At 42.3% G+C, this 72,089-nt stretch overlaps 1 protein-coding gene across 1 annotated transcript; it reads right to left on the reverse strand.

Annotated features, from left to right (window-relative positions):
* Window positions 1-14,628: 14,628 nt before the first annotated feature.
* Window positions 14,629-56,865, reverse strand: HTRA1 (HtrA serine peptidase 1). The gene is made up of 10 exons (XM_040361942.1): window positions 56,655-56,865; window positions 55,561-56,038; window positions 49,412-49,511; window positions 46,534-46,741; window positions 36,742-36,936; window positions 34,270-34,302; window positions 32,243-32,357; window positions 30,008-30,065; window positions 29,570-29,665; window positions 14,629-15,078 (listed from the first exon to the last, which is right to left on the reverse strand). The coding sequence occupies exons 2-10, from the start codon at window positions 56,006-56,008 to the stop codon at window positions 14,910-14,912; spliced, it is 1,422 nt and encodes a 473-aa protein (XP_040217876.1). The 5' UTR covers window positions 56,009-56,038; window positions 56,655-56,865; the 3' UTR covers window positions 14,629-14,909.
* Between the last annotated feature and the right edge of the window lie 15,224 nt (window positions 56,866-72,089).

The following is a 72,089-nucleotide window of genomic DNA, read 5'->3' on the forward strand; positions in this document are numbered from 1 at the left end:
TAACCACAGGGGGCGCTGTAACATTTAGGGTTCAGTGTGTGTGTGTTTACAACTGTAGGGGGGTGTGGCTGTAGGACTGACATCATCGATCGAGTCTCCCTAATAAAAGGGATCACTCGATCGATGCGCCGCCATAGTGAAGCACGGGGAAGCCGTGTTTACACACGGCTCTCCCCATTCTTCAGCTCCGGGGAGCGATCACGACGGGGCGGCTTTAAAAGAAAAGCCGCGCCGTCATCCCGGATCGCTCCCCGAGGCTTACCGACCGCCGCATGTACCGGGGGGGTCCCGATCGGACCCCCGACCCACGTCAATCAGAGCACGTACAGGTACGTACATGTGCCTGTCCGTGCCATTCTGCTGACGTATATGTACATGAGGAGGTCGGCAAGTGGGTATAGAAGAAGAGAATATGGGTAATCGGTGTGTGTGTGTCCATGTATCCAGAAACGCAGTGGAGATCGAAGGCAAAATGGACCAGGGAGGTACAAAAATAAGTGTAGGTCCAATAACATTGCCCTAAATGTCCTCCGTGTGTCATTATTCAGAGCATGTGCTGTAATAAAAAGGCCTAAACAAGGTTTTTAGGTCAAACAAAAATATATTAAATGTTGGATGTTGAAAACTTCAAAGTTGTCAATCATGAGGCCATCATATGGACTAGGCGTCATATAGAAGAACAGAGGCAACACGTGAGAAACTCTCTGAACAATAAACAAAAATATATATCAAATGTTAGATGTTGAGAACAATGTAGACGGGAGTGTTTCCCATTTCTATGACTATTAAGAGCTATCCCCAGCCTGTCTTCTCTGTTCATGTATACCTTTATTTTACACACATTCCTCTTGTTTGTGTTATTGCTGTCCAGATTCCAATCTTCATTTCATGGTTTAAGCACATATACATGCATGTTTTGCAGTCGCTATGTTATTTACACATCATACTCATTTGCTGAGGGTCCTACTATAGCAAAAACAGAAGTATTGGAATGTTCATTCAGTGATTTGTCTATTCCAGACATCACACCCATGTCTTTTGCTGGGCTATTAACACAAGAAATACCAGACAATGAAGTCAGATATCAATCAACACAATTTCCAGCACACATGAGAGAGACCATATTATAGATGCCACCGCAACCATATCTCAAAGGTCTCGTAACACTCCTCTACTTGTACACAATTTTTTACTTTTCTTTTCCCTTCTTTATATAATAATCCCACCTACAAACATATAGTTCAGCGCAAACTGTCTTCTTATATTACTTTGATTATATTCTCATACGCATTTGTGACACTATGCGCTGAGATAACTATATTTCCACATATTGTATCCAGAACAGTCATTATTTACCATCCCTACTCGTTGGTTTCATGAGGCCCTAGAGGGCTTTTTTACTAAGGACCACTCATGTATAGGATCGGCCGATTTATCGAGCCTTTCCTATACAGCATCTATTTTTGGGTGCACATGCTTACTCTATTTTGTTCTATTACACAATTTTGTTATAATCAAAATTATTGCTTATAACAATCCTCTGTTATATGTGGACATACTCTAGTCTTTATATTGCCAGATGTTTTTTTATTGTTCAGAGAGTTTTTTGCGTATTGCCCCTGTTCTTCTATATGATGCCTAGTCCACTTACACACTAACCCTCCACATATCTTCTTGATGGCCTCATGATTGATAACTTTGAAGTTCTCAACATCTAACATTTAATATATATTTGTGTTTATTGTTTAGAGAGTTTCTCGCGTGTTGCCTCTGTTCTTCTATATGATGTCTAGTCCACATGATGGCCTTATTATTGACAACTTTGAAGTTTTCAACATCCAACATTTAATATATATATTACTTTGACTAAAAAAACTTTGTCTTGCGTGTTGCCTCTGTTCTTCTATATGACGCCTAGTCCATATGATGGCCTCATGATTGACAACTTTGACGTTTTCAACATCCAACATTTAATATATATTTTTTTGACCTAAAAACCTTGTTTAGACCTTTTTATTACAGCACATGCTCTGAATAATGACACACGCAGGGCATTTAGAGCAATGTTATGGTAGCTACACTCATTTTTGTACCTCCCTGGTCCATTTTGCCTTCAATCTCCACTGCGTTTCTGGATACTCGGACACACACACACCGATTACCCATATTCTGTTCTTCTATACACTTGTCACTATCACTTTCTTTGATTATTGTGTATTTGACCTATTTAGTCAATAGGATCTTGAACTGCACACCATATACCTCACTTTATTATAGCTCTTCGTATGAGCGTCTATAGTTACCGATAAATATACACAATTCCACTTTTGCACATTATTTAGAGCTCTGTCTTTATATCACTTTCTTCTACTCATTGTCCTTTTTCCGATTATAACATTTGAGTTTCCTGCTACACAATGTGACTCAATTTTGATGCCCATTTAATTTGCACAGGACTCTCTATTTCCTGATTTTAATGTTGATTCATATGTCGAATAGAGACACGTGCACTTATATTTGCATTTAATGACATTGCTCTGTATTATGTATTGTACTTCAGTCATATTTGTATATTTATTGTCACCAGTTTTTATTTATGATTTTTTTGTTTAAACTGAAGTTTCGTGTCTGTTTCATATACATCTTGTACTTGGCTTGTTCACCGTCTTTTACTTTTTCTATCTTATTGCTTACTGTAGTTTTGGGTTCCTTTTTACATATATGTGTGTTATACTTCAACCATTGATGCGATCCAGCCTCCCAGGTGATCACCATTGATTGTTTTTTTACCACCCCTCCTCATTAGCGATGGTTGGCCACAGGTGAAGGTGGATCACATGACTGGTTCAGGTTTGGTTTAGGTGTGTATATATTTGAGTTGTGTAGCTATGTAGCTATTTTGTTTTAGCTATGACTAAGCGCTGATACCCCAGTGCGAAACGTGCCAGATATCCACCCCACTGTATGCTGTGACTTGTAGTGCTGTTTCCATTTTTTACTATTAAAAGCAACTTTTTAAGAATTTCGTGGAAGTGCGGCTGTCCAGTCCTTTTCTCCAGTCTTCGCTTTGTGCATTGCCTGCACCCACGCTTCTGAGAGTGCACTCACCTGGAGCAGCAGTTTCTCTTTTCTCAGACCTATCCTAGATCTAAAAAGTCTGAATCAGTTTCTGAACATTCGCTCCTTCCGCATGGAGTCTGTCCGTTCAGTTGTTTCCACCCTTTAGGGAGGAGAATTCCTGGCATCAATAGACATAAGAGATGCATATCAACATGTGCCAATATTTCCTGCTCACCAGAAGTTTCTAAGGTTTGCGATGGATCAGCGCCACTTTCAGTTTGTGGTCCTTCCTTTCAGGCTGGCTACAGCACCTCAAGTGTTCACGAGACGTAGCGATAACAGCCTACCTGGAGAATTTGTTGATCATATATCAGTCCGCCGCACGCTTGGGCCACAATGTGCACAGCACAGTGGAATATTTACAGTACCTAGGCTGGGTCCTCAATCTGAAGAAATCTTCCTTGCAGTCTCAAAAAAGGCTAGAGTACTTGGGCATGATTATAGACCTGTTCCTAAACAAGGTATTACTTCCCAAGCCAAAGGCAAAAGCCATAGGAGACTTGGTCCGAGTGGTAAAGGACGAAAAGAAGGCCTTCCATCCGTCTATGCATGAGATTGTTGGGAAAGATAGTAGCCCCCTTTGAGGCTGTCCCTTACGGCCAATTTCACTCAAGACCGTTACAGGGCAGAATTCTGTCAGCTTGGAACAAAGATGTTCAGGCCCTGGATCTTCCTATGATCGTATCTCCAGGGGTTCGCCAGAGCCTCAATTGGTGGTTGCTCCCCCAAAATCTGTCAGAAGGAAAATCCTTCACTCCAGTTACCTGGAAAGTGGTGACCACAGACGCCAGCCTACTGGGCTGGGGGGCAGTGCTGGAAGAAGCATCTGCCCTGGGGAAGTTGTCAGGGGCAGAAAAGCTCATACACATCAACATTCTGGAGATACGGGCAATTCATTTGACCCTCAAAGTTTGGTCTTTCAGACTGCAAGGCTGGCCTGTTCGGGTTCAGTCCAACAATGCTACGGCCATAGCCTATATAAATCACCAAGGAGGCACCAGAAGTCTGGATGCCCAAAAAGAGGTGAATCACATCTTGGCCTGGGCAGAATGGCATATTCCTCGCCTATCTGCGGTCTTCATTCCAGGGGTAGAAAATTGGCAGGCGGATTTTTTAAGCCGACAGCAACTGAGTCCAGGAGAATGGTCTCTACACCCCGACAATCATATGTCAGAAATGGGGAACCCCAGATGTGGACCTGTTGGCTTCCTACTATCGCAGGGTCCAATATTCCATCCTGCCTTACAAAGTCAAAATTTGACGGTTTGGCTGTTGAGACCCACATTCTGAGGAAACGTGGGCTCTCAGGGCCAGTCCTATCCACCCCAGTTAATGCTAGGAAGCCGTCCTCCAGGCCCATCTACTACAGAATCTGGAAGGCATATGTTTCCTGGTGTGAACCCAGAAAGTGGCATCCTAGGAAGTTTGCCATTAATAGGATTTTTGCCTTTCTTAAGTTTAACCACTTCCAGACCGCTGTACGACTATATACGGCCTAACTTTAAAGATACATATCTCGGTAACGGCAGCAGCTGCTGCCACAACCGAGGTATGTATCTTTACTGTCAGCGGTTCTGGTAACGATAACGGCGGTCTCCGCGGCGGATGCGCCGCGAGATCGCCGTTATCGGTGGTGGGAGAGGGCCCCCCCCCCTCCCGCCGCTCTCCCGCGCCCTCCGCCGCTTACCGGAGCCGTCGGTAGCGGCGGAGGAGATCGCGACCGTTCGGGAGCTGAGCGGGGACGAGGCTGAAGGAAAAATCTCCTTCGCCCGTCCCCATAGCTCGGCTGGGCGGAAGTGACGTCAAAACGTCAGTCCCGCCCAGCCTCTTAAAGAAACATTTTTTTTTTTTGTCATTTGAAAAAATGACATTTTCCAATTTTTTTTTTTTTTCTCATTTTAGTCTAAATATAAGATCTGAGGTCTTTTTGACCCCAGATCTCATATTTAAGAGGACCTGTCATGCTTTTTTCTATTACAAGGGATGTTTACATTCCTTGTAATAGGAATAAAAGTGATCATTTTTTTTTTTTTTTTTTTCCCAGTGTAAAAAATAATAAAATAAATAAAAATAAATAAGAAAAAAAAAAAAAATGTTTTTTAAAGCGCCCCGTCCCGACGAGCTCGTGCACAGAAGCGAACGTATACGTGAGTAGCGCCCGCATATGAAAACTGTGTTCAAACGACACAAGTGAGGTATCGCCGCGATCGTTAGAGCGAGAGCAATAATTATAGCCCTAGGCCTACTCTGTAACTCAAAAAATGCAACCTATAGAATTTTTTAAACGTCGCCTATCGAGATTTTTAAGGGTAAAAGTTTGACGCCATGCCACGAGCGGGCGCAATTTGTAAGCGTGGCATGTTGGGTACCATTTTACTCGGCGTAACATTATCTTTCACAATATATAAAAAAATTGGGCCAAATTTATTGCTGTCTTATTTTTTAATTCAAAAAAGTGATTTTTTTCCAAAAAAAGTGCGCTTGTAGGACCGCTGCGCAAATATGGTGTGACAAAAAGTATTGCAATGATCGCCATTTTATTCTCTAGGGTATTAGAAAAAAAATATATATAATGTTTGTGGGTTTTAAGTAATTTTCTAGCAAAAAAAAATGTTTTAGTCTTGTAAACGCCAAATCTGAAAAACACCCAAAGTAGAGAAGTGGTTAAATATGAAGTTGGCCTTGAGCACTATCAAGGGCCAAATCTCGGCTTTGTCTGTATTTTTTCAAAAACCGCTTGCCTCTCATTCCCTAGTCAGGGCTTTTGTTCAGGGTGCACTGCAGTTGAATCCCCCGATTAAGTCTCCCGCGTGCCCATGGGATTTGAATTTGGTGTTGTCTGTTTTACAGAAGCTACCTTTTGAACCTTTACACCAGGTTTCTCTAAATCTTTTGACACAGAAACAGTTTTTTCTTGTAGCCATATCCTCGGCTAGGAGGGTATTGGAATTGGCGGCTCTTTCGTGTAAAGAACTGTTTATGATTATTCATGAAGACAGGGTGGTGCTGCGGCCTCACCCGAATTTCTTACCTAAGGTGGTTTCAGGTTTCCATCTGAACCAAGATATAGTCCTACCGTCTTTCTTTCCAGATCCGCAGTTTGCGGAGGAAGAGAGTCTATACTTCTCTATATGTTGTAACAGCGGTAAAGGTTTATCTGCAAGCTACGGCTTAGATAAGGAAGACTGATTATCTATTCATTCTGCCACAAGGCCCAAAGAAGGGCCAGGCAGCGTCAAAATCCACTATTGCAAGGTGGATTTGACAAGTTTTTATTCAGTACTTGGTACTTGTGTTTGACCATTAGAACTGCATCCCCTGTGGAAAAAGTTGGAATATATTCATTGAATTATTTCTAGATATATGACTATTGTCAACTTGTTGACCTTTTGATTGGTTGATCCAGGCTAAAACCAATTTTTTTTTTGTGTAAGTCATTATACAGGCCTATGGTTTAGAAAAGAAGATCCATCCTTTTCAGGTGAAAGCGCACTCAACGAGAGCAGTTGGTGCTTCATGAGCAGTGCATCACCAGGCCACCATCAGATCTGTAAGGCTGCTACTTGGTCTTCGGTCCATACATTTACTAATTTCTACCAGGTAATGTGAGAGTTTACAAGGATGTCGCCTTCGGGCGTAGTGTGCTGCAGGCAGCAGTATAGATCCTCTGGCTCTATGGCGATCTCCCCTCAAATTTTAGCATTGCTATGGGACATCCCATTAAGTAATTAAGGCTCTGTGTCCCATGATGTATGATCAAGAAAATAGGATTTTTTAATACAGCTTACCTGTAAAATCCTTTTCTTGGGAATACATCACGGCACACAGAGCTTCCACCCCTCTTCGGAAGTTGAACGTAGAACACTTATTGCTTTGCTACAAAACTGAGGTACTCTCCATTTGGGAGGGGTTATATAGGGGAGGAACTCAATTTTAATTGGGTTTGCCAGTGTCCAATAACCTGTGGTGACTACATAACCCATTAAGTAATTAAGGCTCTGTGTCCCATGATGTATTCCCAAGAAAAGGATTTTACAGGTAAGCTGTATTAAAAAATCCTATTATTTACAAAAAAAATTACAGAAACAAAGATTTTTTATTTATTTTTTCTAAATTTGTTGCCCAAAAAATAAAAACCACCAAAAGAAAGCTCTAAAAAAATTTGGGTACAGTGTAGCATGACAGTGCAATTGTCAGTCAAAGTGCGACAGCGCTGACAGCTGAAAATTTGCTTGGGCAGGAAGGTGTATAAGTGCCTTGTATTGAAGTGGTTAAGGCTTCAGTTGGACATGCAGTTTGGGAGTGGTAAAAATGTGCGTTCAGCAGATTTTTTTGCCGTCCGCCAACTGCCCCACCTTAAAGCAGTAGTTAACCGCAGTTTTTTATTTATTTTTTAAACCTGCAAGGCAAAGTTATAATGTGCTAGTATGCATCGCTGTCAACGCTGATAGGGCTCCCATCTTCCCCCAGTCTTCCTGCCGGGTTGGCGGGCTCCGGTCCATTGATTGGATAAGCTGCAATGACATCACTTCCGCACACGTGTGCGGCAGCGCCTGTTAACGGCACAGGGCTCTGAAGGAATGCCGTTCCTTCAAAGCGCATGCGCTGGTGATGTCACTGGTACCTTCACAAGTAAATATCTCCTAAACAGTGCACTTTAACCACTTCAGCCCCAAACCATTTCACTGGCCAAAGACCAGAGCAATTTTTGCGATTCGACACTGCGTCGCTTTAGCTAACAATTGCGCGGTCGCGCGACGTGGCTCCCAAACAAAATTGATGTCCTTTTTCCCACAAATAGAGCTTTCTTTTGGTGGTATTTGATCACCTCTGCGGTTTTTATTTTTTGCGCTATAAACAAAAATAGAGCGACAATTTTGAACTTTACACTTACCGTATATACTCAAGTATAAGCAGAGTTTTTCATCCCTTTTTTTAGTGCTGAAAATACACCCCTCGGCTTATACTCGAGTCAGTGTACCTGAAGAGCTGCGGGCGTCCATTTTTCAAAAGTCGCGGCTTCCACCTGGTCCCGTTCTGTTCCATGATAGGCGTTTGACACTGTGTTTCGCTACCGCCTATCACGGAGGTCCTCTCATCCTCGGACTCAGTTTCCCAGCAGACACTGTGTTCAGTGTTCCGCCAATCACAGATGTCTTGTTGTCTGAAGATGAAAGAAGGCCGTGATTGGCGGAACACTGAACACAGTGTCTGCTCGGAAACTGAGTCAGAGGATGAGAGGACCTCCGTGATAGGCGGTAGCGGAACACAGTGCCAAACGCCTATCACAGAACGGGACCAGGAGGAAGCAGCGACTTTTGAAAAATGGATGCCCGCAGCCTGTCAAGAATTCAGGTACGCTGCAATGGGCACAGTAAGGTTGGGCTGCAGAACCATAAAAAGGAAGGGACAACACACCAACCTTTGAATTTTCTTGCATGCAAGTTTTTGGGCAGAGCTCATGTTTGCATAATGAATGCCATTGCACCCAGCTGCCAAGAATAACAAGCACAGGAAATGAGCAGTGAAAGTACGCTATTTGCTGTGTGCAAGCCTCTCTGAACTCTGTTCTGTCATATTATTATTTACCTGACATTGGGCCAGATTCACAAAAGGGATACGACGGCGTTTCTCCTGATACGCCGTCGTATCCCTGTTTCTATCTATGCGACTGATTCATAGAATCAGTTACGCATAGATATCCCTAAGATCCGACAGGTGTAATAGTTTTACACTGTCGGATCTTAGGATGCAGTACCGTGGCCGCCGCTGGGGGGAGTTTGCGTCGTAAACCAGCGTCGGGTATGCAAATTAGGAGTTACGGCGGATCCACAACGGTTTTTTCGCGTTCGATACGTCGCCGCTAGTCAAGTTTCCCGTCGCAAAGTTACACTTTTTTTTTGGTGCCTTAACTTTAGTCAGCAAGTGTATTGCTGTCTAAAGTATGGCCGTCGTTCCCGCGTCGAAATTTAAAAATCAACGTCGTTTGCGTAAGCCGTCCGGGAATACGGAAGTACGCTACGTGCGTCGCCATGCAAAAAAAATGACGTCACGGCGCGCAAAGCACGGCGGGAGTTCGGAGACGGAGCATGGGCGGTAGGTCCGGCGCGGGAGCGCGCCTAATTTAAATGGCACACGCCCATTTAAATTGGCCCGCCTTATCCCGGAGGCCGCGGGCGTAGTTTTCATCGCAAGTGCTTGGTGAATCAGGCACTTGCGATGAAAAATAGCAGCGGTGTAACTTATCTAGGATAAGTTACGCCGCCGCGGTTCTACGTGAATCTGGCCCATTGTTCTTAGCACCTTTGCCACTTGATATTGTTTGTACACTCTCATGTATTGAATGAAGGAAATGAGTGCCCAAATCTTTGACATAAGCACAGTGAGGCGTGCAAATGGGCATAGTGAAGCATGCAAATGGGCCTCTTTTCCGCTTACAGTAGCTGCTGCATTCTCACCCTAGGCTTATACTTGAGTCGAAAAGTTTTTCCATGTTTTTGTGGTAAAATTAGGGCCTTGGCTTATACTCTGGTCGGCTTATACTCGAGTATATACGGTAATTTCTTCTCAGTGTACCACAATCCCTGCATCTATTTTGTCTATGAACTTACACAATATTGCCCTTGCCCCTATGTCCACACTACATGCACTTCATTATTAATCTCAATCCCATAAAGGTTTCCATACTTTGATACATGCAAGCTGCTATGACACACTTCGTAACATCTAAGCTCTCTGTAACGTAAAAAAAATAATAATGGACTGTGGGTGGGGTCAGCTGTCCAGCTACATACAAACTACAGGAAAACCGTTATGATAAAAAAGAAAAAAAAAATTTTTTCCCTGGTTCTACTCTTCTATACAGATGTAGAATAAGCTGTATCTTTTAAACCATGCCTATTTATTTATGCCCCGCTCATAACGAGCCACGCTGCTACTTTACTGTGGTGCCCACTGCTTCATGGTTAGCGTTTCATATTACTTCAGGAGATGACCAACACTGAGATGCAAAAAGGAAGAAAAAAGGGTGAAAACAATTATTTTATTAAACAAACATGACAATTGTTTATGATATACAGTGTTTTAGCAAATTAGATGCCATTTCAGTTAGAACTTTCATGTACTTTAAATTCTTAGATGTTCTGCTCATTGCCACCAAGGAACTACATTGTCACATGTTGGGTTGGATGACCCCTACTTCCAGTTCTGGGGTCGGCAGCATATATTCATGAACATATGCTGGTGCATTTCTGGTATTTTAAGTGGAAAGTTGTTAAGTTGGGTTTTCTAAAGCTTTTTACATTTAATCAAAATTATGTTTTGTTCTTCTTCAACCAGTTCAATATATGAACATTTAGGCCTGGGTTCACACTATGTGCGGTGCAGGGCACAGTAGGGGCTCCGGTGTGGTGTGATCCCGTTTACCGTGTCAGGTGCGAATTCGGTCCAAATTATTGCCGGACTTCAGACCTGAAACAAAGTCAAAGACGCACAGGACCTTTCTTCTGTGTACTCCGCGCCTGCCCCGTATATATGTGAACCGGCTCCATTGAGAGCCGGTCACAGTCTCCTGCCATGCAAATTGGATGAGGGGAAACCCACATCGTATTCGCATCAGTGTGAACCCAAGCTGAAGGATACAAATATGAGACTACCAATGATCACTATCTGGCAAGTCTCTATACAAACATCCAGGATGGACCTACAGACTTTATAGGCTGCATTATGATCCCAGTTTAGAGACTTATAGCTAGATTCAGAGAAATGTGCCTATCTATAGGCGGGCGTAGTGTATCTCAGATACACTACGCTGGTGCGGCAGGTGCGGCAAGTCCTGTATTCACAAAGAAGTTGCGCTCTAACTTACGGCGGCATAAGCCTGCCCAATTCAAAATAGGCTGGTTGGGGGCGTGTTCTATGCTAAATACTTGTGACCCCACGTATTTGACGTTTCTGTCCGTGGACGTATGCCAGTGCGCATGCTCCAAATTATGCCGCAAAGACTCATTGGTTTCGACGTGAACGTAAATTACGCCCAGCCCCATTCACGGACGACTTATGCAAACGGCGTAAAGTGTGAAAAATTTTACGCGGTTACTTAACATTGGCTGCGCCATCTTTTTGGTGGTTTACCCTTATGCCTGAAAACGCCTTACGTAAACGGCGTATCTTTACTGCGACGGCCGTGCGTACGTTCGTGAATAGGCGTATCTCGCTGATTTACATATTCTAGGCGTAAATCAGCGTACACGCCCCTAGCGGCCAGCGTAAATAGGCAGCTAAGATACGACGGCGTAGGAGGTCGAATCTTAGCAACATTTAAGCGTATCTCAGTTTGAGCATACGCTTAATGTTACGACGGCGCAGATTCGGAGTTACGACGGCGTATCTACTGATACGCCGTCGTAACTGTACCTGAATCCGGCTATTACTAGATAGTGAAGCCTGTGTCAAGTGTCAGTTTGCGCCTTTAAAAAACAAAAATAAAATCAGCTTTCATATGTCTGTCCTAATAAAAAATTTACATATATTGAAATGCACTAAAGGGGAAAAAAGTAACTTTTAACACACACATAGGTTGATGCTAATATAAGTAAATGTTCTGGCATTTATAGGGCACACGGTTACCTAAGAACACACACAAAACCTTTATTAGTTTCAGGTCACCCCCATTCAGCATATTGATATCCAGAGCTTTTTTCGGGGGAACTTGGTGGAACTCAGTTCCACCACCTCTGGCTAAGACCCTTGGGGGAGGGGAGGGCTGCTCACCACAATCACTTGTAAACACAGATGTCCGGTTTCTGTGTTTACGAGTGACAGCTCTGCACTCTGTGTGTAACCCCCATGAACTCTGCACTCTGTATGTAACCCCCATGAACTCTGCACTCTGTATGTAATTCAATCCTGGTATTTAATGCCCCTTTAAGACCCTCCTACTGTTTGTGAAATTTGACTGACCACACCCACTATTTGATGTGATTTGGAGGGTGTGTGTGGGTGGGGGGGTTTGGGGGGGTCGTGGTTAAGTTCCAGCACCTATTGTTTAAGAAAAAAAGCCCTGTTGATATCTATAATGTATTTCTACATTTTCTGTATTATTCATGACATTGCAAGTGCAAAAATGAATGAATGTGCTAGAACTCTTAATAACCCTTAGTGTAATCAGATTACAGTTGACTGGACAACAATTGTTAAGTGAACATATGTGAAAGGTTGCGATCCGTTATGCAAAATCTTGTTTTTTGTTTGCTTTGGCTTGCTTGACTTGATGATTGCCTCATAGCATTGACATAGCACTGCCAGATTTATGACACAATATCTATTAAAAGATAATGCTTTCTGTTATCTTAAAATCCAACATAAAATAGACAACTTGCCTATGCCTAAAGTGCATATACAGCCATGTGAACACAATGGGGGTTCATTACAAAAGGCAAATCAACTTTGCACTACAAGTGCACTTTCAATTGCAGTCGCTGTAGATCTGAGAGAGACGAAGGAAAATAAAAAACAGCATTTTTGCTTGCACATGATTGGATGATAAAATCAGCAGAGCTTCCCCTCATTTCAGAGCTTCCCCTCAGATCTACAGCAATAACAGAGACTGCACTTACAAGTGCAGAGTAGATTTCCCTTTAGTAAATCAACCCCACTGTAACAATCACTACCCAAAGACTTCATGAAAGCTATAGGTAAACACTAACTAGGCATAGTATATTGCATATGTCTGCTTCAAAATGCTACATGAGCTACATTCACTAAACCTCAGATCTATGTGGTCAGACCCTGGCTTTAAAAGAAACACGTGGTCATGTAGAATAGTTTTCTTTTTGGCCAAGAAATAAGGGCCAGATTCACAGTAGAGATACGACGGAGTATCTCAGATACTCCTTCGTATCTCTGAGGCCCGGTACACACGAGCAAACATGTACGATGAAAGCGGTCCGTCGGACCGTTTTCACCGTACATGTCTGCCAGAGGGCTTCTGTACGATGGTTGTACTAACCATCGTACAGAAGTCCGCGCGTAAACAATACGCGGGGCGTGTCCGCGTCGTCGCCGCGGCGATGACGCGGAGACGTGGGCGGGCCTGCCATTTAAAGGCTTCCACGCATGCGTCGAAGTCATTCGACGCATGCGAGGGACGGCGGGCGCTCGGACATGTACGGTAGGTCTGTACTGACGACCGTACATGTCCGAGCGGGCAGGATTCCAGCGGACGGTTTTAAAACACGTCCACGAATATTTGCCCGCTGGGAAAAGGCCCGGCGGGCAAATGTTTGCTGGAATTCGGCCCGCTCGCGCCTACACACGACCGAACATGTATGCTGAAACTGGTCCGCGGACCAGTTTCAGCATACATGTTTGGTCGTGTGTACGGGGCCTCAGAGTATCTATGCGACTGATTCATAGAATCAGTTACGCATAGATAGCCCTTAGATCCGACAGGTGTAATAGTTTTACACTGTCGGATCTTAGGGTGCAATACCGCGGGCGCCGCTGGGGGAGTTTGCGTCGTAAACCAGCGTCGGGTATGCAAATTAGTAGTTACGGCGATCCACGACGGTTTTTCGCGTTCGATACGTCGCTGCTAGTCTAGTTTCCTGTCGCAAAGTTAGTCGTTGTTTTAGGTGCCCTAACTTTACACAGCACATGTATGTGCTGTATTAAGTATGGCCGTCGTTCCCGCGTCGAAATTTAAAAATGTTTCCTTCTTGCGTAGGACGTCCGGGAATACGGAAGTACGCTACGCACGTCGCCGTTCGAAAAAATTACGTCACTTCGCGCAAAGCACGGCGGGAAATTCAAAAGGGAGCATGCGCAGTAGGTCCGGCGCGGGAGCGAGCCTAATTTAAATGGCACACGCCCCTTTGAATTACGCGGGCTTACGCCGGAGGCCGCCGGCGTAAGTTTTCTCGCAAGTGCTTTGTGAATCAGGCACTTGCGATGAAATCTTGCGGCGGTGTAACGTATCTACGATGCGTTACGCCGCCGCGATTCTACGTGAATCTGGCCCTACCTGGGGGCAATGAAACAGGGGTCACAGCAGTCACAGATACAACTGGGACCCTGCTCCATGTGGGCTTAACCCCTTAACCCCTTCTACTGCGACCCACATTTACAATTACTTTTTATAAAGAGTGTGACAAATGAAGAGAGGTTGGTCATTCACATCCTACAAAGCAGAGCTGTACAGGGAAGCTGCACTGACATGATACAAAGTGCAATGATGCCCCATGATGTGTGATGCCCTCCATCTGTTTGGGCAAGTGACACCACAAATCACAAGACCAGGTACACAGGACATACAGGGGAGCCGCACTGCACCAAAACTCTTGGCCAAAACAGCTTCCCTGTACAGCTGTGCTCTGTAGAAAATAACTGATTATCTATTCTGATCTTTCCATAGGAAACCAGTTGCGTCATTTTGGCATCATGTGAATCGAAAATACAAAGCAAACCTGAACAACATTTCAGAGTAACACAAAACACAAGCTATAAAAATGTAATCCATGGGTTCTCCAAATGTTATATTTATTTTAACATTTCAATTTTTTTGTCCAGTTAAAACACAGAATCCGGCATGATAGTTTGGAATAGGGCCCATAGTCAGTGATGGGATGAGGAAGAAGCACGAACAAAGGGCTTGGAAATGAAATGCTAAAGGGTTCTTCTGGCTGAGGCACATTATTACTCAGCGCTTATATACAGTGTCCTCCGACAGGCAGTGCCTAGATTTATTATCTGTTGATTGGAAGACCTATGAAACCAGCTCATTGCTTCCATTAAAAATTAATCTCTTTAGGTGTTACTGTGATGACAACATCCTCGTTTCCTCTTCGTAATACCATACGCAGGGGCCCTTCTTGTTTAATGGCCTCACTGACATCATTGCTTGAGGTCACCGTTTGACTGCCGATACTGATGATTACATCACTTTCCTTCAGCCCGGCCCTAAAGAAACAATCAATGCCACAAAGACAATAATTACATGAGGTTAAATGAAGGAAAAGCATTGGCAAATGTGTGTTCACCAAACATACACTTTAACCACTTCAGCCCGGAAGATTTGGCTGCTCAATGACCAGGCCATTTTTGCGATATGGCACTGCCTCGCTTTAACTGACAATTGCGTGGTCGTGCAACGTTGTACCCAAAAAAAAATGATGTCTTTTTTTTCCTACAAACAGAGATTTCTTTTGGAGTTATTTGATCATCTATGTGGTTTTTATTTTTTGTGCTATAAACAAAAAAAAAAATGAAAAAAAAACACAATGGGGGTTATTTACCCAAGGCAATTCCACTTTGCCCTAGTTGGAAGTGTAGTTGCTGTAAATCTGAGGGGTAGATCTGAAATGAGGGGAAGCTCTGCTGATTTTATCATTCAATCATGTGCAAGCTAAAATGCCATTTTTTATTTTCCTTGCATGTCCCCCTCGGATCTACAACACACGGGTACATCTGCTGTTATTTATTACGCAGAGTAAGCAGCCAGAAGAATCGTGATCAGATAGACACTAGACACAACTCTACCTTCTTTGAACTGGAGATGAAGAGGAGTTGAAAAGCTCACTGAGATTGGTAACCCTAGAACATCTCCATATTTACAGAGAACCTGTTAGCCAACACCCAACAGCAAATGTAAAGATTTGTTAAAGGGGTGTTCCAGCCTTTTTTTAAGTTTATTAAAAGTCAGCTGGCTTTTAATAAACAGACACTTACCTGCTCCACGGTTCCAGCGACGCGCCGCCCGGGGCTCCGCTCCTCGCCCCCCCTCACCGGCCGGCGTCTTCATTCCTAGTGTGGGCACCTGGCAGTGACAGCTTTCGGCTTCAAGGCCGGGCACCCACTGCGCATGCGCGAGCGGCACTGCGCATGCGCAAGCGGCGCCGCGCCGTCTGATTGGACGGGCGCTCGCCTACAGGGAGGGGCTGCAATAAGGCGATTAAGCTAATCGCCTTACCAGCCCCTCGGCGGAAGGAGGAAGTGGGACAGGAAGTCCCACTCCTCCTGACCCCCCCAAAAAAATTACATGCCAAATGTGGCATGTAAGGGGGGAAGGAGTGGATTAAGCGGAAGTTCCATTTTTAGGTGGAACTCTGCTTTAAAGTGCTGTCAACATCATGAAGTAAACCATTTAAAATAAGGAGCTTGGCATTACAGGGGATGGATGAAACCACTCTATCCTATACATTAAGATATCTGTGCAAACTAGATACACTGAATTACTACACAATAAAATGGGATGGCTGAAAAAATACATAGAAAATGCTTACATGTTAATAATGTACAGGCATACCCCACTTTTAAGTACACAATGGGACCAGAGCATGTATGTAAGGCTTCTTTCACACTATGGATTGTATGTCCGTTTTATAATATCCGTATTACACCTATTAACGGACGTTTATTAACGGATTTAATAACGGATACATACGGATAAATATTTTACCATTCTTCCTTTATAGAAAACGGATAATGTTTATCCGTATATATCCGTATACATCCGTTATATCATTCCTTTCTAACGTCCGTTAATAAAAACCATTTCACCCTTTCTTGAAGTCCAGCTCCAGAAGTCTTTACTGAGCATGCTCAGTAAAATTAACGTCCGTTAACATAAAGGACATTTACAGAGACATTTACTAACGTCCGTGCGCCATAGACTTCAATGTTAAAATATAACGGACGTTAATATATCCGTTACTTGCAACGGACAAAAAATGGACAAAAAATAGTGCAAGACCCGTCACATATTCCGTTATAACTAACGTCCGTACGTTATAACGGACTATTACGGATCTTTACGGAACATAAAAAAATCCCATAGACTTTAATGATATTTTATAAAGGACGTATAACTTCCGTTTTTTAACATTATCTGACGTATTTTAATACGGATTATTAAAACGGATTTATTTTGTAGTGTGAAAAGGGCCTAAAACGAAAATGTACTTAAAGTGAAACAATACCTTTTTTCACTTCTAGGGTGTAGTGGGGGGTCAGGGGCTGTAGTGAGGGTGTCAGGAGCTGTAGTTGAGGTCTCAGGTGCTGTAGTGGGGGTGTCAGGGGCACACTGGAACAGGGCAGGCTCAGCTCCTTCTTCTGTGGCTGCAAAATGTCTGTATAGTACTTGTAAGGCACTTTACATACACTCGGGGGTATGTCCTTACTCGCGAGTGTATGTAAAGTGAGTGTACTTAAAGCGGGGTATGCCTGTATATGCAAAACACTTTTGTCTCTGTATACAGTGCATCCGGAAAGTATTAACAGCACTTCACTTTTTCCACATTTTGTTATGTTACAGCCTTATTCCAAAATTGATTACATTTATTTTCCTCAAAATTCTACAAACAATACCCCATAATGATAACATGAAAGAAGTTTGTTTGAAATCTTTGCACATTTATTAAAAATAAAAAAAATCACATGTACATAAGTATTTACAGCCTTTGTCATGACGCTCAAAATTGTGCTCAGGTGTATCCTGTTTCCACTGATCATCCTTGAGATGTTTCTACAACTTGATTGGTCCACCTGTGGTAAATTCAGTTGATTGGACATGATTTGGAAAGGCACACACCTGTCTATATAAGGTCGCAAAGTTAACAAACCAAGCCAAAAAGTCCAAAGAAGTGTCTGTAGACTTCAGAGACAGGATTGTATCAAGGCACAGATCTGGGGAAGGGTACAGACATATTTCTGCAGCATTGAAGTTCCCAATGAGCACAGTGGCCTCCATTATCTGTAAATGGAAGAGGTTTGGAACCTTCCTAGAGCGGGCCGCCCGGCCAAACTGAGTGATCGGGGGAGAAAGGTCTTAGTAAGGGATTTGACCAAGAACCCGATGGTCACTCTGACAGAGCTCCAGTACTTCTCTGTGAAAAGAGGAGAAACTTCCAGTAGAACAACCATCTCTGCAACACTCTACCAATCAGGCCTGTATAGTAGAGTGTCCAGACAGAAGCCACTCCTCAGTAAAAGGCATATGACAGCTGTCTGGAGCTTGAGAGATCCTGCAAAGAAGAATGGAAGAAACTGCCCAAAAATAGATGTGCCAAGTTTGTAGCATCATTATCAAAAAGACTTGAGGCTGTAATTTGGTGCCAAAGGTGCTTCAACAAAGTACTGAGCAAAAGGCTGTGAATACAATGGAACCTCTGTTTTAGGAGAATGCTTTTAATCCAAAGCACTCGCATATCAAAGTGAGTTTCCCCATTGAAGTCAATGGAAATTAAAATAATTTTTTCCGCATTGACTTCAATGGCATGCAATACCGCATGCGGCCAGAGGTGGGGGGCCCGGAGAGCTGACCTTGGAAAGACTCCGTTCCCGAGGTTTGCCAAGCTTTCCTCTGGCCTTTTCGTGCATTTGCGAACGGCACCATTTGGCGCCGTTCAGCTCCGGCGCCCCCCCTCTTGCCAAACGCGATACTGCACACAACTTTGGCCTGAATCCTGCTCATTTTGCAAGACAACACTCGAGATTGTACAGTGCTTGTATTGCAAAACGTTTGTTAACCACGTTACTCGCAATCCAAGGTTACACTGTACTTACCTACATGAGTTTTTAATTTTTTATAAATGTGCAAAGATTTTAAACAAACTTCTTTCACGTTGTCATTATGGAGTACTGTTTGTAGAATTTTGAGGAAAATAATGAATCTAATCCATTTTGGAATAAGGCTGTAACATAACAAATTGTGGAAAAAGTGAAGCACTTTAACCACTTCCCTACCGCGTCATTGTGAAATGACGGCGGCAGGAACCCCTCCTCGATCCGGGTGGATGTCATATGACGTCCTGGGCTTTGTGGGGGGATATCTGAATGATGCCTGCAGCTAGAGGCATCATTCAGATATCCTTCTCTTGTGCCGGCGATTCTGCACAACGTAAGAATGATCATAGTGGCGGTTCCGCCGCTAGATCGTTCTTACAGGCGGCGGGAGGGGACATCCCCCCCTCCCGCCGCCATCCGGTGCTTCTCCGGGCTCTCCCGTGCCATCGGGGGCCCGGAGAACGAATCGTCCGGCGCTGGCAGGAAGCATAGAGATGACTGGTGACCAGATGGTCACCAGTCATCTCTATGACCGTCGGAGGACCCGGGCGCGATGTGATGACGTCACGCCCGGGTCCCCGTAAGTAAACAAAGCCGCAATTGCGGCTGCTAAGCAACAGCAAGCATGAGATCGGTGAATTTTTTTTCACCGATTTCATGCTTTCTAGCCTGGAGGAGAGATGTGCGGTCTTATTGACCCCGCATCTCTCCATAAAGAGGACCTGTCACACACATTTCCTATTACAAGGGATGTTTGCATTCCTTGTAATATGAATAAAAGTGATAATAAAAAAAATAAAAAAAGTGTAAAAAAAGAAATAAATATGTAAAAAAAAAATAAAAAAAAAAAAAAATTTTAACGCCCCTGTCCCCGGTAGCTCGCGCGCAGAAGCGAACGCACACGCAAGTCCCGCCGACATATGTAAACGCTGTTTAAACCACATATGTGAGGTATCGCCGCGTGCGCTAGAGTGCCAGCAACAATTCTAGCACTAGATCTCCTCTTTAAATCTAAACTGATAACCTGTAAAACATTTCAAAGCGTTGCCTATGGAGATTTTTAAGTACCGAAGTTTGGCGCCATTCCATGAGTGTGCGCAATTTTAAAGCGTGACATGTTAGGCATCTATTTACTCGGTGTAACATCATATTTCATATTTTACAAAAAAATTGGGCTAACTTTACTGTTTTGTTATTTTTTTAATTCATGAAACAATTTTTTTCCAAAAAAAAGGCGTTTGAAAAAAAAAATTGCGCAAATAGCGTGCAAGATAAAACGTTTCAATGACCGTCATTTTATTCCCTAGGGTGTCTGCTAAAAAAACATATATAATGTTTGATGGTTCTGCGTAATTTTCTAGCAAAAAAATTATGATTTGTACATGTAGGAGAGAAGTGCCAGAATAGGCCTGGTATGGATGTGTGTATAACAGCCCTGTATGGAAGTGGTTAAATACTTTCCGGATGCACTGTACATACTATAAAAATATATTTTTTTATACAGAAAACATATTGGAAAATATAAAAGTTATAATAAAAGGTGAAAGACCAAAATATATTTAAAAAAACATCACTATGTTCTGTTCAAAAAGAGCACACCTGTTTGTACCACAGCAAGTACAGGAGTTCTATACTAGAAAACATTATGAGTGCAATAACTTCATATAACCACTAGATGGCGCCCACATCCTCCCTGAGACTATTGATAGAACATTTTCAGCGGCACACTTGGTGCCGTTTGAAAACTAGTATTATTATTATTATACAGGACTTACCTTCCAAACTTTTATAACACTTATGTCAGTTTCTGATTCCTCATCTAACCTTTTGAAAGACAATCTAAAACACGTCAAATCAGATAACGATTTTCTTTTTTGACAACAAAGGGACATTTAGATACAGCAACCTTAAAGAGGAAGTAAACCCTGATGGGTTTTACTTCACCTTCATTTTCCTGCAAAGGTAATATATAAAAATATATGGTCATCTTTACCCCTCTTCCTTTCGGGGCGGCAAACTCTGGCTCTGTGACTGGCTGGAGTCACATGATGTCACTCTCAATCACGACATGATTCCTTTAGAAACGATTAGATTGGCACATTTCGTACATTGTAAATATCTTCTAAACCGTGCAGGCTTAGGAGATACTGTATTTCCAGCATCTACAGGTAAGCAGGTATGCCTTAATGTAGGTAAAAGTGGTTGTACTGAGTTTACAACCACTTTAATGCGCAATTTGGAGATACACAGGTGCATCTCAAAAAATGTAAATATCATCAAAAAGTTAATTTATTTCAGTAATTCAATTCAAAAAGTGAAACTCATATATTTTATATGGATGCGTTACACACATAGTGATATATTTCAAGCATTTATTTATTTTAATTTTGATGATTATGGCTTACAGCTAGTGGAAACCCAAAAATCAGTATCTCAGAAACTTAGAATATTGGATATAACCAAAAAAGGGAGTTTTAAAACAGAAACGTTGACGTACTAAAAAGTATGTCCTTGTACAGTATAGTATGCACTGAATACTTGGTTGGGGATTATTTTGCGTTAATTACTGCATCAATGCAGAGTGGCATAGAGGCGATCAGCCTGTGGTAACTGCTGAGGTGTAATTGAAGCTCAGGTTGCTTTGATATCGGCCTTCAGCTTGTCTGCATTGTTGGGTCTGGTGTCTCTCATCTTCCTCTTGACAATACACCACGGATTCTCTATGGGGTTTAGGTCAGGCAAGTTTGCTGGCCAATCCAGCACAGTGATATCATGATCATTAAACCAGGTATTGAACTAGGTATTGGTACTTTTGGCAGTGTGGGCAGATGACATGGCTCCCCAAATCATCACGGACTGTGTAAAGGCCTCTACCAGGAAATTCTAGAGCACTCCATGCTTCCTTCTGCTGACCAGCTTTATGGAGATGCTGATTTCATTTTCCAGCAGGACTTGGCACCTGCCCACGCTGCCAAAAGTACCAATACCTGGTTTAATGATCATGGTATCACTGTGCTTGATTGGCCGGCAAACTCGCCTGACCTAAACCCCATAGAGAATCTGTGGGGTATTGTCAAGAGGAAGTTGAGAGACACCAGACCCAACAATGCAGAGGAGCTGAAGGCTGCAAAAAAAAAAAAAAACATGGGCTTCCATAACACATCAGCAGTGCCACAGGCTGATCACCTTCATGCCACTCTGCATTGATGCAGTTATTCATGCAAAAGGAGTATTGTTATAGTGTTTAATATACTGTACATAGACATACTTTTCAACATACTTTTCAAGCCAACATTTCTGTATTAAATTTTTTTTTTTTTTTATTGGTCTTATGCAATAGTCACATTTTCTGAGATACTCTATTTTAGGTTTTCACTAGCTGTAAGCCATAGTTATAAAAATGTAAAAAAATAAATGCTTGCAATATATCACTCTGTGTAACGCATCTACATAAAATGTATGAGTTTCACTTTTTGAATTGAATCACTGAAATAAATTAACTTTTTGGTTATATTACAATATTTGGGGATGCACCTGTAAAGTGCATAAAAAGGAAACCATTTTTAAAACTAGGGTTACATAGCTACATTTTAGCTAAATAATATACTTCCTTTCCTATATAATATTTAGGCATCACAACTTTCAGATTTTGCATCTGGTTTGGGGATGCAAACTCCTAAACACAGTGCCCTTTGTCATTTTTGTTCTAACAACCCTATTAGTGATCCTTCCAAAACAAATGTATTTTGTAAACTGTTGTAACAATAGTCTCAGCAAGGATGTGGGCGCCATCTAGTGGCTGGGGATGTGTGCTGCTATCTAATTGTACTCTTACATAGAACCCATGTACATGCTATATATATATATATATATATATATATATATATATATATATATATATATATATATATATATATATATATAAATATATATATAAGTGCTGTGGAAATTAACTATTAATTCCTCGATTAATCGTAAAAAATTTTGATCGGTACTCACCTCTCCACCGGCTTCCGGGTCTTCAGGGAGTCCCGTTGGAGATCCGGTGACGTCACGGACACCGGCGGGGCTTGCTGTGTCCATCTGAAGGGCTCCTTTGCTGTGCCTTCATATCTGCATGCTGGCGGGACCTTACTATCTGCCACACACAAGGACTGTTACACTTCCCTCTATCAACCTGGGATTCTACAGCCATCCACTGGGAGTTGTGATAGTTCCCTTCATGGGACATCTACATGCCGACGGACTGATGTTAACCTCTCCTCATCTGGATTCAGCAGTGATATAGTTTTACACATTTTTATACCAGTATCATACTTAGCTGCATGTTTTTATGACTGCTTTTGCTACCGTTTGGTATTACTCGCACAATTTTTACAGTTTATGTAGCTACATCGATTTTATCTCCAATGCAATATTTATTTGGTTACCTACTTGAAGAATATAAAAGTTGTAATACACATTATTTTATTGTGCAGTCATATCTGCATTCAGTATAGAGGAGAGTGGTTTTATTATGCTGCAAACATACTGAGAAAGAGGTAGAGTTGATAGATGCAGCATCTTGAAATTTGCTGTTTAATTTTTGTTATCATGTCTATCTGATGTGTCTAAGAGTGTTCTGGAGACAAAGGGCCAGATTCACAGAGCAAGTACGCCGGTGTATCTACTGATGCGCCGGCGTACTTTCAAATTTGCCGCGTCATATCTTTAGTTTGAATCCTCAAACCAAGATACGACGACTTCTGGCTTTCGATCCGACAGGCGTACGCCTTCGGATCGTAGGTGCAATACTTCGGCGCCCGCTGGGTGGAGCTCGCGTCGTTTTCCGCATCGGTTATGCTAATTCGCTTTTTCCTTCGATCCACAAAGGTAAGCGCGGCCGTCGCATTCTCTTACGTCGTCGCTAGTCGGCTTTTCCTGGCGTATAGTTAAAACTGCTATTTTGCGGCGTATAGATAGACTTGCCATGTTAAGTATGGCCGTCGTTCATGTGTCGAAATTTGAATTTTTTTTTTTTTTGCGGTAGTCGTCCGTGAATAGGAAAGGACGTAACTCACGTCTAAGTTAAAAAAATGACGTTGGTGCGACGTCATTTCGCGCAAAGTACGGCGGGAAATTTCAAAACGGAGCATGCGCAGTTCATTCGGCGCGGGGACGCACTTCATTTAAATGAATCACACCCCCCTACCCACCGATTTGAATTACGCGCCGAGAGATACACTACGGCGCCGTAACTTACGGCGCAAAATCTTCCTAGATTAGACTTAGAGCCAGGTAAGATACGGCGGCGTAGCGTATCTCTGATACGCTGCGCCTTTCTAAATCTATGTGAATCTGGCCCAAAGGTCCCAGTGACATTACACCCAGTGACTTTTCACTTTCTTTCATTTACAGCTCACAGAGGTGTAGCACATCCCCTAAGGAGCCGCAAGTGAAATGAGATTCCCTACCCTGCACAGCCAGGCACACGGAATCTTCAAAGTCTCCCAGAGTCTGAAAACCGTCCAGCACTTTTTTTTATTATTTTATTGAGGGGATAAACCTTGGATGGGGAGTAGCGGTTTTATGGAATGCAACTTTGGCTATATACCTTCTATATACACTCCTCAGCTTCCTCCAGCACACTTTTTTGCAGAACTTCACTGGCACACACTGATAAAAAGATGATCTGACAGCACTTAGTCAGATTGTTGAGCAAAAGCCTGTTATAGGCAGGAACTCAAGGTTCCTTTTAGATGTGTAGCAAAAATTAGTGTCTAGCTTTCATCCTTGTTCCTATTGATCCCAACGCCACCTCTCCAGGCACAGCCAGCCCGCATGGCTACTTCTCCACAGTCCTCCCAGACTGACATTCACTCACCAGCCCATGCGGCTGACTTGTCTGGAGAACTCCTGGATGTACTGACCTGCTCCCACGCCTCCAGGAAGGATTTTCTTTGTGTGTTGTATAGGGTCCCTCCAGTGCCGAGGCCTAGGCCCGAGGTCACCCTCCCTCCATCCCGCTCTGACCCAGATTCAACCCAGGCCTGGCTCTCAGCCAGGATACATTTTCCTACACTAACAACTACAAAACCTACACTAACAAACCTAGCACACTAGCAGGTGCTACAGAGGGTAGGGCAGTTTTCATCCATTCGTGATTCTTTGGTATGCTTACTTCTCAGCCTTAGAAACATTGGATATGTCTGTATAACAGTAACATACTGATATAGTTATGTACACCAGCCTTGTCCTTTTGGCTTTTATTTATATAATACAAAATAAAAAAGGCTATACGAGGTGTGTCTAAAAAGTTTGGTCATTGGTCCGATTTCTCTACGGCAACATGGGCCAAGTGGGCACACATGCACTGGCTAACCAGAGACATGTAGATAAGCACCACCTAGCGTGGAGGACACGTGACCGTCAGGGTAAACCCGCTGCAGGCAGTCAAATGTAGTCAGTGTGAGAAGCAGGGTCACAGTGCAATGGAGAAATGAGTGAACATCAAGTTCTGCTACAAATTGTGGAAAACGGAGACGCATAAAATGTTGGTGCAAGAGTACAGGACGGAAACCGTGGGCACAAAATGTGTTTACGAATGATTCAAAGCTTTCGCGACAGGAAGGAAATTACTGGGGTTGAGCCATGTTTAGGTCAGCCGTCGACCAACAGAACCCCAGACATGACTGAGCGAGTGCGTCAAATGCTGGCATGAGATCGGCGACTGACTTATTGATTGATGGCAGAGGAATTGGGCATTATCAAGGATGTGAAGATTTGGGTAAGAGGAAGATCTGTTCCCGTTTGTGCCGAACAAGCTGAAAAGCGAACATAAAGCAAAACAGTTGGAAACCTCTGGAGATTTCATTACCATGTATGACCAGGATCCATCCTTTCTGCGAAGCATCGTCACAGGGGATGAGACCTGGTGCTACCAGTTCGATCCGCAATCCAAGCGGCAATTGATGGAATGAGGTTCACCATCTTCCCCGCGACCAAAAAAAGCCACCTTAAAAGTCCAAGGTCAAGACAATGTTAATCACCTTCTTCGACAACGATGGTTCATCCAAGAATGTGTGACATCGGTTCTGCGATCGATCCCTCACAGTTTCCAGAAGCTTTATGAACATTGCCAAAAGTGTGTTGTGAAGGATGGCGATTATTTTGAGGGCCAATAAAGGTAATTTGTTTGTATCTTCTTATTTGTTTATTTTCTGATACCATTCACCAAACTCTTTAGACACATCTTGTAGTTTGCGTTTAATATGGGAAATGTTAATTTGTAATAATATGTGTCACCAGTAGGTGGCATGTAAAGGCCTTTCAATCGGTCTGTATTAAAGTGGTTGTAAACTCTGTTACACCACTTGTACTTACAGGAAAGCCTATAATAAGGCTTACCTGTAGGTACTGTAAATATCCCAGTCATGGTATGAAATTCGTACACAGGTAAAACTACATGCGAAAATGATCAGTAGTTATAATGCTTAGTGTTGTCTCAATGCTGTATGTAGTGTTGGCATTGTACCCGATGAATGCAGAAGTATGTAGTTCGGCTCAGGGCACATTTTATGACCTAGTATTTGGCCAAGAGCTGGAAATATAAACTTAGAGAAAGAGCTAGGAGGAAAATTCAGAGAGGGAAGAGACAGGAAATGTTGAGATTTACATAGAATTTAAGCTGGCTGGATTAGTAATACTGATATAATTGAGACTTCCATAGGATATAAAGCTGAAGTTTAGCTCAAATAAATTATCTACAGCTTTAGTTACATTACTTACCTGTAAAGAATTATGATGTATAGGCTGCTGGATTCTGTCAAGATCTTCACTGCAGAGCTGCCCTGTCCTCTTCCTACTGATAAACTTCCAGCACTGTGGGGGTTAACAATTTTGGGTCTCCAGACTCAGCTGAAATAAAGAGGATGAGATGGGGGCACACTCTCTCTTGCCCTCTCCTCCACTGAGAAAAGTTTTCACTGATTACACTGGGCTAGATTCACATAGATTATCGGATCTTTAGATCCGCGTAATCTATGTGATTTACGATCCACCGGTGCAATTTTGCGAGGCTAGTGCAGTATTCACAAAGCACTTACCTCGAAACTTGCACCGGCGGATCATAACTCCCCCGGCGGAATTCAAATTCCGCGGCTAGGGGGAGTGTACAATTAAATCAGGCGCGTTCCCGCGCCGATTTAACTGCGCATGCGCCGCCGGCGAAATTTCCCAGTGCGCATGCTCCAAATGACGTCACTAGGACGTCATTGTTTTCACCGGCAACGTAAATTGCGGCCATCCGTATTCCAGACCGACTTACGCAAACGACGTAAAAATTTGAAACTCGGCGTGGGAACGACGGCCATACTTAACATTAGCTACCCCTCATATAGCAGGGGTAACTATCCGCCGGAAAAAGCCGAACGCAAACGATGTAAAAAAAAAAGCGACGGGCGGGCGTTCGTTTCTGAATCGGCGGAAATCGGAATTTGCATATTCCTTGCGGAAAAAACCGAAGCGACACCTAGCGGCCGGCGGGATATTGCAGCCTAAGATCCGACGGTGTAAGTCACTTACACCAGTCGGATCTAAGGGAGATCTATGCGTAACTGATTCTTATGAATCAGTCGCATAGATCCGACCGTCGGATCTCAGAGATACAACGGCGGATCAGGAGATCCGCCGTCGTATCTCTTGATGAATCTGGCCCACTGCCTGTAACACGATCAGTGATTGGGGGAGAGAATCATGTGACTGATCAGACTCTCCCCCATTCACAGATCTTGTTACAGGCAGTGTGATCAGTAAAGAAAAACTTTTCTCATTGGAGGAGAGGGCAGGAGGGGACGTATTCCCACCAGATTGTCTTTAGTGCAATGGAGCCTGGAGACCCAAAGCTGTTAACCCCTACAACACCACAGGTTCAATAGCAGGAAGAGGACAGGGCAGGGCCTGCACATTTTGAGACATTGTACTTCATTACAGTGAAGTAGTATAACTAAAGCTGTAGAGAAAACATTTTTAAACTAAACTTCTGGTCTAAGATGGCTGGATTTACTGATCATTGTGATATGGTTTTCATGGAAGGCAATCTGTGGTTAGGGTTGCCACCTCATTCCCTTAAACCCGAACACACATGAATTACACAGGTTCTGAGGCTAATTTAATGCAGATATGGCGCTAAGTGAGTTTAATTACCACCTTAATCAGCCACAGAACCTGTGTAATTCATATGTGTTCGGTTTTAAAGGGATGAGGTGGCAACCCTATCTGTGGTCCTGACCTTTGTCATCATATGTTTGGATTCAAATTTCCCACATCTACTTGAAGACTCCTATCACACTGAGGCCGCCCCAGCATTAACGGTAAATCGCCGCTCGTTTTAGCTGCACTTTACTGCTGTCTAGTGCTTTTCGGTCACCCCCACTAGCGGCCGAAGAAGGGGTGAAAATAACCTGTGTTGCTTCCGCTTTTCTGGCACTTCCAAATAGCTGCCCATTCAGTTGATTGTGCAGGAGCATTTTGGGAGCGCTCCCAAACCGCCCCAGAGATGCTGCTTAAAGGACTTTTTCTGCAGTCCCGCATGTTTACCGCCCCTGTGTGAAAGCACTCAGGCTTTCACATTCGAGTGGCATGGGAGGTTTTCAGGCGCAATTTCTAGCGCTAAAACGTCTGAAGACTGCCTCAGTGTGAAAGGGGTCTAACTGCTTGCCAACCACTTCACATAGGAGTATGGCAGCAGAGCAACTCTCCTGTGCTGCATCTAGTACGTGATCAAGCACTTCTGAGTAGGGGCGGGGGGGGGGGCACAAGCCGATCAGCGGGTGCCAGCCAATGGGTGACCATCAGCAAAGAGGATGACAGGACAGAATTAAAAAAAGGGGAAAAGGGAACAAAAAAGCACTCACATTTGCCAACATCCGTAAATATAGGAATAGAGAAAAATTACTGCTGGAAGGGCAGCGATTGGGAGGACTTTAGAGGCAAGATGGGAACAACAAGATTAGAAAAATATATATTTATTACAAAAAATATAATTGATATATAAAAAAAACATATAGGATATGTAATAGTGTCGAAAATATCCTCTTGTCAAATGAGATGACAGATGACAGGACAGAGCTCTGTGAATGTAAACAATACAGAGATCTGTCCTGTCAGTGGGAATGTGCCAGTTTTTGTTTCCCTGCAAAATAGGGAATAAAAACCGGCACCTCACAGTGAATGCACCAAGCACTGTTAGGCACACATTTAACCCCTTGATCGCCCCTTCCCTGCCAGTGTCATTAGTACAGTGGTGTTAGATTGTTTGCCATACCAACACATTCCCGCTATAAATCACTGATCGCCACCATTACTAGTATAAATAAATAAACAAATAAAAATTCCAGTTTATAGACCATAGTTTGTAGACACTAACTTTCATGCAAACAAATCATTATACCCTTACTGCATTTTTTTATATATATGTAGCATATTATTATTGAATACGTTTTATAGCACAAAATAAATAGTATTGTTTTTTTTTTTTTTTTTATTCAGTCTTTTTTCATTTATAGAAAAAAGAAAAAAAAAAGCCTTTTTAAAAAAAGCTCTTTTTATGTGGAAAAAAAATGATATTAATTCCATTTAGGTACAGCGTGGCATAACCACACAATTTTCAGTTCAAGTAACGCAGTACCAAAAAAGAAAAAAATGGCCTGGTCATGAAGGGGGGTAAGTCTTCCGGGTGACAAGTGATTAAAGAATGCAGCTAAGATGAATCATTTTCTTGCTTCTCATGTCACTCAGAAACTCAGTCATACATTTTACCCCATATAAGCTTATACAAAGCTGCTTTGTGCCTTTTTGTTGTATTTTACAGTAGGGAACAAAAATGAAGGACAGTTTAGACTGCACTTACTCTTCTGCCGGCGTATCTGGAATCACTTCTACAATGTAAGCTCCGGACGTCACGTTAGGGAAATCCTTCAGCTGTTCCCTGAGCTCCTTCACTTTGCTGTTATGAGAAAAGGGTTACTTGCATTGACAGACAGTACATCAAAATAGTGTCAGATCATGTACCAATCACTGCATAACCCTCAGTGTCAGTTATCTGGTAGGTAAGAGACTAATGTATTAATGTTATTTTATGTTAAAACTTCTCTGGTATTACCTAGGGACCAGTAAACTTGGAACAACCTATATGAAAATCTTGACATAACGCTTGCATTGTAGCATAATTTGTAGTGACCAACAATTCTAATTATATTTAATTAGAGAGTAAATAAAAATAATAAACAAATAAAAGAATCATACAAAATGTCCCCCTAAAAAGGTATTGTGTAATTGTTTATCTCACCCAGGACTCAGTGACAGCATCCTTATACCCAAGTACTTTTTCTTCTTAATTCCCTGACCTGCAAAATAGACTCCAGTTAGAAAACACATAATAAGAAACTGAAGTAAAATTATATCTGAACTGTAGGGCGGTCAGTGGGACAGTCAGCCCTATTACAGTTTGCTGATCCTGAGAGTAGCCAGGCAAAAATTCAAAACACAAATTGTATAATGCAAGGCTTTCTCCCTGGTGTGGAGTGTCATGCTCGCCCCCTCCCTTAGGCTACAGGAGAGTCAGGACGCTCTCTACGTTGCAGATAGAGAAAGGAGCTGCGTGTTAGTGGGCATCCTGACTCTCCTGTAGTCAAAGGGAGGGGGCGAGCACAACACTCCACACCAGGGAGAAAGCCTTGCATTATACAATTTGTGTTTTGAATTTGTGCCCCCCCCCCAACTGCATGTCAGATGGAGAGAAAGGCGGAAATCCCAGACCCCCATCCCCAAGCCCCCCACCCTAACTGCGGGAGACGGATGGAAAGGCGGCGGTCTCCCTGGCCGGGATGAAAATCAGGAAGACAATTGAATATAATTTCACTATTGTCACTGGGTGGCTTCAGGGCACAGTGTGCTGCGCCCCCCGAGCCCACCCTTTTTTGAAGCCAGTTAGAGTTCATGTGCTTTAAAATAAACAAAAAAACATTATGAAATCCATGCGTCTGTCACCCTGCATGTAGATTAGGGGCCGGGCGCATGAATTAAGGGGGTGTCGCCCCTGCGTCTCTTATGGACGGGTTGCCACTGGTCACCAGTACAAATGGAGAGGGTGAATCTTCCCAATGGGAAAATTAACTGCAATAAAACTTGACAGAGGGTCCAACACTTCCCTACTTTACATAGAAAGTGTTGTGCTATTTCTTTAAAAGCAAATAAACACTAGCAGTACAATACTAACAACATACAACATTGGCCTCTTGGCGATGCCCCTTGTGACAAAACATGTCGGGCGGAGCTAGTATCATCACATCCAGGAACTTGACTGGCCTGTCTTGACCTCAACCCGATAGAACACCTTTGGGATGAATTAGAGCGGAGACTGCGTGCCAGGCCTTCTTATCAAACATCAGGTGCCTGACCTCACAAATGCTCTTCTGGAAGAATGGCCAAACACTCCCATAGACACACACACCTAAACCTTGTGGACAGCCTTCCCAGACGAGTTGAGGCTGTTAAAGCTGCAAAGGGCGGGCCAACTCAATATTGAACCCTACAGACTAAGACTGGGATGCCATTAACATTCATGTGCGCGTAAAGGCAGGTGTCTTAATACTTTTGGTAATATAGTGTATGTCTCCTTATACATTGCACCAATAGAAACACACTGCCACATAGCCTAGTATTCAAAGAATAATGGGGTGGCCCCTAAAAGTCGCATTCCATGGAATCCAGGCTGAGGTTGCCACTCTATTCACCACTTCAGAAATCCAAGATGTGCGACTGTTAGGGGCCACCCCAATGTTCTTTGAAGCCTTATAGAAACCAGGACGGGTTCCATCCCCTGTTAGCACTCTAGCAGCAACTGCGGAAGCATTGATTACATACCCCTTCACCACCGAGAATGAGCGGCACACACACACTTCTTAGATCACATAGCCTAGTATTCAAAGGCACTCTCCTGCTCCTCCCTCCTCCCTTCTCTAAACTAATAGACCAACTCCAGACTGCACTGTCCACTGTTAACTCTTTATTGTAAAAACTGGAAATTCAGGGAAGCAACCGCAATGAAAGTTGTCAACTGCAAGTTCTTGGGTAAGATTTTTAACAAAGATTTTAACAAAGATTTTACTGGTTGATGTTTATTTTATTCTGCTGAGTGCGTTAAGATAAAAAAGACTTGAGGATTTAATACTACTCTGATGGCTGCAAGTTGGGTTCATCAATAAAATTAGACAGGTTAGCACTAAATCCACCTATTCATTTGCTTGTGGATTTAGTGTCTAAACATCAGTTGGTATATTCTGTGGACAAAGTGCTGATCTGACATGGCTGTTTGCACCAAAATGATAGGTTACAACGTGTGTGGGACTGTTATTGATAGGCACCATGTTAATAACACCCTTTAATAAGCCTGCCCATTGGTTTATTTACATTTAAGCCACAAGCCAGTAAGTGGGCAGGCTGGCATGCTCTGTCTATTCTGGGATGATCAAAAGGCAACTATTCACACATAAGCACACATAGATAGCGGCTTCACATTTACCTGCGGATTGCCTGCTGTGTGACTCAGCGAGAAATTTGCGTATTTTATCAGATGGGATAGCAAATGAGATTCCAGCAGTGACTTTCAGAGTGTTTATTCCGACCACTTCACCGTCCTGTGGTGAAAAGAGGAAAATGCCGGTTAATTAAGTGTGGTTGGCAAGCAGCGAGGAAAGGAAACACTGTCCCGCTTGATGGAAACAACATTTCTAGGTACAGCTTGCAAATTATCAACTTCCAGAGCACTCCTTAATGGTAGAAACGTTAAACATGTCCCAAGCATGGTTGTGGCATGCAAGAATTAAATGGATGATTTATACATTGTGTCAAGTGAGAATGGTCCTTAAAGTGATTGCAACTGCTCGCCTTGTAAAGCAACTAGGGCTGTAAGTATGGAGGCATAACTCCTAAAATGTCCATTCATCGCTTTAGGGTTCATTTACACTTCAAAACAAGGCTTCGGCCAAGCTTTGGTAAAGCTCTCTGAAGGCCAGTCAAAGTCACTAAATAAAATGGTTAGCTTACAGTCCTGTTTACACCTTGCTTTGTTTTGCTTTGCTTCAGCTTCGCCTTAAATTTTTTACCCCATGTCACTTTAGTGGTGCTTCAAAACATCTTCAAAGCCTACATAGATGTCTATGGCAAAGTTTGAATTGAAACACCTGCAGCTTTTGAGGGACTTGATTCAACTTTAGCTTAGCTTTGTTTTGGAGAAATTGAATGTATGAGTTATTAACATACACAGGGCATCTGCCAAGCTTCATTAGGGCTAGTTTAAACTTTCTTCAAAACATGGCTTCGGACAGGCTTTTTTAAAGCTCTCTGAGCGCAAGTAAAAGCCCCTGTCACTAAATAACATGATTAGCTTACAGTCCTGTTTACACCTTGATTTTACTTTGCTTTGGCTTCAGTTCAGAAATTATATACCATGTCAATTTAGTGGCGCTTCAAAGCATCTTAAAAGCCTCCATAGAAGTCTATGACAAAGCTTGCTTGAAGCACCACGAAGCATTATCAAAGCACTACCAAAGCATCGCAGAAGCATCATTGAAGCACCACCGAAGCATCGAAAACACATTGAAAAAGCACATTGAAGCGGTAGGCGCTTTAATGTGTGTTGAAGCCGAAGCAAGGGTAAAATGAGCCCGAAAAAACAGGGCTTCGGACACGTTTTGTCCACAGGCTGCCAGGGCATCCAGACCATTTATCAGCTCCCTAATCTCCTTCTGGACACTCAATTCCAGGAATTGGCAAGGGCATAGTAAATATTCCGTCTGGTCATTTGCCTCTCCCAGCCTCGTGTTCCAGAATCTTCTTCCAGAAGCAGGGGAAAGCGGGAAACAAAAACAAAATTTGCCTAGCATCCTACGCTAGAAGGGTGCCATATCATGGAAATCAAATGAGTGACAGTCAAGAAGAAAGACAGAACAGAAAGCATAAATTAAGAGAATAATAATGCAGACATAAGACATACGAATAATAATGCAGACATAAAGGGAATTCTGAATCAGATAGGTGCAAACCTAAGAAAAACAGCTTCATGGCGGGAATAAAGGTAGGAGCCGTAAGAAGGAAAATACAGATGGTGGTTGTGGAGAAGCACAGGGCTTGCAATGTTTGTTTAAGTTTGTCATCCCATCAGAGGTAATCATTTTACTCCATTAATCTTTATTTTCTGCCTTCAAACTAAAAAAGTTGCAATACTTCCAACGCATGATGATTTCCTGTCCGGATTTACTTCTAAAATTATCGCCATGTCAGTGGGCTGGAAACTTTAATTTCCCCCAGTGACTAAACGTTCACAAAGTTTAGATCTATTGAACTTTTACATGTGTTTCAAGGGTTAGTCAGTCAGTAACACCACCACCCTCTGAAAGTTTTGCCAACCGCAGATCTGAGTCATACAGTAATGTAATGTCAGTACAGCTAACCTTCTGCCAGGCTCTATCAGTCAATGTGTTCTGACAGCACATCATGACTCTACACATAGAATCAGTACCTGCAGGCAGGGAGGACATGAGCTCTTACCAAGTTCACAAGAGGTCCTCCTGAGTTTCCATACTGAAAGACAAACAAACACTTACAGTTAGTGCTGTCCCGGTTATTACCTACTTATCTTCTTTTAGAGCAGTGGTTCTCAACCGTGCTAGTGCCGTGACCCCTTGATACATTTTCCAAAGTTGTGGGGACCCCTAACAGCAAAATTATTTTAATAGCGTAGGTTGTCAGGACCCAAGGCAGGCCAAGTAATTTGCGCCCCTAGCCCACGGCATTTAGCGCTCCCTGGGTCCCTTCCACTCGTACAGTATTAAAACCCTTTATGGTACATTTTAGGCTGTACCACTCTTTCTCTTTGTTCTCCTTTCTTTCCCTTTTATCTCTCTATATCCCAATTTCTTGTTTTTTTTTCTCCCCATCCTAGTCTTTCTCTCCCTTTTTTCTTTGTTCCTCCCCTTCTTTGTCTCTCCTTTCCATGTATTCTCTATTTGTATTCCTTCTCTTACTCCTTGGTGGAGGGAATGAGATGAGCGGCAGTGCTGGTGAGGGGTGGGATCAGTGGCTGTGCTGGTGAGGGGTGGGATCAGTGGCAGTGCTGGTGAGGGGTGGGATCAGTGGCAGTGCTGGTGAGGGGTGGGATCAGTGGCAGTGCTGGTGAGGGGTGGGATCAGTGGCAGTGCTGGCGGGGAGTTGGGATCAGTAGCAATGCTGGGGGGAGTTATGATCAGCCAACTTGGGTGCTCTTGATCAAGGTCATGTGCTGATCTGAGAACCGTAGTGGGGACTTTTAATGGCAAGTCTAATCACAGGTAGTGTTACTCACTGTGTTTTTGGCTCGGTCGCAAAAAGGCTAGGAGAGTGGTGCGGGCTTCAGGAACAGCCCAGGATTCGGTGACCCCTGGCAAAGTGCCATTCGACCCCCGAGGGGGTCCCGACCCTCAGGTTGAGAACCACTGTTTTAGAGCATTCAGACAGATAGATATGTTTTTCAGATGCTAACTCAAAAGTACTGTATATAGAGGCACACGACTGTCAACATTTATTTGGACTAATTCTGCCTTGTCACCAGCTATCTGATATTATGATAGCAGTTAACACCATATTTTAAACCACCTTGAATTTGTCTTTATTTACAAAGTTGTCATTATTAGACTTCAGAAAACATTGGGTACCAAATAGAGTATTGCAGCTAAGTAGTTTCAGTGGATTTAGGCACTCGCCAGTATGAGTTTTTTTTACAAGTTTGATCTTTTGCCAATCAATATATCCATTGAATTGTGGAAATATACCTCCTTTTCTGTTTTTAAGGTCAGCAGACTAATTTGGAATTCATTATACAGTCCACAGGTCAGCTGTCCTCAGAGAAAGAAGGATGCATGTTACGCAATCTAGTTTTGTGACTCCTCTTTACAGCCCCTGCACCCTCTTCGTTGTTGAATTCCCTGCAGGTTTGTACTGATGTCCAGAGTGGCACCAAAATAATAAACCTAAGTTGTCAGACTGTTCTTTGGCGCTGTCACCTCTTGGACTGCTATAACAATAAATTATAACCTCACAGTAAATATAATAATACTGAAAACTGGTGCTTTTGCATAAAACATATCAGCTGTATCAGATCTATGATTGGGCCTATGGAGTTGGTAAAGTTACAGAAGTAATGGCATTGGTGCTGGTGGCAATGCCAGTTAGGGACACAAGCTGTACTAAATGAGGTAATAAATAAAGAGACGTAATGCCCTGTACACACGATCGGTTTGTCTGATGAAAACGGACCAATGGATTTTTTCATCAGATATCCGATGAAGCTGACTTTCATCAGTCTTGTCTACACACCAATGGTTAAAAATCCGATCGTGTCCAACGCGGTGACGTAAAACACAACAACGTGCTGAGAAAAATTAAGTTCAATGCTTCCGAGCATCCGTCGACTTGATTCTGAGCATGCGTAGATTTTTGACCGATGGATTTCCCCACAGACGATGTTGTTTTTTTTCTATCGTTTTTTTAACCATAAGAAAAATTTAAAACAGGTTCTATTTTTTTTCACCGATGAGACAAAAAAACGATGGGGCCCACACACGATCGGTTAGTCCGATGAAAATGGTCCATCGGTCCGTTTTCATCAGACAAACTGATCGTGTGTACAGGGCATTACATAAATAAAATGGGGCGAGGCTGAACATATCATTGTCATGTGAGTTCCAGATGTGGAGAGGTTGGCCAGGGGGCACCACAGCCAGTGGATATGCAAAAGTGCAAGAAAGGGAAAACAAACTGTTTATTTGTGTAGGAGCCTATTACTATGTACTGCTATTTACATAGGAATATATAGAATTGGTTTTCCTTGAACTAGGAGTGAAAATGTAAAGAGCCACGCATTTGTCAGGTTACAATAAAATCACTAACGTATATTACAAAAAAAAGGAATAAAACTATTTTCAGACTCATGATTAGCATGTTATGGCAAATACTAAGGAGGTGCAATAACTATGAGGCACTCACATTTATGATAGCATCAGTTTGGATGTATTCCATATCAGAGTTTTTTAGGCCCAGTTCTTTCCCACCACGTTGTGCCGTGCTCACAATACCTGTTGTGACTGTATTCTGCAAAGAGAATGGACTTCCAATGGCCACAACAAACTCACCAGGCCGGAGATCTTCTGATCGACCCAATTGCAGCACAGGCAGCTTCCCCTGTAGAAAATGCAACACAAAGAAGATGATTATTATGGCACACTTGTGGGACATCATTTCTCGAAGCTTGACCATTCTAGAAGTCGTGGATGTTTTTAGTTTCTAAAGGGATTTAAAAAATACTCAGGAAAGGAAAACTGTTGAACTATGAATGGGAATTCTATTTGACAAAAGAGATAAATGACTGAAGAAGGGGATACATCGAGAAGAAGCTGGGGAGAAAATGCAGGCACGGTGAGGGGCCTCGTGGGCAGCGAATTGTTGGAGCATAGGTGAGTTTTCTTGTCTTTGGTTCTAGTTTAGCTGTTGATGGAAATAAAATATGTATCATGGACAGTAGTACTCAGTTGTGTTGTTTCAAGTGCACTATTATGACCAGGGCTCAAGTCCTGCGGGAACGGAGTTCCTGCACTTTTTTCTCAGCAGGAACGCAGTTCCCTTTGCAGGACAAGAGCAGCCAAACCACCCGAGCCAATCCTTCACTAAGCGGCGATGCCCAGATCGAGTCACTGTCAGGGGCAGGCGAACCTTAGTAATCCTTTATGTTACCGGCCGCTTCCTGTATATGGATTCATCAGGTAGTGTGCGGGTATTCCGTCACTTCCTCGATGCCGCAATGTCTCCTGGGAGCTTTTGTCATTGTTCCCAGGAGACATTGCGGAGGTCTGCCGCGAATTATCGAGAGATTTATAAAGAACTTGCTTAAAAAAAAACATGCGGTTTAGTAATTATGCATATGAGCGTATCATTTATTTTTTTTGGTGGGGGAGTGGATTTTGGGTGGGAGTTCCCACACTTTTTTCCCCAGGACTTGACCCCTGATTATGACTACAATTATCTCAAGGGATTCACGGGTCATTATATCATGAACATTTCAAGTTATCCAAGGCCAGCAAAAAATAAATAAAACATGCAGGTCATATTAATGCAATGCATGCCTGTATGCAATACAGTACCAAGATATGTGACACACATAGGCATGCGCACCGGGTGTGCCCAGGCACACCCTAATCACCCCATGCGCATTAGTGTTATCGCTCTGTGTAGCAGCAGGAACATGGGAAAGATCTCCCTCTTACCGACTCTGCCATAAGAGGAGTGTTTATGCTCTTCCCTTTCACTGTGCTGGCAGGGAGAACAATGCATGTGTATGTGCCAAGGTCATATATATGTAGACACATACACATGCATGCGTGTTTGAGCTTAGGGATGCACACCGTAATGCAATAGACTGTGCACACCTATGGTGACACAACAAGGCTTAACGTAATAAAATCGCTCATACTTGCCCTCAAAGGGCAAACAACAAATAATCATAATGCACCACCTTTAAAATATTCCATTTATCTATTTAGTACGTTCATGTTCAAGCTTTTAGCCCGCCTTCACCTGCGAGCATTAGGCCCCGTACACATGACCGGATTGATCCGCTGGGATTGATCCGTGGATCAGTTCCAGCAAATAGATCCGGTCGTGTGTAAAGCCTAGCGGACATTTTCAGGCGGATAAAAATCCAGCCGACGGATTCCCAGTGGATAAAAATTTCTTAGCATGCTAAGAAATCTATCCGCTGGAATCCAGTCCAGCGGACTGATCCGGTCGTCTGTACAGACTCACCGGATCAGTCCGTCCGCTCCCATCCCTCGCATGCGTCGTAATGATTCGACGCATGCGTGGAAGTATTACCTTCCAGGGTCGCGCACGTCGCTGCGTCATCGGCGACGGCGCGGCCACGTCACCGCGGATGTATTCCGCGGGGATTTCGATCTGATGGTGTGTACAGCCATCAGATCCAAATCCGCCAGAGGATTTATCCGCTGGAAACGGTCCGGCGGACCATTTCCAGCGGATATCCTCTCGTGTGTACAAGGCCTTAGGCTCTAGTGATCAAAGAAATTGCTGAAAGTAATGAATAATTAGAAAAAGGTGTTGTTATTCCACACATTACTGCTGCCAGGCAATACAAATCTCCTAAAAAAGTACACATATTGTTCTCATAACTCTGCTTGCCACAACATTTTGTTTTAGTCTTATAAGCAAAAGTGCACAGCACAAGGCCAAAGGCTCAGGACACACAGTCAATCTCCATTCTCCAAGAACTGCCATTGCTCCCAGCCAAAAAACAGATGCCTATGAGTCACACAAGAAATCACACATCTAAATACTAGAAACATGAAACATATAATCTCATCAGAATGGCTGACACCTGGATGGGAGTAGAGATGTCATTTTATACATCAAGAAGTGGTGAACTTTGTAGTTTCAGCCCTGATTTATTGCAGTACCAGACAAGTCAATAACATTATCATGGGAGGTTCCTTGATGATGGCTCACTTTGATTTTGGCATTTATTAGGAAGAGTGTCCGCCAGATATTGTCTCCAGTTTGTTTGAATTGTTTTTATGTACAAGCAAAAGCTTAAAATCCGCATCCGCTGAATGATATTAACTAAGAATGAGTCAAAGTGAATCATTCACAGCTGTGTCCCCACATGTTGAAATAAATCTGTCTACTTATTTATAAACCTAAACGAGTAATTTACAAATGTGGAATAAACCATGCATGCATTAGAAAAATAAACTGTATAATCATGAAAATTTAGGGAAATGCACGCAATTATTATGTGTTTCCATATGTCTGTCCTTTACAAGACATTAAACGGTCACTAAAGGAATTTTTTTTTAAATAACAAACATGTTATACTTACCTCCACTGTGCAGTTCGTTTTGCACAGAGTGCCCCCGATCCATGTCTTCTGGGGTCCCTCGGCGGGTGTCTCTGGTCCTCCCCGCAATTAGTCACCACAGTCATGCGAGAGCTCGCATGGTGGTCACTAATTGTGGGTGTGCTCCCGTGATACAGCGAGCGGCCATAGCCGCTCACTGTATCACTCGGCCCGCCGCGTCACTGGATGTGATTTACAGCAGCGCCAGCCAATGGCTGCTCTGCTTTCAATCCATCCGCTCTAGCCAATCAGCGGCCAGGCTGAGCGGCGAAGAGGATATCTGGATCGCGCTGGACTTTCGAGGGGTCAGGTAAGTATAACGGGGGCTCGGGGGGGGGGGGGGGGGCGGCAGAATCAGATGTTTTTTCACCTTAATGCATAGATTGCATGATCGTGTGTGGGCTAAAACGACATTAAAAACCTGCGCATGCTCAGAAGCAAGTTATGAGACGGGAGCGCTCGTTTTGGTAAAACTACCGTTCATAATGGAGTAAGCACATTCATCACTCTGTAACAGACAGAAAAGCGCAAATCATCTTTTACTAACACGGAATCAGCTAAATCAGCCTCAAGGTTGGCGTCATCCGCATGGAACTTCCCCTTTATAGTGCCGTCATATGTGTTGCACGTCACCGTGCTTTGCTAGAGCATTTTTTAAAAACTATGGTGTGTGGGCAACGTCGTTTTAATGATGAAGTTGGAAAAACTTTGTTTTTTCTACATGCCGAAAAACGTTGTTTTTTTTTAATGCCGAAAAATTATCGTGTGTACGTGGCATCACTCTTTAGTATTCCCTGTCATTTCTCCCTTGGCAGCTACATAAAAGATAATGTACTGAAGGGAGGGACAAAGGAGCTGGGACAGCACAGAGAGTAGTTAGACACTCCCAGAAGTGATTAACAAACTGAAATCATTTCCATTTTTTGATTACGAGCATATTTTCATCATCACTTAAAAAATGCCTACATTTAAAAAAAATTTAAAGGTTCAGAAGGTATGGGAACCATGGACTTTTTTTTTACCACCCACTTTTTTGCCCTGACTTACTGACCGATGAATATAAAGTAAGGAAAACAAGAAAACAGGACCCCTTACTTTTTTCTTTTCATTCTTCCCCCTTTTTTTTTCTTTAACTCTCCTCTGGGGGTGAGGAAAACCCAGACTTGGTGCACCAACATTTACTTCTTTCTTATCCCCTCCCTTTTTAAAGGGTCAGTGCTGTATTTTATCTTATCCCTTTTCCTAAAATGAACGGTGGGAACCACTTAGTCCAGCTTCTTCTTTTATTTAAGAGCATTCCCTCTCTGTACTTGGTACAGTATATAACATGTTGCGTAGTAGGCAAATTCCTCATGCTTTGTACTATGGTTGGACATACTTTTTTTTTTTTTTTTTAGAAACAAAATGTTCTTTAAAAAACCCAATAAAAACTTGCTGAACGAAACAAAAATGTAAAAGGTATAATGTAAATGTAAGTAAAGTTTACTTTAAAAGTATACCACTTGATTTAATCCTGTAAAACAGAAATGCTTTGAAATGTGGATAGTGTTTTATAGTTGAAGCCACAAGTCTTAAATTTACTATGTGAGCTGTGGAATTTATTAGCATTTTCAATTGGATATACTGATGTTCTATGGCAGTAATTTATGGTCACAGACTAGACTGCTGTGAGCAGATCTGACATGTGCATGACAAAAAGTGGTGGAATAAAGCAAGAATTTAGAAACACAGTACTGACCCTTTAGCTACCACCAAAGTACTGCCCCGATAAATGTGGTCTCCTAGGCCAAGCCTGCTTCATCAAAATGTCAGGTCTGGAGTAAGTAGACTATGTTGTAAGATTCTGGTAATGAGTGCATGCTCAGAAGCAAAAAAGTGGTATCGGGACAACCCTACTAGGAACTGTCAAGGATCACATTAATAAGATGTACTAAATACAAGATTGTTAAAGGGCTTTGCTGCTTTTGGGTCTACTGCAAAAAGCTTAGTTGGCATGGTCTACGTTAGTCCTTCACACAACACTAGAGCATCGATAGATTTTTGCCTTTCATTAGCCACTAGTAATTCCAAGAAACAAAATAGTACTTGCCATCTCTCAGTTTGCAGGTTTCTTAAAAGTACATTACCAATCAAGATTTTTTTCCCTTTCCCATTCACACCAATTTCTTTTTACTGCATATTTGCTGAAACAGAAAACCATTTATTGAACAGGTAGAAGGGTTTCCAGGTTAGCTGTGATGCCCTCAGAATCGATTAGTTAAGACAGTTTAATTCTACATTTGACTACAGTGGGTATTTACTGTAAAATTTCTGTCTGTAAAGGGTTTCATCTGTCATAGATATTAGTAATAAGTCACATTTAACTGGACTTGTCTAGCAGTGTTGAAGATGTTTCACCGGTTATAAGTGGCTTCACCTGAGCATTTTTAGCCACTTGGGTAACTAACTTGGTGAAACTGTATCTCTAGACAAAACTTATTTTTTAGTTTTATAGTGGGGTAGGTTAGAACGTCTGTTTTTGTGGCTGTCTGTGTCCTCATGGGGAAGAGTCATCACCTTATTTGTCCTGGTGACCACTGCCATCAATAAAGTACGTGAGGGAACATTCAAAATTTTAGAGTTGTTGCCAGAACAAGAGGTAAGCGGAAGTCTTCCAGTCTTCCTTGTTCCAGGGACAACTGTCTAAGAAGGAAAATCCACACTCCTTGGGAGAGTTCCCATAATTTTCTTGTTCCGTCTCTGGGATATGAAGCGAAAGGAAACTTCACTAATGGTACACAGACAGTAAACAATAAACTGGCATGGGTTTGTAACACGATCAGTTTTTCCAACAGGAAAACCATGGGGGTTTTTTTCGGCAGGAAAACGGCTGAAATTTGTCTTGCATACACACAGTCACACTAAACTTGTCTAAAATTCTGAACGTCAAGAACGTGGTGACGTACAACACGTACGACGAGCCGAGATCAATGAAGTTCAATAGACAGCTCGGCTCTTCTGCTTGATTCTGAGCATGCATGTTTTTTTGCGCATGGTAATTGCATACAGACTAACGCGATTCGCAACAGGAATTCTTCCTGTCACGAACAATTGAGATCCTGCTCTCAATCTTTTCTTGGCCAGAATTCCGACAGAAAAAGTGTGATAGAGCATACACACGGTCGGAATTCCTGAAAAAAACCTCACATCACACTTTTCTTTTTGGGGAAAACTGATCGTGTGTACGAGGCATAACTCTTTCCTAATCTAAAAAATAAGTTTTTGCTTTACTTACACCTAAATTTAACATATGTCATGTATCATGTTAAGACAGATGTTAGTTGTCCAAGACATGAATAGAGATGTACAAGGTTTGAAATCTTTTTGCCCAATGCCTTGATCCATGTCTTCTCCAATCAACACCTTTGTCTAGCTTTTACCACCATGAACATTTTGAAAAGTACATTTTTCAAAATAAGTTATTTTTTTTGCACAGAAATTATTCCACTAAAACTCTTCACTTCACTGGCAAAATATCTTGTAACAAATGTAGCACTATGATATATGAAGTATGCAATACAAAGCCTTAATAAGCCAAGTGCTGTGGCCTGGTAAAAGGGAAATGGAACACAGGCTTTAATTGCCAAAAGTGGATTTGGAGGAAAAAAAGAAGAATCGTTTGAAGAAAATAACACTTTTCCAATAGTTAGATGTGTGACACCCAGTGGCACATTTATTACTGTAAAGGCACATGGAATAATTGAAACTACTAAGCATCAATAAATCATGGAGGCTTATGTCCCACAATCAGTGATGAAACTGAACCTAATAGGAGAAGATACATTTCTGTGGGCTAATAATCCAAAACACAAATCAACCTTGAAATGCTTCAAGAAGTGAAATATAAGTTTTGGATTGGCCTTAAAATTCCCCCCGACTCAAATATGATTGAAAATCTGTTGGAAGATCTCAAATATTTAATGCATGCAAAAGAGGGAGTCAAAAGAATTCCTGCTAGAATAGAATTATTGTTAATTGTTTGGAGTCTATGCTGCCTGCCAACAGGAAAGTAAAAGCCGGTAGTACATATTACTGTCTTACTGCAGAATTTCCTTCAGATTCAGCATCAAATTTGGTGGGACCTTCCTGACTATATATAGACCCTCACATTACAGAGTTTTTGATACATTTTAAAGGAGATTGTAACAAAGATTGTATAATCAAACTGTAAAGTTCATGGCCAGCTTCCCTAAATACTTACAATCAGAAAACAAATTTTTATTTTCCACATTCAGCAGACTTATTCTATTGGTATAGTGGAATTTGGAGAAATATATCCTCTGTGAGTTTGTCACCAGCAGAGCTTTTTTTCAGTAAGAAAATTACCAACACGTGTAATTTGACAGGGGTACTCAATATCTTTCATTTACTGCATATATCCAATTACAACACTCGCATCTATACTTCTTATGCACAATACAGAAGGTGACCCATTCTACCCTTCAGCACTGGACCTTAGCCATAAGAGCAGCAGTGACCCAGAGCTGTTATTCTACCTATATGTCGTGTCCATTCTCTCTAATTAGAAAACATAGACACATAGGTGTTCATGTAGGGACTTTATATGAGGCAACGACTGCTGTAGAGTTTGTGTGTCTCCATCCCTGAATCATATAGAAGAGAGAGGGGGGGAAAGCAAACGGGGGAATGTTGAGAATTTGTGTGAAGCACACCACCAGAACCAGACGAATCAATTAAAATCATCACATAAGGGACAAACAGTCCCTTTTGTGATGATTTTTTGGTGACAGGTTCTCTTTATTGAGATATGCATGGTCTAAAATCCACACAGAGAACGTGACCGGGAAGTGACGTCAGAGACGTCGCTTTTCAGGTCACTGCAAGAAGGGGAGGAGAGCGAACATGTATCCACTCTTCTCCTTCCCCTCTACACGCCGATACCCGCCATGATTGTCTCAGGCCCACCGATGGGCAAGCGGAGCCAGGTTAGCATTGCGGGAGTGTGCTGGGGTGTGTGAGAGCAATCAGGCGGCAGGAGTCTGCTTGTCAGATTCACACACAATCCGGTTGGCTGCAGCCGCTGAATTGTGTGCAATACCCCCCGCCGTTAGGTCCGTACGGTGTACGAACCTGTCGATGGAAGGGTTAATCGACTGAAATCAGGAAAAACAATCAAACCAAACATTTCTGTGGGCCATTCAACTCTATTCAGTCAAGTCTATAATCAACAGCTGCTAAAAATGTTCCAAAAATACGAATATATAGCCAACATCAGTCATATTTTGAAAAAACATCTATTTTCCTGGAGCAGGAAGCAAGGTTTCACTGCTGTTCAGACCAGTCAAATCATGTAACTCTAATGCCGCGTACACATGACCATTTTTAATTATCTAGAAAAAAACAACGTTTTTTTCAACCAGATTATAGTTAAACCGGCCTTGCCTACACACGATCGTGAAAATAAATGCTCTAGAAAAGCGCGGTGACGTACAACACGTACGACAGCACTATAAAGGGGAAGTTCCATTCGGATGGTGCCACCCTTGGGGCTGCTTTTGCTGATTTTGTGTTAGTAAAAGACGATTCGCGCTTTTCAGTCGGTTACAGCGTGATGAATGTGCTATCTCCATTACAAACACTAGTTTTACCAGAACGAGCGCTCCCATCTCATAACTTGCTTCTGCGCATGCGCGGATTATTCACGTCGTTAAAGCCCACACACAACCATTTTTTACAATGTTAAAAACAACGTTAAAAACGACGTGAACATTAAGAGCATGTTCTAAATTTTTAATGCCCATTTTTTACGTTGTGAAAAATGCTCTGGAGCCCACACACGATCGTTTTTAATAAGATAAAAAAAAAATTGAAATTTTTTACATGCCGAAAAACGGTCATGTGTATGCGGCCGCGTACACACGACTGTTTTTCGGCATTTAAAAATGTTTTTTCTAGACCATTAAAAATGGTCGTGTGTACGCGGCATAGTATATTTTTAAGCGTTTTTTGTTCCACAGAAATGCATGGAAACACTTGATTCAAGCATTCTGAGCATTGTATTTGTGTTTGTTGTGCATTTATGAGCATTTTTCTGCTCAAATGCATCAAATGAAAATATATGATAATAAATAATGAAATAAATAAATAATAATAAAAGAAAACCCTAACCCCAACCCTTAACCCCAATATTAACCCCTAACCCTAATAATAAACCCAAATACTAATATTAACCCCTAACCCGAAATCAAAATAAAAAGTAAATAAATAATAAATAAATGAACCCCTAACCTTTAAACCTTAATTCTTAACCCTTTGCAAAAATAAAGTAAAACAATTAATAAATAAATAAAAGTCAATGAAAAAGGGTGAAAAACATAGCAACAAATGATGGAGCAGATATTTTTCTCTAATGGCTAATCAAAAACCGTCAAAGCTCAAAAAAGATGTACACAAACTCTCAAAAAACTACATACACTCGAAAAAATGGCAAAAAAAAAAACACTCAAAAGCCCAACGCTCAGGTGTGAATGCAGCCTAAGTAAAAGCAACATTCACATTCACCAGTGAATCTGACAACATTAAGCTTTATCATCAAAGACTAAGCAAAGATGCAGGCTTATATTAGGTGTATTTATTGAATAGATTTCATATTTACCATGGACTTATTTAGTAATTATTAAACTCTACAAATTGGATACCTGAAATTTGTAACAGATTTGCAAACTATCATAGCCATAAATGTTTGCACTGGATTTCCTTTGCAGAGAGAGGGGATCCGGTGTGTCAGATACCAAATGACACTGAATTTTTGATGCTGGGTGAAGGTAGGTTCAAGGGTAACAGTGCAGAAGAGTACAAAAGACGTGCAATACCTTTGGCTTGATTTTAATGAGGGCAATATCAGCTTTTTCATCCACATCTATTATTTTGGCATCATATGTGGACCCATCACTCCTCTCCACTTTCAGCCTTTGCTTGTTTGTCACCACATGGGCATTAGTAAGAATTAACCCATCTTCTGAGACAATGAAGCCTGATCCGCTGGCTGAGGGGACTTCACGCTTTCCAAAGAAATTTAACCTGGACACAAGAACTGGTTGTAAGAAGAGGAGATCACACCATAATACACAAGTAACATATTACAACAGTTTTTCTTAACAAGGGTTCTGTGGAACTCTAGGGTTCCTCCAGAGTCTCTGCCTTTCAGATAAGTTACTACTGTTGATCATAAGCTCAATAATGGCATGCAATGCCAAGCTGCGGTTTCCAAAGCGAGCAAAGTCCTTTCTTGTATTAAGAGAGGTATGGACTCCAGAGACAGAGATATAATTTTGCCCCTGTACAAATCATTAGTAAGACCTCATCTGGAATATGCAGTTCAGTTTTGGGCACCAGTTCTCAAAAAGGATATCGGAGAACTGGAGAAAGTGCAGAGAAGAGCAACCAAACTGATAAGAGGCATGGAGGAGCTCAGCTATGAGGAAAGATTAGAAGAACTAAATCTATTCACTCTTGAGAAGAGGAGAATTAGGGGGGATATGATCAACATGTACAAATATATAAGAGGTCCATACAGTGTACTTGGTGTTGAGTTATTCACTTTACGGTCAACACTGAGGACAAGGGGGCACTCTTTACGTCTAGAGGAAAAGAGATTTCACCTCCAAATACGGAAAGGTTTTTTCACAGTAAGAGCTGTGAAAATGTGGAACAGACTCCCTCCAGAGGTGGTTCTGGCCAGCTCAGTAGATTGCTTTAAGAAAGGCCTGGATTCTTTCCTAAATGTACATAAAATAACTGAGTACTAAGATTTGTAGGTAAAGTTGATCCAGGGTAAATCCGATTGCCTCTCGGGGGATCAGGAAGGAATTTTTTCCCCTGCTGTAGCAAATTGGATCATGCTCTGCTGGGGTTTTTTGCCTTCCTCTGGATCAACTGTGGGTATGGAGTTGGGTGTATGGGATTGTATTGTGTTTTTTATTTTGTTTGTTTATTTTTTTTGTGGTTGAACTGGATGGACTTGTGTCTTTTTTCAACCTGACTAACTATGTAACTATGTAACTATGTAACTATGTACTGACACTACTGCTTTTTTTGTAAGGGGAGCATTCTTTCAACTGACTACCAATTTAAAGAAAAGTGGGGGGTTGGTGGTCGAGAGTCCTAAATAAAAATACGGCACCTCATTCCTTAATTTAAATAGAAGAAGGGAGTGGGGGGATATGGGATCATTGCAGTGCCAGCAAATAGAAACCAAAACACAGTAGATGTATAAAAATAAAAAGTATTTATTGGTTACAAAAAGATAAAATATGTTCGAGCATGTAAACAGAGCAATAGAGACGTGGGAGCAAAACAGAGATACAGATCAAAGATCAGGTCTACTCAACTAGTTTCGCCAGTCAATGGCTTCGTCAGGGGATTTATGACTTGACCATCTCAGTGAGTGGCTCCTATGCTCCACATGCGAACTTAACAGGAACCCCCTGAAAACGGGTACAGATCCAGAGACCCAAAGCCGCAACTAAAGGGACTGCCAATTAAAGAAAAGGAAAGGAAAATGCAAGGACGCTGGACTGATTGCCGTTAAAGTGTGTAGATTACTTCCAAATGGACTGGTTACAGAGCAGAGCCAAAAGGTAATGCGAAGGCAACTGCTCCAATTGACAAGGAGATTACCCAATCCGAGGGAACTTCAAACAGGTACATCAGCGTCCCTGCCAGCAGCTGTCATAAATCCCTGACGAAGCCAGTGACTGGCGAAACTAGTTGGGTAGACCTGATCTTTGATCTGTATCTCTGTTTTGCTCCCACGTCTCTATTGCTCTGTTTACATGCTCGAACATATTTTATCTTTGTGTAACCAATAAATACTGTTTATTTTTATACATCTACTGTGTTTTGGTTTCTATTTGCTGGCACCGCAATAATCCCATATCCCCCCACTCCCTTCTTCTACAAATTTAAGGAGCATTCTTTCCAAATAGGGTGTAATGAGGCCCTTCTCTCACAGTGTAAAAGAGCCCTCCTACTGACCCCCAATGTAAGGCATTGCGTCCCCCACCAATCTACAGGGCCTGTTATTGAATGATCACCAATGTAAGGGTGACTTTTCCACTGACCACCAGGGAAAGAAAACAATTTTCTGAATTTCTTTTCTGGCCAAAAAAACTGTTTATTTAATTTTATTGATTACATTTATTGTTACTGCTGAAAATTCATGGTTGCCAAATATGTGAACTATGCCACATTTCTTATTTCTGTATTAATTCTTATATCCCAGCTTACTGCTTATGCTATCGCACCGTGAGCTGTAAATTAAGTAATTTTTAGAAGGGGTTCCCTGAGACCTGAAAATTGTTTCAAGTGTTTCTCCATGTCAAAAAAAGTTGAGAAAGACTGCATTAAATTATGGCCAATAGAGAAGAGCTAGTAACCAAATAATTCACACTATTTTATATGAATAAATAACATACAACCTGAAGAAAATAGGACTAATAACTTAAAATGTTGCCCTCATCTACACAGAATGGCTGTACATGCAGTTTCACAGGATGAATAGCTCTACGATTTTTTTCTTTATAAACACACAAAAAGCATGCACTGTACATACCAAATATTATTTACACACAACATATACATTGTTAAGGTTAACTTTTTCCATATGGTTACTAAATGCATCCTGTGTAAGAATGGTTAGTACAACCCCATTTGAACTATGTTGTATAACACGACATGGCTGACATTTACATTCGAAACAGCTCAATATGCACAACAGCTGGCGCAATCTTCTCCACCACATCAGCGATAAAGTTATACTTATAGCGAGGACTGTCTGGATCCGACTGACCTGTAACAAGAAAAAAGGTGAACAAGTGCTATATAAATGAGTACTATACACAAATAAACAGGAGGTAGTATTCACTGATAGTAAAAGCAAAAATACGATGACATCTCAAGCTGGATCTTGAATAAGTGCCAGTTATGAATTCCCAGGCTGTACTGTTGACTGCCAGTTATTCATTTGTGTTTTTAATGCTGTTATATTGACCTTATCTTCAACTAGGAATTTTATCCAAGCATTTATTTTAATTGGAACTGAAATAAGACATATTAATGGCTACAAATTATACAGACCAGTGTTTCATGCCAGTGTGCAACTCCACTATTCTGGCAATTTTTATACTGTAGAGGAGGGAAACAAAATAATCAACCATGTAAAGCAGGGGTGCCCAACCAGTGGCCTGCGGAGTCCTCTGATGTGGCCCACGACCTCCTGCTCTGGGATGGCTGGTTGGCAAGCCCAGATTGCAGGTTGCCGACCTGCCATCCGAGAGCATCAGTGTTGTAAATGAAGCCGAAGAAGCAAGCAGCTTTTCAGAAAGTGCACCGCACCTGCAGGATATAATAGACATCTATGGCAAAGTGCAGCTAACCGGCAGACCATCAGTGTAAGACTGCAGACCATCAGTGTAAAAGCAGCCTTAGGCCCCTTTCACATGATTGGTCTGACCCAATCGGACCCTCAATTTACCTCTATGGAGTGGCAGATGTAAACAGACTTTTGTTAGTTTTACACCTGCCTACCTCCAATCCGATCTCCAAAAAAATAGTGGATCTGTCATCTTTCATCTGATTGGATCAGAGGGCCCATAGAGTAGATTGGGCTGTGCCCGTGTCTGCTTTGCATATGCAACACAGACCTGTCATCTACCCACTCCGCTCATTGTGGCCCACGGCTGGTTACTAAGTCGCTTAAGTGGCCCTCGGCCTTTTAAGGTTGGGCACCCCTGACGTAAAGAGAATGTATAACCTGTCATGTCCCCTTATATGTTAAAAAGGCCAATCCACCCCAAAGAATATTTCAGTTTGGGGTATATGTGGGGGGGTTAAACTACCTGACATTTTTTCATACCCCTTGAAAACCTCCTGTGGCCATTATGAGGCATTCCCACTCTCCTTGTTAGATTATGTATTCATTTTATATTACAGGGAATACGGGGTACAGAACATGCAAAGTTAAGCAAGAATATACGGAATACAGAAAGGAATTGTGGCTGGGAGATCTAACTGTTGGACTGTCTAAGAACTATAAAAGATAAGGGCTGGCTCAACCCACTAGGTTCCACCGATTACTTTTGGATGGACTGACTCTTTAGTAACTTTTAATGTGCCCACTGGGATAGACGTAGGTTTTGCTTGTTGCTTTGTAGACGCATGGAACATCGTGTGAACATTTTGAAGACAGATGAAGGTAACTGAAAACAGCTGTAGATAAAGTGTCCAAGAAAACATGCAAAATCTGAACATTTCACTGTGGGGGAGGGGGGGTTGGGGATAGGCTTGTGGAAGTATGACTACAACAATATTTTTTAATATAATTAATAGTCACAACCTATATATTCTATTGCTGTCGATAACCTCAGACAGTGTTGATGCGGGAATACCTCCTGCCGGGCAATTGTCTTTTCTCAGTGGGAGGGCAGGGGAAGCCATCCTGGCCTGGTAAAGACAGTGATTATTGCTAGCGGCTATAGCAGGCACTAGCAATAATTGCAAGAGAATCTGACAGGCTGGTTGTACCCAAGTTAATCAATCAACTTGGTACATTAAGCCGGCCCATTAACGGCTCAAATCTCCAATCAAATCTCGATTTGATCCTAGTGAAACCGCCCAAGATTCGTACTGTGTATGGTCGATCTAACTCTTCCCAAAAGGGGATACAGACAGCAATAAAAACCCATCCCTACTGTTTATTTGTCTGGAGTTGCTATTACTACCTGTTCAAGCTGACAACACAGTGCATATGCTGACATCCCAAGCAGCATTATCAGTCTTTCCCAGTTCTCTCTTGTGGAATACATAACACCTCTCCTCGCCACAACTCTGTAACACAAGGAGAAGGTGGACTGTAGACATAAGGACATAATTCATGCAAAGCCAACAACACCGGTTGGGATTTCAGTGCAGCAGAGACAGAGTTGTCAGCTCACACAGGAAGTTAGGAGTAGGGATGAGCTGGGTTTGGTCTGAATCCAGTTGAGAAGAACCCAAAAGGAATCTGTCACATGATTACATTCCCACCAGCCCAATTATCTGCAGCTGGGACATTTACATGCACAGGAGAGGTAGGGATGCTTGTGACACCACTGACCTAAAATGGGCACATGGCCATACTTGATCAATTACATTGACCAACTTATTGGGCCAGCAAGGTTTCAGACATGCGACACCGGCATCTGCAGAATGGGGTTCGGACTGAGTTCAGACTCAACTAGGGCTCATCCCTGGTTAGGAGTGCTCTGGATTTCTAGCAGGATCAACAGGTATTTTTTTTGCAGGGACAAAACATGGAGAAATATGCATATATTTCAGAGATGTATTGAATGTGTTTTTTTTTCTTTCATACACTCCCAATCTCTCTGATAAATATGATTTTCTAAGTAATGACATTAAATGACAACTTTCTATATAGTATTAATTATCCAGCTTGTTCTCCTAGGCCTGTGAAGTGTTCAGACTGTGTTCATTGGCTTGATTTCCTGTCTGCAGCTATTCATAATTCAATATGGAAAGTTCACATGGAAGCGGCTTTCCATGGTTCCAACAAAGCAACAAGTAAAATATGAAGATTCCTCGCTGGGCACAACATACCGTAATAATGTAATGAATCATGACCACTATTTACCAAATGTATCATTAGCCAAAAAAGTGTAAGAACAAATTGCAATTTAAGCACTACCTACCTTTCTTCTGTCTAGGTTTGCAGTTAAATATTTAATATTTATTAAATACAACTTATTATTAAAGAGGTTCTCCTAATAAAAGACCGTAATTTCTGCAAAAAGACAAGGAAAAGTTATGCAAAATGTCACTTGCCTGGTCAAGATGGGGTTGCTTTACCCTTTGGTGATGATGATTCAATTAATGTGTATCTGTACTACTATGCAACCTATTACGCTGTTTGCCACATGTGATATCAAGCTCTCAGTGACACCCAAATACAGTTCCTGCTGGTCTGGATAGGTTCATACCCTAGCGTCTGCATTTTCCTGCTTTTAATGCACATTTTAATATGAATTTACATGTGTTTTAGTGTGTTTTCAAGCATCCTGAATTTTTGTTTGTCCAACAAAAGTCTTAAATAGAGTAGATGTTGCTAAGGGGCTGGGGGCTTGTTGTCATGCGCTAAAACACAAGAAAATGCATGTTACAAGTTTTTTTATGCTCTGCCATTGAGGTATATGGGGATAAAAGTGCATGTTGATGCTCTACAAGACTACATCTGTACTATTTTTACCAATATACAACAGTGCAGCGCACAGGTTTGAACTGGCCCAGTAGAAAATAATATTATCTCTCTTGTCTATTGAACACAGCCTAAATCATCTTCCTAAACCTTGGGTGCAATGATCTGCAAATTTTGACTTCTTAATGCCATGCCAAGCAATGCCCCTTCTTTTATTCCCTATTGGTCACTTAAAGCTGTTCATCTCATGAGACAAAGGAGTAGGACCAAGCACCAACTTAGATCAAGTCAGAGTTGGCAGGTGCCATTTTAGAGGGTGTTATGGTGTGTGTAGCCAGCTGTGGGTGCATGCTGCTACATCTTAATAGCCTTTATACTTAATTAGCCTTAATAGCCTTTATACATGCATGTAGGTTAAGCTAGACCAGCGAAAAAAATATGGATGACACACTGGGGAACTGAAGTCATGTGAAATTACTTGGCTGCTCTCTTCAAGTGGCTGCCCTACTACGATAAGAAAGCCCCTTTGTACTGCTACTAAGGTCCATGTGGTGTGTTTCACAAGTTAGTTATATGAACAGCACAACAGGCATGCATAGTCTAGCCTCAGGTGCCTTCTATGCCACCCGGGGGCAGGCCAGCTCACTAGCTAGTTGTTCCTTCCCTTTACTTGTTACAAGTCAAAAAGAACTTGAAATAATAATTTTTTGAAGAAGAAATTCCACCTATGTGTGTGATAAGCACTTATATCATACACAACAGTTTAGAAGCATAACAAATTGCAGGAGCAGAATACAGGTCACAGGATGACTCCAAGTCTCTTGTCCGAAGGAACTTATCATTATTTTGACTTTAGTGTTTCATGGCTGTATCTATTATAATGTCAACAAAAATGTCACTGTGCTTCATAGTGGTCTAGTGCATAGGGTCTCCAAAAATTCTAAACAAAGAGACAGTTTTCAGTACTTCAGACTATAGAGGAGGGGGGGGTCAGACTGTGGCCATTGGGAGTGGAAACGGTCCTGACGTCACTGGGAAAAAACAAAGCCCCATCTTTGGTGTCAGTAAGAGGAACATGTGCCTCATCGCTGGTGCCACTGGGAGAAATTGTGCCCCATCATTGGGCCCCATTGTTAGTGTCATTGAGAGAAATTGTGACCAATTCTTAGTGTACCCCATTGTTGGTGTCAATGGGGGGAATTATGCCCCATTGTTGCCATCAATGGATGAATTAGTGCCTCAAGGGCTGGATAAAAGGGCCAACCTGGCCCCTGGGCCACAGTTTGGAGACCAGTGGTCAAGTGGTTAGTACTTCTGCCTTGCAGCACCAGGGTGCCCAGTTTAAATCCCAGTCAGGACACTATCTGCATGGAGTTTGTGTGTTCTCTCTTCACTTGTGTGGGTTCCTCTCACATTCTAATGACACGCAGGAAGGTTAGTTGGTTCTTGTCTAAAATGGTCCTAGTATATGTATGTATGTGAGATAGGGACATTAAATTGTAAGCTTCTCGCAGGCAGGTACTGATGTAAGTGTACAATATATAAAGTGCTGCATAAATTGGCAAGGCTGTATCAATACTGTAAGATGACTTCTGAAAGAATGGAAATTATAACTAGATTAAACAGTGGATGGGATAAAATTGGCTATGCATGCCCAGATTCAAAAGGGAATGCAAGATATATCCTATATTTAATTCCTTTTTTTTCTTACTATTTTTTCCTCCGTTTTTTTTTACCTATTATACTTTTAGCCAGGTCATTATATGCCCTCTGTGGCTACTTGTTGAGCCCTTTGCCTCCTTCGGGCACCTACATGCCCCTTCCCTGGGCAGTGGTCATCACTGGAAGGTTCTCTCTGGTTGGGTGAGTGTCACCACTTCTGTGGAGGCGGATGCATTGATTATTTAAACACGTCTCCTGCTATTATTACAATAAGTGTATTTGTTAACAACTTTCCAATGTATGTATACTTTTTTTATTTTTTTATTTTGTTTAGTATCGTGAAATTCTTCTGTTCTGCCTGTATGTCCCCTGATGAAGCAAATATGCGAAACATGTCGGGACTTATACGTGCAACTGTATATTAAACTGATCCAGCCCTGTACCTTTTCTACTGCTGACCATCCAGCTACTGTTTAGCTACACTGTGATTGCCATTACAAAAGTGACTCTTTTAACCTTGAATTTCATTAAAAATTGTTTAAATCTTATTTTATTGTATTGGTTTCTCATTATCATATGTAGTGCACTGCAAAAGTCCCCTTTTCTTCTCCCTTACCTTATGCACAGAATGCAAGATAGATTTCTAAAAGAAAGTTATTTACCGGTCCAATTTTTACCTGTCTTTAATGCAGAGAATAAACCAATATTTTAACAGAGAGACAACAGCTAAACTATATACTGTAGAATATAATCATAGCCATAGAAGAAAAAGAAAAATGCCAATACAGCAAAAAGCAATTTGCAGAGCATAGTAATGTTTGCAAATTGACTCCAAACTGATGAACAGTTGGAATAGAACACTACACTTTGCACATCCTTTTTAAATACCTCTAAATCAAAATCACAATTGTTAGGATTAATAATGGGCATCAGGATTGCCCTACATTTATAACTGGATATTTCAGTCCCCAGCTACCCTTGTTCTTACCTAGCTGGCAATCTCCTCTCTGGATTGGGATGATGGCTGCAGATCCCTGATTCTGCACAGCTTTACTCTCTGCCTGCAGCTTGCATAGGCTGCTGTAAGTATTCCCATCGCTCCCACACACAGGCTGGGGAGATGAACACTGGCAAGTCCTGGCGCTCCCCAAAAGCCCACTCTTCACACAGCGCAGTGCAGAGGCACAAGTAGGATCTGCTGGTCCTTCTCCACATCTATCCCCCTCATCAGCAGCACATACAGTACAGCAGCCGCAACGCAGCGCTGTCTCTCCAGACGGGCAGTTCGTAGGTGATGGAGGGCAGGAGGATGGATCACAGCGAGAGGGACACCGGGAAACAGGTGCTGGAATCGAAGCAGCAGGAACCCCACAGGACAGCAGTACCAAGACCCACAGCATTGTAATACCGATGCTTGACACTAGAGGGTACCACATGTGCAAATGCCCCCAGAGATAAAAGTGCACCTGGGAAAATATGAACAGCAGATATTAGCACTGATAGGGTTCCACGGTTCTGGTTACTGAATCCAAAGAGATTAGCATTTTTTTAAAACATTATTCAATATAGCAAACTTAAAAAAAAAAAAGGCACAGCTACATGCATTCACAAAATAAAATCTAAAAAGGGAAGATTATGGCTGAATTCAGGTAACCTCATTCCCCAAATAGCATTTCAGAGGTTAGTGTTGCTTGATCACAGCAATATCCATTGAAAACTAAATATTTTTATTAGGCAATAGGAAACAAACTCCAGCACACTACAAAATTCCAGTTTCCTGGAGTCTGACCGGTGAAAGGTGCAATCTTGGGTGTTATTGATTACAACACTACATGCTGCTATTTGTCTTATTAAATAACTGTAGCTATCAACAATGCAAATACATAATATAAAAACATGCTGTAAGTAGGATCTCTCCTTTAAAATGTTAATACCGTGACCTGGAGGGTAAAAGAATTTTACAGTAAATAGAGAAATTTTGAGTATTGTCCGTGATACATTTTTTATTTGCACTAACATACAATTTTTCAGGACAAGTTTTCAGGGGTATGTCCCCTTCTTCAAGGTCCAAGCAGTACTCACAGTAAATAGCAGAAAGTGTGAAGTTTAGGCAGAGATTATACCAGCAGGTTGCCAGTGTGTGCCAAGCGCAGAGGATGGATCCCAGCAGCAGCACAGAAGTCCCTCTTCCTGCCCAGGAGACCAGCAATCTTCTCTTCTGTCCAGCCTCCTCTGTGCGTCTTCACAGCCCAGCACTGATTCAGCTTCTTTTATCTGGAAAAGCCCCAAAACAGCATTACTCCACCCCCAATGAGAGACCAGGGCAGCCAGCCAAGGATAGTGCACACAGCATGACAGCAGCAGAGCAGAATATAGTACATTACCCGGTACAGCGCAGCCTGCTGAGACAAGAAACAGCAACACAAAGCAACCCAGAGTCAGCCCAGGACAGAGCTGAGGGCAACAGCAAGGGCAGTATAAAGCATAGAGAGCAATGTATAGAGAAAGTGAAGTATACAGCATAGAGAACAATGTACAGAGACAGTGTATAAGTACCAGTGTATATGCAAGTACCAGTGCATATACAACATATTCAGTGCATATACAATATAGTGCAGTGTACAGAGACCGTGCAATATACAGCATAGAGATTAGAGTACAGAGACAGTGTCGTCTACAACATTGTTTCTCAACCTTTTTCCAGTCAAGGCACCATTTAAAGTGAAGCACAATCTGAGGCACCTCAGTCTAAAAATGTAAAAAAAAAAAAATTGTTTTATCTAATGCAGAAACATCCACATACATAGGACACCCAATGTTAGAGGTGTTTTATTATATTAAAGCATATACAGCAAAGCAGGGGATGGGCAAACAAGGATGCTGTGCATGTGCCTGACATCCTCCTCATCAACCAATGACATCAGTGTGAGTGAGTGAGTGAAAAACTTATATAGCGCAGCACATGCGAACTAAATCGCCTCTGGGCGCTGTATCACTTCCGTGAAACCCTTTGACCTCAGAAGAGATGGGTTTTAATCAGGGCGTTTTTTTCTGCAGGAACGCGGGGGAACGCAGTTCCGGCACCTCCAGCTCTGAATGTATTTAATGGTGCTCGGAGGTGGGTAGGGGGTGGAACCAAGGAACGGTGCTCGGAGGTGGGTAAGGAGTGGAACCAAGGAATGGTGCTAAGAGGTGGGTAGGGGCTGGAACCAAGGAACGGTGCTCGGAGGTGGGTAAGGAGTGGAACCAAGGAATGGTGCTCGGAGGTGGGTAAGGAGTGGAACCAAGGAACGGTGCTCGGAGGTGGGTAAGGAGTGGAACCAAGGAATGGTGCTCGGAGGTGGGTAAGGAGTGGAACCAAGGAATGGTGCTCAGAGGTGGGTAGGGGGTGAAACCAATGAATGGTGCTTGGAAGTGGGTAGGGGTGGACACAAGAGGGGACTCAGAAGGAGGGAGTTCCTGCACCTACTTTCTGAGAAAAAAAGCCCTGGTTTTAATCCTTCTCCTGAAGGCCAAGTGGTCCAACTCCAATCGGATAGTGGTTGGTATAGTGCATGGGTGCTCAACCTGTGGCTCTCCAGCTGTTTCAGAACTACAATTCCCATGAGGCATTGCAAGCTACTGACTGTTACAAGCATGACTCCCAAAGGCAGAGGCATGATGGGACTTGAAGTTCTGCAACAGCTGGAGAGCCACAGGTTGAGCACCCATGGTATAGTGTGTAATGGTACCCCCTGTAAGGGCTGCTAATAGACTCTGTACCCCACTGATTACCTTGACTCTGCAAATCCTCCCTTACCTCTGACACCCTGGGTTCCTTCATGTCACCAGCTGTGAGATAGTAAATAGAGACTCACACAATAATAAAGAAGCAATTCAAATATAATTACTGTAATTTCAAAATACACAATACATATATATCAACTTGGTCCTTAAAGGAAACACTCCTGAATACACTGCCCTTTATCTCAAACGTATTAGGTAAACACAGTATTTTAATGGAAAGGTCCCTTAACCATTTACGGACCGCCCTCCGCAGGAATACGTTGGCTGTTTGAAGAGGGATATCGTTGTTATGGTCCGCTACAAGATAAAAGTGGTCTCTGTGGCGGATACGCTGCAAGATCACTTTTAATGGGCCGCTCTCCGGTGCCCTCTGCTGCTTACCAGAGCCGTCGAAAGCGGCTGAGGCAATCAGATCTTCTCCCTGCCTGTGTATGGAGACGAGTGAGGGGAAGATGGCCCCCACCCATTTTAATATAACTGCAGGGCGGAAGCGACGTCAAAACGTCACTTCCGCCCATTGCTCTTAAAAGGTAATTTTTTTTGTTTTTTTTTAGAATGGCATCATTATTTTTTTTATTGCATTTTAGTCTAAATATGAGATCTGAGGTATTTTTTACCCCACATATCATATTTAAGAGGACCTGTCATGCTTTTTTTTGTATTACAAGTGATTGTTTAAAAAAAAAAAAGTGTCAAAATAAAGAAAATAAAAGTAAAATAAATAAGAAAAAAATATATTATTTTTACGTGAGCAGTGAAAACGGTGTTCAAATCACACATGTGAGGTATCGCTGCAATCGTTATAATTCTAGCACTAGACCTCCTCTGTAACTCAAAACATGCAACCTGTAGAATTTTTTTAAACATCGCCTATGGAGATTTTTAAGTGTAAAAGTTTGTCACTATTCCACGAGCGGGCACAACTTTGAAGCGTGACATGTTGGGTATCAATTATCAGTTGGCATAACATTATCTTTCACAATATAAAAAAGAAATGGGCTAACTTTACTGTTGTCTTATTTTTAATTCAAAAAAGTTATTTTTTTCCAAAAAAGGTGCGCTTTTTAAGACCGCTGCGTAAATACGGTGTGACAAAAAGTATTACAACGACCTCCATTTTATTCTCTTTTTTTGTTTACAAAAGTTTATTGAAAATTTTCAATGAAGAAAATAATAGTAGTAATACATGGACAATCATACAGGTTGACAAAGATAGAAGTCAGTACAAAGTTGTTAAATGACAGGTAAGAACATATGTGGGGTACATTGCATATCATAACATCAGAAGTAGATATTGGTAGAATCAGTTGTCTAGTAGGAGTTGAATAAAGAGAGCTCACTGAAAGGTATATAGGGTGGGGTTAATAGTGTGGTGGGGTAATCCAACATGACCATTTAGTGTTATAGGTCTGAATGCTATCATTAAGTGTGTGATAAACTTTTTCGGAGAGCTTGAGGGTTTCCATTCTTTCAAGTACCTGAGTCCAGGAGACATTACTAGATCTCCAGTTGAGTGCAATCATCCACTGAATGGAGCTGCATAATGAGTGAAATAATCTAGTAGAGTGGGTGGGAATCTCTGGGATCTTGTCATATAATATACATATTTGGGGGGAGGGGGTGATTGTATGGCCCGAGGAGTCTTTGAATCTGGCAGCCGCCAGATCCCAAATATGATTTAAGGAGGGGCAGCTCCAGAAGGTGTGTAGTAGTGTGCCCGGTTCTGTACAGCCTCTAAAGCAGTTCGGGGAAACTGAGGTATAAAATGTATGTAGCTTTGTAGGGGTGAGATACCATCTGGTAAAGAGTTTCGTTGGTGTTTCTCTGAAGGATATGGCCTTGTTACATTTTCTTAGATTTTCTGCCATGGCGTACCATGTATCAGGGGTGAAGGTTGTGTTCAGATCATTCTCCCAGTGAAGCATTTGATTGGATTTATCTTGTAGGTTAAGGTTATTAAGGTAGCTATATATGCGGGAGATCATCCCTTTATCCCTGGATGATGAGATACATATCCTTTCAAATGTTGTGTTCGTGGAGGGAATGGTGAGAGAGAAGTGTTGGGCATAGAAAGATTTGATTAATTCATAGTTTTCTAGTTCTCTGGAGGGTAGGCCATTTTCTCTCTGTATCTGTGTAAAGGGTTTAAATACCCACTTGGCTAGAAGTGAGGATAGTGTGGTGAGATTGTTATCAATCCAAGCAGAGAACCTCTGTCTGTTGTCAAAGGCGAGCCTAAGCCTAGGATCACCTAAGAAGGAGGTTAGGGGAGAGATGGGTGAGGAGAGAAGATAAATATCTTTGATTTTCAGCCATAGTTGGAGTAATTGTGCAACTATTCTGTTAAGTTTTGAGAGTTTTATGTATGTAATGTTGTTGGACCAAATAGTTCCCTGAAGATGGAAAGGGAGGATCGAGCTAGCTTCGAATCTTTTCCACGGTAAATCATATGAGGGGGGGAACCATTGGGAAATCTGGGATAATTTAGTAGCTAAATAGTAGTGCCAGAGATTTGGGAGTCCCAAACCACCCATAGACTGGGGGCGGTGTAAAAGTGCATAGCCATACCTAGGCTTTTTATCTGCCCATAGAAATTTATTTATTGTTCTCTGCAGGCCCTCTATCTTGGATTTGGGGACTGTTATAGGGAGGGAGCGAAAGTAGTAGAGTATTTTAGGTATAATAGTCATTCGAACTGCACAAACTCTTCCTAAGAAAGAGATATGATATGAGGACCATGATTTAAGAAGGTTTTCAATACGAGCCATTATATGAGGGAAGTTGGATTTATAGAGTAGCGAGTGTGAGGCTGTAATATTAACCCCCAAGTATTTGAAAGAGAGAGGGCACCAAATAAAAGGGAAGTTTTGTTGTAATAATTTTTGCACATCAGAGGGAATATTAAGCGAAAGGGCTGAACATTTATTGGCGTTAATTTTAAGGCCTGATATATCATGGAATATTTTTAGGGTATCTAGGAGGACCGGTATGGACAACAAAGGTTCTGAGATGAAGACTAAAGTATCATCTGCATACATACTTATCTTAAATTCTGAGTCATGTTTAATATATCCTCGGATATCTGTATTGGATCTAATGGCCTGTGCCAGGGGCTCTATGGCAAGTGCAAATAAGAGTGGGGATAGTGGGCAGCCCTGTCTCGTACCCCTGCCTAGTGGGAAGAAGTTCGAGTTATTGCCCGGAATTTTAACACGAGTCTGGGGTGAGTGGTATAAAGCGTTAAATCCTTGCAGAAATTGGGCTGAGATTCCATATCTCGGGAGAAGATCATTTAGGTAGGACCAGCTAACGCTATCGAAAGCCTTATGGATGTCGAGGCTTAGGAGACAGGCTCGCTTGGAATTTAGATTGGCGTCTTGGACAATGTTCGTTACTAATCTAATGTTGTCTACTATTTGTCTACCTGGTATAAAACCAGTTTGATCTGGGTGAATTAGGGGGGATATAACCTTAGCTAGTCTGTCAGCTAGTATCCTACCAAAGATTTTTAGATCGTTGTTCAATACTGAAATGGGACGATAATTTTGGGGGAGAGTATGGTCCTTGTCTGGTTTAGGGATCAGGGAAAGGTTCGCAAGGAGCATCTCCTCTGGGAAATTGTTACCCTCAAGGATGTGATTGAAAAGGTTTGTTAGGTTGGGGACTAGAAGAGGGGAGAATTTTTTGTAATAGGAAGATGTGAATCCGTCCGGACCAGGGGCCGTGGATGTTTTGAGAGATTTTATAATTTGGGAGATTTCATCTGCGGTGCAGGGACCGTTTAGCGAGTCTTTTTGGTTTTGATTTAAGGTGGGAAGCTGGAGGTTATCCAGCCAGGACTTGGAGAGAGCATTTGGTCTGCCACCTGAATCGGATAGCAGATCTTTATAAAAGGTGGTAAAAAAATTTAAAACCTCTTGAGGATGTGTGATGAGGTTCCCATTATTATCTCTTAATTTGTATATATGGGTGGGGTTTCCATCCTGATTCAGCTTCCTAGCAAACATGGCTGATGGGGAGTTACTGTGCAGAAAAAACTTGGCCTTCGAAAATCTCAAAGATCTTTCGGTATTGGCGGATAGTATTAGGTCGAGATCCCGACGTTTAGCCTGTATCTGATTAGTAATATCTTGGGAAGTGGAGTGTTGTAATTTTTTGTACAGTTCATTTAGATCATTAGTTAAACTTTTAATTCCCGCTAGTCTCTCCTTATTCTTTGTTGCCGCAATTTGGATAATGTGACCCCTCAGGACCGCCTTATGGGCAACCCAGAGGGAGGTAGGGGGGGTGTCAACATTTATATTTTCCAAAAAATAATTCTCAATATGGGTAGTTATAGCGTTCTTGATGTCAGGATTTGTTAGGAGTGAGTCGTTAAGTCGCCAATTATATATAGAGGGGACCAGGCCTATGTGGGACGTGTAAAACGAAGTAATGTCATGGTCGGACCAAGGACAGGGGTGTATGTGTGCTTGTGATGAGTTGGCTAATAAAATTGGGGTACAGAAGATGTAATCCAGCCTGGCATAGCAATCATGAGGATGTGAATAATGCGTATAGGATTTAATACCAGTGTTATGTGCTCTCCATGAATCAATAAGTTGGAACTTGTTAATGAGTCTGTTAATGGATTTAGAAAATGCCTTAGAGGAGGGGGATATCCTGCTCCTATCTAGGGCAGGGTGTGCGGCCAGGTTGAAGTCACCTCCTAAGATGACATGGGGGGCTTGAAATTTATCTAGGATGTCAAAAAATTTGGAAAAGAATGTAGTTTGAGCATCATTCGGGGCATAAACAGACGCAATTGTGATTACTTTGTTGTTAATGGTGCCTTTAATAATTATAAAACGGCTATCTGGGTCTTTATAGATGTGTTGAATGTCTAAAACCACAGTATTTCTAATAAATATCGCTACCCCTCGTGTTTTATTGGTAAAAGTTGTGTAATGATATTGATTATATGATCTGTTAAAGAAGGTGGGGTGTTTAGAAGTGGCAAAGTGGGTTTCCTGGATTAGGACAATGTCCGCCCCCAGTCTTTTGTAGTGTTGAAACGCCTTTTTCCGTTTCTGGGGGGAGTTAAAGCCTTGCGTGTTGTGAGATATAATTTTAAGATTCATGGTAAAACCTTACATGAAATAACTTCTGAAAGTACGACATCTTTATATATAGTTCCAGGGGCGGACCACAGTCCCGACCGGGCCCGCGTACAGTTCCTGTCAGGAGTGTGGTCAGCAACCCCGTGGGTATCAACAACAATTCAAAATATAAATGCACCTTGGTGAGCAGCAAATTATATGGAAAACTAAAGCAACAGTAGTATAGCAATGTATGGGTCCACATGTCTTGGGGGTCATGAACCATGTAAAACAAACGTGAGGTCTCATAAGCCTCTAGAGTGAGTATCATAAATCTGTTTAGGAACATACAGATAGTGGGGACAGAGTAAAGTCTGTCACTAAAATATAAAACAAAAAAGAACAGAAAGAAGGACAAATTGTCCTTATCCCAACAGCCGACCGGGTGAAGCCCCATATGGAGATGGGGCAGCAGCCGAGTGTAGCTGTAGGGGTGGGGTCAATCAAGCGGCGGCGGGTGCACCGGGCATTTTAATATTTTAAGATTAATGCATTGTGGTGGTACTGTCCATGTCATATATGAGGTGCAACTTGCACCAATAACCGTTATAGTGCGTATTGTGGATAATTATAGATATCTCAAACAATATCACCACTATAGAGTGTAAAATATACGCTTCAGTTAGATATATTAAGATTGGAACAAAATGGTCATAATGAGATATAACCACAGAACAAATATAACCACTGGCATACTCCGTGAGAAATATATAACTGAGTGTGTAAAACATAACCTGATGGGGTAACCACACACACTCGGTCAGTGTGCAGATCCATACAGTCCAACATATATAGATTCGGAACTGGTGAGTAGTTTATGAAGTTCGCTGTTGTATGGATGGATGTATTTGGGAATCTTGAGGTGTCTCTGGTCAGTATTTCCATCTAGTAGAGTAGAAAAACAAAAACAAAAAACAAAGGAAAAAAAACAAAAACAAAGGGAGACCCCGACCAGCATGCAGGTACAAGTAAATCAGATATAGGGCATGCCTTAAAGAATAGGTTAGATGTTAGGACTGTTCATTGTCCATGATGGACTTAGTAGTGCTGGTTTTGAAAGGAGTTGATTAACCATTTTATTCTCTAGGATGTTAGAAAAATATATATATAATGTTTGGGGGTTCTAAGTAATTTTCTAGCAAAAAAAACAAGTTTTTAACTTGTAAACACCAAATCTCAGAAAGAGGCTCGATCCTTAATAGCCCTTTCACACTGGTGCATTTTTGCGGCATTTTTTCTGCATTTTGGCAGTAAAAATAGCGCTATTAAAATGCTCATAAAACGCTCCCCATGCATCTCAATGGACCCTTTCACACTGAGGCGTTGCGCTGGAGGAGCGTTGAGAAAAGTCCTGCAAGCAGCATTTTGGAGCAGCTTTTGAGCGCTGAAAAAACGCTCCAAAAACGCCCCTCCATTGAAATGAATTGAAAACGCTGTAAAAACGCGGTAAAAACGCGGTAAAATCGAGGTAAAATATCAGTGTTTTACCGCTATTTTAACGCTCCGCTAAAGGTGTTAACAGTGTGAAAGGGCTCCAAGTGTTTTTTTGAATTTCAATCATCGGTCCTTAAGTAGTTAATGGTGAATGTACACATGTATTACCTCAATACAGAAACCTATGTAAACAGGTTAACAGGAGAGTAAACACTTGGCACTACATCCCATGTGTCAGGTGCCTCCTTTCTGTCCCCTCAACCCACAGGCCAGCAAATTATGCAAAATATGCAAACAGTATAAACAATATTATATTCAATAGGATTTCTCTTTATGTTGTAAATGAATAAATCCAAAATGGCAAGTTGTAGCAAAGTTAGCAAAGCTGTGATTTATCCTGGTAGTAGTACAACTTCCTCCTTTTATGAATCTAAAGGTGTCATCTGATCAGGCCCGGATTTACTCCCTGTGCCGCCCCAAGGCCAGGTCCTTCAATGCCGCCCCCCCCCCCCCACACACACACAGGGGCCAAGTGATATAGCCGCCAAATGTATCACGGGAGCGTGCGCGCGCAAGAACTAACCCATATGCGAGAGAGCTCGCATGAAGGGGGTTAGTTCTTGCGAGGAGGAGCCGAGACAGCCACCGATCCCCCATCACAGATTCCCCCCATCAAAAAGCCCCCATATAAGGTCATCCATCACAAAGCCCCCCATAAAAGATCCCCCATCACAGACTCATCTATTATTACAATGTAATATAAAATTAATAGTTCAACTCACCATAATGCAGAATGAGTGGGAGCCCTGATGTCACTGTCCCCAGCCAGCAGAGTGCCTCCTTACATCTCAGGTGTCCCTGTCCCCAGCCAGCGGAGTGCTTCCTTACATCTCAGGTGTCCCTGTCCCCAGCCAGCAGAGTGCCTCCTTACATCTCAGGTGTCCCTGTCCCCAGCCAGCAGAGTGCCTCCTTACATCTCAGGTGTTATGGACTCAAAAGAAAGAGTAGCCATTCGATTATTTCCTATTAATGAAATAATTTTGACTTAATGACCGCAGGATAGGTTATCTCGCCCCACAATGCTCCAGACCTCCATCGATGACAATTAATAACTTCTGTTAGTTTATATATGTAGTTGAGAGAAATGGCTGGGAACTGTACGCTTTGGTATAATCTGGTATTGCACTATCATGTACTAGTATGCATACTGACCTTCCAGAGTTGTGGAATCTATGACATAGGGACAGGGGGTAGTATATGCAAGGGTTAGTACCCTTTAGGGAAACTCCTCTCATAGGTTGGTACTGTGGATGGGGCTAGCCTAGTCCTCTATTGTCCGTGGTCGGAAGAACTTTAGTACGGAGATTTATGGGAATAGGCAGCCTTTAGAACATTACCATATACAGTATTGTGCATGGCATAGCTCCCAACTGTCCCTGATTGAGGGACTGTCCCTGATTTGGAGCAATGTACCTAATTTCTCCTCATTTGTCCCTCATTTTGGTCTGATCTATATAGATGTATATAAAATGCACTTTGTATCTATCACAAAGTGTTTTCCAGCCCTAAACCTTTCATCCGATTTATAAATTGCTGCATTTGTAAATTACAAAAGCCAATATAAAGGAAAAGTAGTGGTAAAAAAAAAGTACTTCTGGGTTTAACCAATCCTTGTTTTTTTGTACAATTCTTCTTTAAGGGGGCGTGACAAGGGGCGTGTCCTATGCTTGCATACTTTTGCTGATAGGTGTCTCTCATTCCCATCTCAAAAAGTTGGGAGGTATGTGCATGGTACCCCATTTTGTTCCCATTGCAGGACAACGGTGGCATTTGGCCAGCATGAGCATTACTGGTGACAAATCAGAGCCCTGTTTACAAGTTAGCATTGAGGGGAGACAATTCTTTTTTTGGTAAATTAAAAGCAGAAGCCTGCAGAAGTGAGAAGTAACGTGTGTATATCACCTTATTTATGATCCCCTAGGCAAAAGAAGCAGTTAAGCCCTGAAATGGGGAGGGGGGACCACTGCAAGTGTAAAGTTTTTTTTTCCTGGAGTATAGCTTTAAAGTAGATGTATAAATATCTCATATACGTAGCATTTAAATGTCAGTGTACTTAAAAAAAAATATTTTACAATCGTTAAACAGGTTACTTTTGTTAATAGAATAAATGAAGATCCTGCCAAGAGGGCTATGTTCTTGCACTTCCTGTTACAGGGTGACAACAGTCCCTGCCGCCCAATTTTGTACATTCTGGGCCAGCTTCACAGAAAAAGTACGCCGGAGTATCTGCTGATACTCCGGCGTACTTTCAAATTTGCCACGTCGTATCTTTAGTTTGAATTCTCAAACCAAGATACGACGGCTTCTGCCTTCGATCCGACAGGCGTACGGCTTCGTACGCCTTCGGATCGTAGGTGTAATACTTTGGCGCCCTCTGGGTGGAGTTTGCGTTGTTTTCCGCGTCGGGTATGCTAATTAGCTGTTTACGGCGATCCACGAAGGTACGCGCACTCGTCGCATTCTCTTACGTCGTCGCTAGTCGGCTTTTCCCGGCGTAAAGTTACAGCTGCTATTTCGTGGCTTATATTTAGACTGTCCATGTTAAAGTATGGCTGTCGTTCCCGCGTCAAATTTTAATTTTTTTTTTTTTTTGCGTAAGTCGTCCGTGAATAGGAAAGGACGTAACGCACGTCGCCGTTCAAAAGCTTACGTCGGTGCGACGTCATTTCGCGCAAAGCACGGCGGGAAATTTCAAAACGGAGCATGCGCAGTACGTTCGGCGCGGGAACGCGCCTAATTTAAATGATACACGCCCCATTTGAAGTAGGCGGGCTTGCGCCGGACGGATTTACGCTATGCTGCCGCAAGTTTACAGGCAAGTGCTTTGTGAATCAAGCACTTGCGCTTAAAACTTGCGGCGGTGTAACGTAAATGGGATACGTTACGCCGCCGCAATTGTATGTGAATCTGGGCCTAAGTTTGGTAATTTGTCTACAGGCCTCAATATAGTCCATAGCCTCGCAGTCTGGTTATTCTCTTTTTAGACTTCTAATGACATCCGCTGCTGGACGTCGAAGACTTTCACTGATCCGTTGTCTCTTTACGGCTTCAGACACATTCCAATCCTCTAGGAAAATAAAGTTACCGCTCCAGATAGATGTGTTGCACCAATCAGTGTCCTCGCAGAAAATCCCAGGAGCCGGCAATGCATGAGGCAAAACATAGGATGAGTATTTGGACAGCCGCACACTCGAGAATTTTTTTTTTTTCGGTTGACTTTATTAGTTAACATTGTTAAACACTACAAGTCACAGCAAAATAAGGGATAACTGCAGCTGACACGTTTCGCACTATTGGCTAGTGCTTAGTCATAGCTAATCCTCATTCCAATCCTCTATCGCCTGCATGACTTGATCCATCCAACTGTCAAACTCTTCCTCACCTTCTAGGATGGGGACATGGCCCGAGAAAAATTACAACCTCCGATACCCTTGATTGGCAGAGATTGCATGACTCTTTATCAGGCTCTCAACCAATCGACTCATGTCTGTGTAGAATGAAGCAGGGGGCATTCCAGCCATTTGACTGCCAATAGCGGAGCCATCTGCAACCGGACTTCCTGGTTGCGACTGGGTGGGGTCTTCATCCCGGTCACCTGTCAACTGTAATGGGATTACTTGACCATCAAGGCCTTCCGCCAGACTCACAACAATCTTCTGAAACTCAACTCGAATGCTCTTCCTCCACTCCAAGAGAGAATATGTGTAATTGTCCTCATACTCATGTTTTAAATCTAAAGATAAGACTATTTGCTCTGGGACGGCTTTTCTCATCAACTGTCGCACCTCCTTGTTGAACTACCGGACTCCTCACAGTTTCAGAACTGTGTTTAACTCCCATGTTCTCGGCCCCAGTCGGTGGTAGTTTTTTCTTCTACCCTGGACATATTATCTGACTAGCTCGAGTGTCCGAGATGGGATATCTCGGTGGGACGGGCAAAGGTAGTGGTACCCCCTGTAAGGGCTGCTAATAGACTCTGTACCCCACTGATTACCTCGACTCTGCAAATGCCCCTTACCTCTGACACCCTGGGTTCCGTCATGTCACGAGCAGTGATAGTAAATAGAGACTCACACAATATTAAAGTAGCAGTTCAAATATGTTTACTGTAATATCAAAACACACGATACATATATATCAACCTGATCCTTAATGGAAACACTCCTGAATACACCGCCCTTTATCTCAAACTTATTAAGTAAACACAATATTTAATGAAAAGGTCCCTTAATGGTGACTGTACACAAGTATTACTTCAATACAGAAACCTATGTAAACAGGTTAACAGGAGAGTAAACACCTGGCACTATATGCCATGTGTCAGGTGGCTCCCTTCTGTCTCCTCAACCCACAAGCCAGCAAATCCTGCACAATATGGAAACAGTATAAACAATATTATATTCAATAGGATGGCTCCCTTTAGCAGTTCAATGCAATAGAGCAGATGAGGAGAGAGGATTATAAAATAAAAGTGAGGAAAGGTGTTCCTTGAAATCGAGAAATCTTCAGCTAATCTCTTTATGTTGTAAATTAAGTAATCCAAAATGGCAAGTTGTAGCAAAGTTAGCAAAGCTGTGATTTATCCTGGTAATAGTACAACTTCCTCCTTTTATGAACCTAAAGGTGTCATCTGATGTTACTACTGAAATCAGTAATGTGCACTGAGCATAGGCATCTTGCTGTGTCCGTTATAACAGACTACAAACATACCTCCCAACCCGCCCGGATTCTGCGGGAACTTCACGCACAGACTGCATGTTCCCGCAGTCCCGCGGGGTTAATTATCCCGCACAGGAAGAAGAAGAAAGGTCAAAGGGGAGACATGCTTACCGGAGCCGGTGTGTGGAGTGCGGCAGCTGAAGTTAAGAGGAGATCCGTACAGGTGAGAGAGAACCAATCCGCGCGGCACCCCCCCTCCACAACTTCTGCGATCCGCGGCAATCACCCGCCGCCCCCCCCCGCTCAACAACCTCTATCACGATCCGAGGCAATCACCCTGCTACAAATACCACCAGCTAGACTGTGTGGGTGATGTCAAACAGCAGTGTCCTTAACTATAACATGGGCTTTGCCCGATCACCACTCCGGATCTCAGATGGATTGAATGACGATGTGGATCATGAGAAGACTCCAGCCGGAACTCTATCTCTCTGTCTTTGCTCTGGATAATGGCGCCCGGCGCCCCACGTTTCAGCTCACTGGATCCTGAATACAAGCGCCTCTGGATGACCTGGAACACCCTCTGGTACACTGCACTGAAGAAGCAATGCTGTCCGCAGAGATCCCTCTGGGTGTAGCTATCCGGTTCCCCGAATTGTGTAGGCCACAAATCCTCACAGACCTCCTGCTGGTCAAAACAGCGTCCAGAGAGGCTGATCTAGGCGTCCAGAGATCCCCTCCCAGCAGTCTGTTCTGTTCGCTCAGCATTCTGTTCCCTGTAGTTAAGATCAGTCCTGCTGGCAGAATCACTTCAGCATTCTGAACTATACGTCCCATGATGCTTTGCTCTATATCCCTTACACTGGAAGAAAGGAAAATCACACAGAGTCCACTGTGAGGGAACCAACCCCACATTAACAACACAGAAAATGTCTCTAACTTATAAGCATAATAGCTTACTTTGGCTACAATTGGTTGTTTGAACACCGGCAGCCAGAAGGTTGAAATGGTGCACAATGAAAACCTGCGGTTTTGTGTAACTATAGGGGAGGCTTGATTCACCTACTGATTTGTATAAATTTTTTAGGCATTTTGCTAAGGCACTCATGAAGAAACCTCAAGGCTGCCTGGTTGAAAAAGGCGGGTCTACAAAATAGAGAGCAATGTACAAAGACAGTGCCTTATACAGGATAGAGAGCAATATACAGATACAATGCAGTTTACAGCATAGTGAGCAATCTATGAAGACAGAGTGCTGTTTACAGCATAGAAAGTAGAGTATAGAGACAGCGCAGCATATTAAATTCTAGGGACACTGTTTTGTCTGTAGGTGGAGTCCTATTATAATTAGGGGTGGGGCAATTATTTTTAGGTGTGGTGTAGCAAAGAAAGGAAAATGCGGTGCCCCACGGTGGAAAAAACGGGCGTGGCTTAAACAAAATATTGGGCATGGCTTAAAGGGGGCATGGCTCAAGGGGGTTGTGGTAAAGTCTGAGATGAACGAGGGATGGAGAGAGAAAGAAAGAAATAGGGAGGGAAGGATAGAAAAGGAAGGAAAGAAAGAGAGATGAAGGGAGAACAGGCCCAGATCATACACCACAATAGAAATATGTATATTCCAGAAAAATTAACAATCAGCAGATAAAGATACTCCAAACACCTGGTGTTAGCACTTCAATCATCCCGGCACCATGGTTGTTATGGTGTCAGGATGATTTCAGCGCGGTGAAAGAGCCGGCTGGGGACAACAGGGCGGATGGAGGTTGCACCGGGGGCGCCCAAAACTGATCCATCAGGTCACATGACGATCCCCTCCAGGGTCCCTCTGTTTGTCCGCCCGACAGCCCAGCTGGTTATCTTGGAACTTCTTTGAGTCACTCTGTTACCCATGCGGATCCTACTTCCAGGTATTCCACCATCTATTTTGGTTGGCAATGCTTATGATTGCCTGTCAGGGGAGCTGAGAGAGGGCTGTAACTGGAAATACAGGGGTATTGTGTAAGGTGGTCTGGGGGACCAAAAGCCAAATGCCAAAGTTTAAGGTCTAAGATAGAGAGGTCTTACTTGTCTTTGATGGTGAAAATCCCCTTAAGTGGGCAACTGTTTACTGTTAAACTTGTTTAATAAAAGTAGGCTGGCAACATCTCAACCACAGTTTGAACTGGCATGGGCTCACTAAAATTGCTTAAACCACTGAGCTAAACAACCCCCAATATCACAATATCTTGTAACCTGAACAATGTAATATTTAGATTACTGCTATAATATGTAATCCTAAGGATTCATTTGGATATTGTAACATTCCTTATGTGCATTTTTGTACATAAAAATACTTGAAACTTAAAAAAAAAAATGAGAAGTAAAAATTTCAAAAATAACATGAAAAGGTCTTTAGGGTAAATGTTATTATAACAGCTCAAAATTTGTAATTCCTGAAAAT

The sequence above is a fragment of the Rana temporaria genome, chromosome 8 (assembly GCF_905171775.1).
Source record: "Rana temporaria chromosome 8, aRanTem1.1, whole genome shotgun sequence".
In the NCBI taxonomy this organism is placed as follows: domain Eukaryota; kingdom Metazoa; phylum Chordata; class Amphibia; order Anura; family Ranidae; genus Rana; species Rana temporaria.

Coding starts and splice junctions, on each gene's coding strand:
- HTRA1 (XM_040361942.1), bottom strand. CDS start 56,008: ATGTGGTACCCTCTAGTGTCAAGCATCGGTATTACAATGCTGTGGGTC. Junction 36,937..46,533: donor TCATTAAAATCAAGCCAAAG/GTATTGCACGTC, acceptor CATTTTCTACAG/GGGAAGCTGCCTGTGCTGCA. Junction 34,303..36,741: donor AAACTGATGCTATCATAAAT/GTGAGTGCCTCA, acceptor TTTGTCTTTCAG/TATGGAAACTCAGGAGGACC.